The sequence below is a fragment of the Grampus griseus genome, assembly GCF_964374135.1.
Source record: "Grampus griseus genome assembly, chromosome: 18".
Taxonomy (NCBI): domain Eukaryota; kingdom Metazoa; phylum Chordata; class Mammalia; order Artiodactyla; family Delphinidae; genus Grampus; species Grampus griseus.
In genome coordinates, this window is record NC_139012.1 from 72,312,696 (window position 1) to 72,373,698 (window position 61,003).

Here is a 61,003-nt window from a genome sequence, read left to right on the forward strand (position 1 = left end):
TCAAGCAAGAAGCAAAACTTGTAATTTATGACTCGGGAGTGGCAGGGCAGAACAAGGTCCGTTCAAGTCAGCTGTATCAAAAATAGACAGAAAGTGATACCACAGAGAGCTTTCCAAATTACGCCACACCTAAAATTCGCTTAAAAAACCCAAAACCCACAGAACCCTGACATTTTATTCCAGAAGAGAATATCCTGCCGCTGATGAATACAAGAATATTTAACACAAACCCTTACGCTTGTTACTAGAAGTTGAAACGTAAATTCCTTTTTCTAATTCATAATTCACCAGCCGTGGTGTAATCTAGACAATAATAGAAGCGAATACCGAACAAGCAGGCAAACAAAATAACGCTGTGGCTGGAAAACGAGCGAAAAGCGATAAAGGGAAGCTCCCCCTCTCCCGCGAGTCCCCCAAGACAAAGCCGGCTCCCAGCCCGCACTGCGACCGGGACTACACATCCCAGCATGCAAGGCGACACGGTCTCCCAGTCGAACTACGGTTCCCGACACGCTTTCCTGACAGCGGGCCGACCTCTCTGGCGTCCGGGGGGTCTCGGGTCTCTGCAGGAGTGGGGTGTGTCTCCGCCCGCCCAGCTTCTCCTTCGAGTCTAAGGGTCAGATACCATCGCCCACTAGTAAATAACGAAGATTACGATTTTTCGAGTCATTCTTCGTTGCCCGTTTTATTAAGACAGCAAAGAGCCTCAGGCTAGGGCGGGCGGGGCGTAGGCGGGTCAGCTTGGCCAGTTTGAGCCAATAGCGTCGGAAGGGCTGTCCTGTTGCCATGGCAACGGCGGCCGTCCCCAGAGGGACCAGCCACCCATTGGGTGGAATCTTTCGAGAAGGCTCGAGAAGAAGGAAGCGGAAGTGGCACGTGGAGGGGCCGGTGGAGGCGCCGGTGAGTAAATGCCGCAGATTCTGGAAAGTTCCGATCAGTACGATACATAAGGCTGAGACGCTGGGATCTTCTCTTTCGGGTCGGTAGTTAAGCGGCACGCTGGTGAGCGAGCCGGTGAATATCCAGGCAGGCAGCCCGAACTGCGGAACGACTTGCGGAGACCGAGCGCAGCTTTCTCCCGTGGTTACTCCTCTGTGAGCCGCCACTGTCCCCGGGAATCCGGCGGTGCCAGACCGGCAGATCGTCCGTGTGTCCGTCCGCGTGACAGGACCGGACCCCGCGGGAGCCGCGCGCAGCCGGGGCAGGAAGCGGCGGCCGGAGGACACAGACCAACCCGAAGCGGAGGCGGACCGAGAGCCGGCCATGTCGGTGGTGGGGCTGGACGTGGGCTCGCAGAGCTGCTACATCGCGGTGGCCCGGGCCGGGGGCATCGAGACCATCGCCAACGAGTTCAGCGACCGGTGCACCCCGTAAGTGGGAGCTTGCGGGGGCGCTGGGGGGAGGTTCTGGGGCGAGGGCAGCAAGCCGGCGGGGGCTGCGGATCCCGGGGACCCCACGTTTGCGGCTGGCCGCGGAGCGCCGGGGCGAAGGAAGGGCGATGTGGGGAGCGGTGCGCCCTCCGTGGGGTCGGGATGCCGGCGGCCTAGCCGCCGGGTAGGGGAGGGGGCTTGCGGCCGCGAATCGGATAGAAGGGTCTCCGGGATTCGAGGGGCCAAGAGAAGCCCGGGAGTCGAGTCCCCCGGGGTCGTCCCTTCTGGCGGGCTCCCTCCTGGGGGCCGGTCTGCGGGCAAGCCCGAGACTTCGCTCCTTTTTCTTGGCAAGAAGCTTCAGCCAGCTCCTTGCGCGGCCGCCCCCGTTTCCCCACCCGGCTTCTCTGAGCTGGCCGAGCCGCCCCCAGCTCGTTCCCCTCCCTCCGAGCATGTCTTTGCGCACCGCAGAGCTGGGGCTGCCGAGCTTTTTCTTCCGCATTGTGAATCTCGAAATGAGCTGGAAGCTTCCAGAGCTCGTCTGCTGCTTCTTGTGCAGGGAGCGGGCGGATTGTAGTTAGCGACCACAGAATCACTCCTTTGATGATGAATCTACTTTTTCTTGCTCACTCTTGGATCATTTGTGAAAGATGTAAACGTCCTTTTTTCTCGTTTTATGAAAGCCGTTAAAGAGGAATCCTAAATCGTGTTCCAATTTCTTTAATTTTGAACGGCTTAAATAAGGAGAGAAAAGAAAAATTGCACACTTTGGTGCTAGAACTCCTCTAGAGGATGGATGTTGTCACTGAATTAAATGGTATATTCTACAGCAGCATGGGGTGGGCAAAGGGTAACATTTTAATAAGCAACTTTTTTGGAGGGGAGTCTTAATTTCTGAATATGTTGTATGCAAACATGCCTGCATGTACATTGATAAAAACAACTGCTTACTTCTCAGGGAAAATGGTGTAGGTATTTTAGTGCCTTAATCCCAAGATAAAAATCATAGAATGAAACATCGAGCCCAAAGATGAAATGACTGGGCTTATATCACTATTTGAGTGCAGATGAACATTTATGAAAGTGAAGGGAAGTGAGAAGATAACCAGACATTGACAGTATCAGTAGCGTTGGGAAGACTGCTATTCACAGAGCATGTCGTGCATCAACCTCTTTATAAAGCTACAGTGTTTTAGTTCAGCTGTGTGAAGGGCTCTGATCGGAGTATAGTAAGAAAGAAGATAGTATCTCAGGATTTCATGCTTAGGTGCAGTTTACATCTTTGTTCTCTTTGGTCCAGTAAAAGGAAGAAGAGTTGTTCAAGGGAGAGTAGAGAAAAATTACGTATGTGGCTATAGTGACCACTGTGAAACTAAAGCTGACAGGTGTGTCTCAAAAATGTAAACCAAGGGCAGTACTGGAGTTTCCCTTAATGTTTTTTATATAATAGATGTTTGACTCAACTGCATTGGCTACTATTAATTTCTGTTTAGTATAATTAGTTTGATTCTCTTCTTGGAAAATGAGTAAATTCGTTCCGCAACTGTATGTTTACTCTGAGCTCGGAGTGCTGTTCTGTTTTTGGAAGGTATTTTTAAGCTCTAGCCTTTGCTCCAGCAGTTCTCTGGCTGTTAAGATGCTATTTAGCACCTGCTCAGATAATCTAGGTCTAAGATGTCTCTGTTATAGCAAGTTTAAATTTGATTCAGCTTGATATTTAATGCCTTCAGTGTATTCCCATTTTGCTCATATCACACCATTATTCCTACCTGCCCTGTAATCTGAAACCTAATTCACTTTCATCCTTCTGACAAGACTTTATTGCTCTGTGCTACCATTCCATTTCCATTGCTCAGAAGGCTGTTTAACAGTTACAAGTCACTTCATCTCTTCAGAGCTGACTTAAAATGTAACTGATTATTCAGTCCTTTTGCTCAGCATTTATACTTGGTTCTGTCGTGGTACTTGCTCAGCATCATTTTTGCTTGGCTTCCTCAAGTAGAGTCTTCCGTATAGGACCCTCTTTTGTGCGTTTAAACTCCGGAAGCATAGCTTAGGCCCACTTGTTTCCGTTTATCTAAAAACCTTTGATCATAAAGAGTCAGATGATATATCAGGACAGCAATAGCTATGATAGTGACGCTTAGATTTGTATGGAGTTGGTAACTGCGAAGTAGTTACACCATATTTTGTTAATCGTGGCTAGGACCGAGTTAATAATACTCTAACTATTCAAAGCATTTTCACAGTTAATGTTCACTTGCTGATAATTGGGGCCTGGAGAATTATGCTGGTGCTTGCAGTACTGGAAAGTGTCCTCTGAGCCTTGAGCAGACGGGAGTGGGGGCCAGGGTGGGGTGCAGCTGCCACCTAGATTGGATTCTCAGAGTTAAGCAGCTGACGAAAGCTTTGGAGTCCAAAGTTGTGCTGTGCTGTGCCCCCTTCCCCTAGAATGGGTAGGATATTTTTTTCCTTTTTGGGGGTAGGAAATTTATGTTAGAATTTTCCTCTTGTCAGTTAAAAACCTCCACATTTATGCTTTTAACATTTGTAAAACATGGTTTTTTAAAATTTCTTCTAGATCAGTCATATCATTTGGATCAAAAAACAGAACAATTGGAGTTGCAGCCAAAAATCAGGTATGTTCTTTAAGAGGATTCTGATCATTTTTTAAGAGAGAAGTTTTAAAAGTAAAATCTCAGAGACATACAAAAATACGAAATACCTAAGCCTATCTATTTTTGAGTTTTAGAATTGTAACGCAGATACTCCTTATGAGCCCTTAGATACTTTTTTTTTCTTTTCTCTTCCTTTTGTTTTATTGAATAAGACCTTTAACTTTCTAATTTTCCAACCTTAATTTTTAATAACTTTCCTACCTTCTAATGTATCTAATTTTTAAAACTTAAAAACGAGACACATGAAGTTCTTTCATGTGAAGTTTCTCATGATACTCATTTAAGAGTTAAAAGCTTCCTTTCATGGAAGGAACTTCTAAGAAGCTCTGTTTAAAAGTGTTTTCAGGTTACTTAATAATTAAGGTAGTACGAGGAGAACTTGTTGTCTAGGCCTGTGCTGGCCTGTAGAGTCGCTGTTACATGTGGCCCTTGAGCACTTGAAATGTGCCTGATCTGAATTAACATGTGAAGTATAAAATACATGTGATTTTGCAGGCTTAAAATGAAATAAACAATCTCATCAACTGTTTACATCAAGTGCATGTTGAAATGACAATATTTTAGATGAATTAGGCTAAATAAGTTATTGGAATTAATTTTACATATTAATGGGACTTGAAAATTTACCTATGTGGCTCCCTTTAGGACTCACATTGTAATTTGAACTTTGGGGATCGGGGAGAAAAATAAATAAATATGAAATATGAAAATCCCTTTTGTGAGAGGCTCTTAAGAAAGGGACTGAAAGCAGACCTGTTACAATATGTAAACGTATCAAAGTAACATACACTGTATGCCTTCAGCTTACACAGTGTTACATGTTGATTTATTTAGTTTAAAAAAAAGTTGAAAAAATTCTCTTAATACAGAAAATGGTATTGCTAAAAAAAGAAAACTAAACCTTGGAGTACTATATTATGGCTAGTTAGAAGAGAGGAACAAAAGAGCAAAAAAACAAAGCAGGGAAGAGAAATGGCCGTGCCCACTCAAAGTAACCTGCTCAAAGGGGAGAGACACTAGTGAAGTAACAACCTCCCCAAATGTGGCCGTTGAGAAGACTGATGTCCCGGACCTGAGATCCCACTGCATTTTTGTGGTTATGTGAGGAAAATCTGTTGAGGCTTAGATCTAGCCTGTAGATTACTAGACATATGTCATCTCGGTTTTATAATCGCAAGGAATTTTAGTACTTAAACATTGTTTGAAATATTCCATATTATTTGAAAACTAGTGTTGCCAAGCTATATTTTTCTTTTTAAAAGAAGTAGATCAGAGAAAGAAGTACACAGTAAACGGTTTTGGTATTTTCAAACTAATAACTTTAGAAGTCTTTGTTTTTCATCTTTTAATTATTTTTGTGTTTTAAATAAGGTTCCCACTGCTGACATCTCTGAGTGAAATATGCTATGAAGTGGGGCTTGTATATCCAGAGCCTAATCATCCAAAATATGTACGTGCAGTTGAAAGCATTACCTCATATAGAAACTTCTTGAATTATCTTTGCGTTTTCTGCTTTTTGGTATAGATAATTAACATTCCATGCTATTGATAGGAAAAGTAGCAATCAATATATTTTGTGGCACAAAGTACTTATCCTGGCCACTTAGCGACTCAACAAATAGATTACTGTAACAATTAACTCCTTTTTTAAAAAAATGTGACCAGACTATAGTGCTTCTAAATATCCTTTTTCATTTATTCATTAGGTATAAAACAACTGTAGTGGGAGAAAAGGAATGAAATAAAGTGATACATACAGTTCTTGGGGTTTGTTCAGAGCTCCAGGGATAGTTTCACTATCTGAGTTTTTATCTTGCAGACTTTGAAGCCTGTGTGTATCCCTCTCACTGCCTCCCTCCTGGCATTTCTATAGGAAAAGGAGAAAGAATAAAGTCCATTCATTGATGGAGAAAGTCAGGGCTCTGGGGAAGGTTACTTATATCCCTCTGATTTGAGTTGTACAAGTGACTTTCTTTTTAATTGCTGTAAGTACTAATAGGTGTTGAAATTAGAAAAAAATTTAAATCTCAGTGTTTGTTTTTTTTTTTTTGCAGCAAATCACTCATGCAAACAATACAGTGTCTAATTTCAAGAGGTTTCATGGCCGAGCATTCAATGACCCCTTCATTCAAAAGGAGAAGGAAAACTTAAGTTATGATCTGGTTCCAATGAAAAATGGTGGAGTTGGAATAAAGGTAATATAATCGAGCAATCTTAGATTCCTTACTAGGAAACTGTTTAATTCATCTACAGAGAAAAGTACTTAATTCTTAATAAATATGTAACTCAGTTTCCTTATTTGGACAAGATGGTCTTTTATTTTTTATCTAGTCTCTCTTAAACTATAGGTTTATGTTTAAATCATCCTTGAAAATTATTCAAATGGTATATACTGCTGTAACTTAATTTGTGTTTCTCATAACGTCTTGACAATTATAAAATTTAGAATTCATGGTGTTTAAAGAAATCTAAATTGTGTTGTCATATCAAACAAAAGTCTGTTCCAATACAGCTCATTTGCAGTTGTTTGGAGAGCTACAGTGTAATACAACCAGAAATCTTTTTTTAAACTACAGAGGCATTCCTGTCTTATGATCTACACAAAATAATATTTATCCCAGTGATTCATCTCTTCAGTTAGAGTGGAAATTTACTATCTTCTATAATACTTTGACTAGTACTTTGGATAGGGGAAAAATCTGCCCCAGCTTTTTTTTCTCTTCATCTCTGGGGAAGAATCTTTCTTTTTTTCTTTGCTTTGCTTTCCTTTCCCTTTTTCTCTTCCTTTTACCTTTCCTTTCCTTCTTCTTTTCTAAACAGTTATAACAGTAAAGGTTTTCTGGAAGAGAATGTGTAATCATGTTTGTAAGTTAATATTATTAGCATGTAACTTTTAGCACCACAGTATTTAAAGCATTTTCTTTCCTCAATACAGGTAATGTACATGGATGAGGAACATCTGTTTAGTGTGGAACAGATAACAGCCATGCTGTTGACTAAGTTAAAGGAAACTGCTGAAAACAACCTCAAGAAGCCAGTAACAGATTGTGTTATTTCAGTAAGTAGAGTTCGGCAAGGCAACGTGTTTTATTTTAATTTGCCTTTTTCATGTTACTTTTTAGTATTGAATGTGTGAAAGCTGTCCTACTACTAGAGATCAGAATTCTGCTGCACTCTATACCATAGTGTTCAGCAGCATTGCATAGTAGGTTTGGGTGGTGATTTTAGCCAGAAGTTGCAAAGGTTTTTGAGTGGTGTTACATATCAATATCTCCTGTCAGGCTTTTTGAAAATACAGACTGATTGGTCGAATTGGAGGATATTCTAAAGTTAGTTGATGTATTGAGAGGCAATTGTATACTTACACGAGAGCTTTTCAGAATTTTATCCACACGTGAGAACCAGAGAGTTGGTTCTTGGTGATAAGTAGTTTTAAAATGTAACCTACCAGTAGTGACAAAACCTAGGTTTTTTTTTTAGCATTGGCAAGCCCACTACTTTCAATGGACAGTTGATAATTAGGTTATTAAAGAGTATTTGTAATGGACAGAGGTCACTTTTTTTTTTTTACATTAAGATTTATTAACACTCCCTCGTTTATGTAAGGGATTAGGAAATATGATGTTAATTGATTTATAGGTAAAGATTTGATCTGGGGGAAAGTGTATACATTAAAATAAGATTAGGTGTTCATTATTGAGGTTAGAGAAACAAGGAAAAAGAGAGGCCTTCCTTCTTCTTTTGAAGACTTAGTTCTCTGTTTTTCTCTTCTAAGTAGTTAAAGTTAATTAAGAGAGCTACTCTGATCTCTCCCACTATCTCTTTTCTACCTAGCCCACGTCTCAGAACAGCTGTTACGGTGAGCTGGCGATTGCAACCAGGCTAGACTGACTGTATAGGGCAGGGGGTCACTTCCCCTGCCCCAAGGATCCTTTACATACATTTTATACCTCATCACCTCTCCCACATGAAAGTTTAGTAGTACAGATTTAGTGTATATCTGTTTCTGTACTGTGGTCCTTTAGACAGCCACAAGCCATTGTAACTAGCTAAATATTTTTTTGTCCTTATGTACCAATTTTCACCCTCTACAACGTTATTATTCTCTGTGGCAAATTTGTGCTATGGGGAAAAGTCATCTTTTATTTGGCAGGGTGGCCTGTCCAGACCTGTCAGAAGCCTTTATGGCAGTGCATCCTGGGATATGCAAGAAGAGAGGCAGAAAGGCTGAAATTTCTCTTGCAGGACAGAAGGTGTTCTACTAAAGGAATGTCTGGGTATTGCTTGGAGAAATGCTATTAATCTCTGGTAAAGTTAAAGAATTAAGTTATAAGTCAGTGGTCCTTCCTTCCTCTCCCACCCCCTCTTTAAATAACCTAATATGGAAAACTGAAAGTGTTCTGATTTGAAAGGTGAGCAGAGACCCACCTTCGCTCTTGTCACTCTTTCTGAAGCATTTATAGGTAACTTGGGGAGAAAATGCGAAAGCCACTGTACCAAGTTTTCTCTTAGGTACTTTCCAGTTAAGTGATTATATGAATGTATTGTTAGATGCTCTTCTGGAAGAATGTGCTAGTTAAAGTGCTGCCCTAGAAGGCAATCAGAAGAATTCATCTAGCTAGAACACAACACCGTAAGAAACTTTATCCCTTGAACTGATTTTGTTCTTCTTCCTCTTAGAAAAATCAACAGACTTTGACAAAAAAGTTTCATTTTTGTAATCTGAACAGGTTTACTGAATTAGAAGGTACCCCAACGATTAATGCTTAAAACCAACGAACAGCAAACTAAAGGGCAGAGGCTAGAATTAGCTGTATTATCTTTAAGTTCCTGTAGTCTTTATAGTTTAATTACATTTAATGTTGACATAGCAGAATAATTTCCAAAAGAAATTTAAGACTTGTTTGGAAATAGTATTTCATCCTCTTAAATTTAAAGCTTTTTGTTAGATTTAAGTAACTGTTAATATGTCTTACGAATACTCCTGGTTAGTTTTTATTTCAGGTTAAAATTTGGTTATAATAAATTTGATACTTATAATTTTAGGGCAATCTTTTCAAAAGTAGTTGCTGTTTCTGAAAGTTAAAGAACTTATTCTTTTTCTGTTTTGTGACTTGTCTAGGCACTTATTTAGCTGGACTATTGTGAATTGATTACAGATGGTTGTGAGGGATTTGTATGTTTTATTTTGTGTGTTCTAGGTAAGTTAGATTCTTTCCCTTCTTGTTTGCAGGTCCCTTCTTTCTTCACAGATGCTGAGAGGCGATCTGTCTTAGATGCTGCACAAATTGTTGGCTTAAACTGCTTGAGACTCATGAATGACATGACAGCTGGTAAGAAGAAAACTGTTTTTGTGTAGCAGTTAATATACTTTCGAAACTAAAGTTAAGACACACCAGGTCCTGTTATCAAACACTTTCATGTAGGTGTAGAAACACAGCCTATTAAAAAACGTGTTAGATTTGAAAGCAAAAATTCTAGCCTTTCAGATGCTTGTTTTAATGAGAAGTTGGCACTTTTTCAAATATATGAATCTGTTTTCATTAGGAAATTCTTGTATATAAATTTTTTAATCCTTTAAATTAGTTGTATTGGATTTAGTTTTTTATTTCCTTACATTGTTTTTATAGTTAAGAGACAACTTTTCCCAAAACCTCATGATTTTGGCTTTTACAACTACCTTGACTATTGATTTAGCTTAAATTTTTTTTTCCCTCATATGCTTTCCGATTGTATGTGGTTAGGAGTTGATCATTCATCTTATATCAGATATTAATTTAAGCTGTATGATTTGCCAGGCACCTTGGTAGGAATGGATATAGTGGGGAGCAAAGCACTCACTTATCTCCTCTTAGACCTTGTATCAGCTTCTTGTGATTACAGATGGACTCAAAGTCAGTTACAATGTAGTGTATTCAGGCAAAGCAAATAAGGCTTTGTTTAGTATGTTTTTAATAGATGTTTTAAGAACTCTTAAAGTATTGATAAAGGTGTGTTCTTAAGTATACGTATTTAGAAATACAGTGGTTTCAAAATTCAGAAAAAGCTAACACAGACTACTTAAGATAGATCATTTATTTGCCTTGAATCTAATTGGTAGGACCTGCAGTTGCTGTAGTTATATATTAAATTCTTAATTTTTTTGGATAAGCAGTCTCCTAGCAGGTTGTGGTTAAAATGTAAGTATTGTGTAATGAGTCTGATATTGTTTGTGTGTGGTTACACGTGGTTTACATGCCATTGTTTTTGCATTACGTATGTCCTCTCTGTCACATCTCTCCATATATTTAAAAGTGATAGAACATTGTTCTAAAATCAGAAAGGGACAAAGTATGAAGTCAGATATAAAAGAAATATGTTCACTTTTAATTAATGGAAGTACAGTCAGGTTTCCTGCATGTGTGATTACATTGGTAACAATGAAATTCCTAAGAAAATGTGAACCAAAGAATCGAAACATACTAATTTTTTTTTAGTTGCTTTGAATTATGGAATTTATAAGCAGGATCTCCCAGGCCTGGATGAGAAACCTCGAGTAGTGGTTTTTGTTGATATGGGACATTCAGCTTTTCAAGTGTCTGCCTGTGCCTTTAACAAGGGAAAATTGAAGGTAAAGTCATAAATCAGAACTAAGTGACCCAAATATTACATGTGTGACAGTTGTCATTACTTTAGGCTCTTCGAGGTAATGAAAAGTTTGGGGTAAAGATATTAACCAAGAGTTGTTCCTAAGGTTGATCCTCCATAAAGATGATGTAATCGTTTCAGCTTCTTGCTCAGGAAAGAAAAGCTTTTTAAGGTTATCTTCCATGTAATCATTAAAATTAAAGACATCTTAGAGACTTAACATTTCGTTTGGATTTTGTAGTTACGCGTCTCCTTACTGACTTGGATTTCATGTTGTAGTTTAAATAGAAATTTTGAGCCTAGGAGTCTTTGGTTGTTTGAATAGCAATATTTAAGACTCTAGTTGCAAATATGATTGAAATAACCAGATTATTTGTTGTTTTAACTAAATTAGGTACTGGGAACAGCTTTTGATCCTTTCTTAGGAGGAAAAAACTTTGATGCAAAGTTAGTGGAACATTTTTGTGCAGAATTTAAAACTAAGTACAAGTTGGACGCAAAATCCAAAATTCGAGCACTCCTTCGTCTGTATCAGGAGTGTGAAAAATTGAAAAAGCTGATGAGCTCTAACAGCACGGACCTACCACTGAATATCGAGTGCTTTATGAATGACAAAGATGTTTCGGGAAAGATGAACAGGTGTGTCTTGAATTCTGACAGATTAAAGAAAACTTCTTGCTGCAACTGTAGTCCACGTGTCAGTTCTAGCTGTGGTGTTGTGAGTCCTGGCCCACATTTCAGGATTGTACCGTACCTGCTGGAAAGACTGTCAACGTCATTAGAACTAGGGTTGCTTCTGCAAAGAGGGTTTTAGGAAGATCTGTGTTCAGTGCCCTCGTAGTGAAGTCTTTTGGGTCATTTTCACTTTTTAGTATTTCTGGGCCAGTAATTCAATAATGGTTTCACAGAATATTTTGCAGAAATATTTTGAAGAGAATGGAAATATTCAAAGTAATGAAAACGGGATCATCTAAAACATTAAGGAATAAAATGGAAATCTTAATATAAAAGTGATTTCTTCTAGTAATACCTGTCGAATTGATTTTCTCCTCATGCCCTTTCTGCATCTGTTTTGTATATTTTTTGAAAAAGAAAAGTTACAAATTACAGTATGGTTGAACTTGGCCCATGTGGAATTCAGGGTGTCTGAGGGGAAAAAAAAAATGTTGGGTTGATAAGACTTATTTTTTAAAAAATAGGACAGGATATTGGCCTTAAGATAAGTTTTCTAAAGATTTCTAAAGTTTTCCTCTTAATTGCCAAGGGCACAGTTTGAAGAACTCTGTGCTGAGCTCCTGCAAAAGATAGAAGTTCCCCTTTATTCATTGCTGGAACAAACTCAGCTCAAAGTAGAAGATGTGAGTGCTGTGGAGGTAGTTGGAGGCACTACACGAATCCCAGCCGTGAAAGAAAAAATTGCCAAATTCTTTGGAAAAGATACGAGCACGACGCTCAACGCAGATGAAGCAGTGGCCAGAGGGTGTGCACTACAGGTATTGCCTTCTCAGCCCTTCTCCGTCTGAGGGCTCATTCCTTGAACCATTTCTGCTTTACTTCATCGAGGTGGGGTCACAGAGAAAGCAGAGCCCAGTGCCCAGTTAGACACCACAAGGGGGTTACTTACATTTCCACAAATCGTGAGGCCGTGGGGACACAGGATCTGCTACAAGTATTGGAAGGTTTAGGAAGTTTAAGATTCAAAGAACTACTGAGCTAGTGTTTCTCAAGCTGGGGATTAGGGACAGGCATGATTCTGAGGGGATCATAGAAAACACGGCTGTAGAGCGTAGAGTAGCCGTGTGGTGGTGCCGGTTGTTACAGAGCACCAAGGAGGGCAGGGGAACGGCAGTCTGGTGCAGTGAGGAATTGATTTGGGGAAAGTTTGCAGGGTTAAGAGTATTAGCTAACAGGTGGTTTGATGAAATAGCTGTTCCCCCTCCAAACTGATTGTAGCTTATCAAATAAGGAGGCAGCTCAGAGGCATGAAGTTTGGCAAAGTAAAAGCACAAAATCTAGAAGTTACTGATACAAAAAAATTAGTATTGGTTTATACGTAGGATATTATAGTCAAATCTGAGTAGTTTTAACTAAAGTTTTAAGTTAATTTGTTTAAATTTGATCTAGTTAGCAGTTTTTTTTTTAATACAAAGCAGTAGATTCTTTACAGAAAAGTATTTAGACTGACTACTATGTAAAACTTTTAAAAAAGAACGTGTAGATGCTGACTATTGCCTGTAATCCATTGCATCATCAAGATTCCTCATGTTTTGTGGGGTTTTTGTCTTTGCTTCCTCCTTGACAGTGGCGTGCGCCTCCTTCACTGACTCTTAATCACCCAGGACTTCGGAAGCTTATAGTTTCTGTAGAAGTAGAGCTTCTTTTGGCTTCTCTTCTGAAGAATCCTGTGCTATTGACAGAGTCAGAGATTTACTGACTTTTAGTTTAGTCATCTGTTCAGTCATTTTTATGTGACAAGTCTAAATCCACCGGTTGGTCTGTTGGGTGTTGTCTACCCTAAATTTGAATTGACCATCGCTTCCTTCATTCCTAAAATTACTTGAAAATAGGCACATTTTGGTTTTACCCTTTTTCAGTCTTAGACATTTGAAAGGCAATGCGGACAGAGCTGTTTGGATGTATATACACATTCAAAAGTGATACAGCTTGTAATTAAAATTGCTGTCAGCAGGGCATTTCTGGAAAGACCGCTGCTTTTTCCTCAGCCCCTGTGAAACTTACTAATTAACAGTTGCTAGCCTAAGATTCATTGTACTGTTTAACTTTATATCTAGTGATTGCCGTAGTATTTAGATGATAAATCACTTATGCTTAAGACACGTACACTGTAAGCAATTTCGAATTTGAATTTAAACCTACCCGTTCTATTTGAATTGATTTTTTTTCTTTTTTAATATTTATTTATTTGATTGCGCTGGGTGTTAGTTGCAGCAGGCGGGCTCCTTAGTTGTGCCTTGCCAGCTCCTTAGTTGTGGCAGGCGGGCTTGAATTGATTTTTATATTAAAAGCTGAGTGAAATTTTTCATGTGCTCATGATAATTTTTTTCTTTTTCTTTTTTTTTTTTTGAAGTGTGCAATCCTTTCCCCAGCATTTAAAGTTCGAGAATTTTCCGTCACTGATGCAGTTCCTTTTCCAATATCTCTGGTCTGGAGTCACGATTCAGAAGATGCCGAAGGGTATGTAGGAGAAAATTACTTTATTTTCATATAAAGAAAAATTAGCAAATGAATTTCATGGTAGAGTGTTTGATTAACTGGGATCTTTCAACAACAGACTTACCAAAATATTTCTCTCATTCTGAGTTATAAATGGTGAGATGGGATTGATACAGCTCTTAGAATGTGTTTATTCTGTTTGCATAGCACAGTGAGCTTGAACACTTGAGCTGAATGCCTTTGTTTCCTCTTAGCGTCCATGAAGTGTTCAGTAGAAACCATGCTGCTCCTTTCTCCAAAGTGCTCACCTTCTTGAGAAGTGGGCCTTTTGAGCTGGAAGCTTTCTACTCTGATCCTCAAGGAGTTCCATATCCAGAAGCAAAAATAGGTAAGCAATTCATTGTAATTACTCTTTTGAAGACTTGACTTAGTCAGTGTGCAAACTTAAACATTTTTTCTGTTCTTAGCAATGTTGAGTGGGATGATGCCATGTGAAGACATTTTCATTTTGGAATAATGGTGATGGGGAAAATCTCTTTGTTTTGTTGGTGAATAAACTGGCCTATAGAGATGCAATGACTTGCTGGTGCTCTGCTGGTGCTTCCAAGTGTATATATATATAAGAGCACTTGAGTATTTTTCCTTTTCTGATACAGTCTATACTTTATCACCTACTTTTTTTTTTTTTTAAAGAAGATATTGGGGGTAGGAGTTTATTAATTAATTAATTTATTTTTGGCTGTGTTGGGTCTTCGTTTCTGTGCGAGGGCTTTCTCTAGTTGTGGCAAGCGGGGGCCCCTCTTCTTCGCAGTGCGCGGGCCTCTCACTATGGCGGCCTCTCCCGCTGCGGAGCACAGGCTCCAGACGCACAGGCTCAGTAGTTGTGGCCCACGGGCCTAGTTGCTCCGCGGCATGTGGGATCCTCCCAGACCAGGGCTCGAACCCGTGTCCCCTGCATCAGCAGGCAGGTTCTCAACCACTGCGCCACCAGGGAAGCCTTATCACCTACTTTTAATATTAACCTTTTCTCTGGGTGAAATGTTACTTGCAGAATATTGCTTAAAACCTGGCTTGGAAACCACTGAAGCTACTTCTCAAATGTACCTTTGTACTGTAATCTTTTTTTTTAAAAAAAAATACATCTTTATTGCTACATTTTTCCTGGGGAGGTTTGACACTAGCCATCTATTTTGACCCATAGTTAACTCTGAAAATGTGGGAGAGCTACAGGCATCTTCTTCAATGGGCGTGTCTCTTTCCCAGGCTACTGGTAAAATTTGCCGATATTGCTAGATCGCTTCAGGGCTCACCTTTGCCCCACACCATTTCATAATGAAATTGTTTGAAGGAGTCTAACCTGGCCAGTTGTGTTTTCTTTCTTAGTACTTAAAACTAAAAGTGTTCTGACACAGGGGAGTTTTTATTTTTTAAAACAGCTTTTATGAATTTATTTATAGATAATTTAAGAAAATCATTGAATATAGACTAAAATTTTGACAGGCTGCATTCTAGTCCCCATTGTGCAGAGGATAAAATCTAAGCTCTTTAGCATGGCATCACAGTTTTCATTTTATCGCCAAAACCGAGAAGCTTGCACAGACTTAGAGAGCCGTCTTACCTCTCTCTCCTGTGAGCCTTCTTGGATGCCCTTTAGTAAATGCTGTTTCTTTAACTGGATCTTTTGGTAATTATTTCCTGAACCTCGTGATTTGATAATTAATGAAGGTCTATTCCAGTATATTTCACCGACCTACTAAATAAATCTAACTTTCTGTGTGTTTGTGTAGACAGCACTTAATTACAAGGCTATTAAATCCCATATAGTGCTCTGCACATAACAGGTTCAAACTACTTAATTTTGTTTACTGGTTTCTGTAGTAACAGTACTACTATTGGTGGAGGTGATAACTAACACTTAGCCCTTGGTTCCATAGTTATAAGTGCTTCAGTGTAAAACACTTGTCAACTCAGACCACAAAAGCACAGATAAAGTAACTTACAGCAGGTCACACGGCCAGGATTCAAGCCCAGAGAGTCTGGGTCAGTCAGCACTCTGAACTCCTACTCAGGAATGCTCTGGAACTGCTCTATAATGCATGATAATTTCAGGCTTTGATACAAGTTTTAGCTCACCTCTCCTATTTGAAACATAGGAAAATGTTTGGATCATTCAGTCAGAAAAACAGTATTCCCGGGAAAGGCCCTACAGAATCAGAATGCAGGAAGCACTCGATACCATCTGCCTCACGCTTGGGATTTCCACGTCGAGGTTGTGCTCACCTGGAGAAATAGGGTAGGAGGCAGCGGGGGCAGCTTGTCATCAGCCTTCACACAGTGTCTGTGTCGGAGTGTCCAACAGAAAGTCACAAGAGTGCCCTTGCCTTTGAAGGTTTTATGACATACTAAAACTAATCCCAAGTGTGATAAGTTAGACTGTGTACTTCTGAGTCTATTTTAAGAGGTTATGTTTATAGTATACATTAAAGGGCTTAAATGTAACTCGGTAGAGAAAACGGGGAGATTTTGGAATAGCAATTTATAGCCTTTGCTTGATAGAGTTAGATTCAGTTCTGAAATTGTCAATTTCTTTTTGGTCTAGGCCGCTTCGTAGTTCAGAATGTTTCGGCACAGAAGGATGGAGAAAAATCTAGAGTGAAAGTCAAAGTGCGAGTCAATACGCACGGCATTTTCACCATATCTACAGCGTCTATGGTGGAGAAAATCCCAGCTGAGGAGAACGAAGTGTCTTCTGTCGAAGCAGACATGGAGTGTCAGAATCAGAGGCCATCAGAAAACCCAGACGCCGAGGTAAGTTTGTGGGTAAGCCTTTGAGTTTGAATATATAGTTGACTTAATTCTAAGCCCTAAGAGATGGGTAGGGAAGGGTTAAAATATATTTTTCTTAATTGTGGCTAAAATTTTGGTTGATTGGACAGTAATATACAGCGTGGAGTTCGTGAACTGTGACTAAATTCTGTATAGCTTTATTTGAACTGGCATGTGATAATTTAGAGTGGGTAAAGGTTCTTTGAATTGTTCGTTTAAAGACACAGGCCATTTGAGAAATCAAATGCCGACTGATGATTAAGAAAAAAAGACTAAATACAAGAGCTACTTAGTGAAATACATAGCAAATATTAATGCTGTGGTTTTTGGGGTTTTTTGGTTTTATTTTTTGATCGTATGGCAAAATTTGGCTTTGGCGTTTTAGAACCTACGTGCTTTTATTTACACGGTTTGCTGTGTTAGGGAGGGAGGAGGCGAAGTGTCCGCCTGGAGTACAGACGTTGTTACCGTCCACGATGTTAATGTAGATAGACTGCGGCAGCACGAGTGCTGGTTTTACATGGTCTGCAGAAGAATTCTAGGAAACTCAAATAGATGAGCTGTTATAGTTCATTTCTGGGTAATAATCAGAAATAGTTTAAATGAAGAGGTGTAGGCAGTTACAGTGTTTCAGTTCAGATGTGAAGAAGGTATTATAACTATGATCGTTCCTAGAACATTTAAGGAACATTAGCATTTGAGCCTTCATTTTGTTCTCATCAAGAAGAACTTCAGTGTAATGAATTAAATGACCAGGGCCACATACTTTCTCATTAGGCTACAGACACCATTATTCTAATGCCTGTTGTCTCCAGTCTCTTAGTACCTTTTGGATATACATACACCAGGAGTGCCTTGCTTCTGGATATCTCAGTGTCTGCCTTAGGATCTTGAAACTCTGAAAGAAAAATATGAGAGACTTCCAGGTGGGCAGCAAGTAGTTAAATTCGAATGTTTCAGGCTTCTCCCAAAGGTGGGAAAAGATCATAGCAAGCACTGGTTTACTGGGGATTGAGGTGTCTATTAACATGTAGTATTTGTTCTTTATGCTGGGAGTTTTTGAGGTGTAAATAGTTGGATCACGAAAAGAAAGTGGGGACAGAGAGGGTCTTGCGTCTCTCTAAACTGAGGTGATGAACCCCCAGATAACTGATCGTCGGCTGTTTTATGTAATTGTTCAGTTCACTGAAATGGAGATGTGTCAAGATGTGTGACGGCCGCTGTGAAATTAGGTTTTTGGGAGCTTGTTTCTGGGAGAGAGGCCTAGAGGAAATCTGCTTCCTATGCTTTTGAGAGCTAATATCTGTACAAGGCTAGATGGAAGCTTCTTGAACGAGAGTTCTTGATTGTCATCACATCAATCAAAACGCTTACTACTTGTTTAACTACATTAACTGTTATCATTCAAAGAATTTCTTACAGGTTTACAGTATCTAAGAGGTTTTCAAGTACTTTGTGTTTGTATGCTTTTATCAGCATCTTTCCCCCCCACCACCTATTAAGATTTCAGAAATTGAGTGTACTGTGTTTGGTGCCCGATAACCTTTTAAATTTATACAAGTACACCTGCTTTCTACATCCTTTGTGCCTGGGCTTTCATTTCAGAAAAATATCCAGCAAGACAACAATGAAGCTGGAACACAGCCCCAGGTACAAACTGGTGGTCGTCAAACCTCACAGTCTCCCCCTTCACCTGAACTTCCCTCAGAAGAAAACAAAACCCCAGATGCTGACAAAGTGAGTGACTCTTCCAGTTCATTCCGTTAGACAGTGTTGCAACATGTGATCATTAATGATATCATTCAATCCGCAGTTTCAAGAGCAAGCACCAGGTTATCGTATTCCATGTAGGGTTTTTTTTCTGATAATTTTCTATATTTTCCAACTAAAACCAGTTAGAGGTACTCCACCTCAGCTGAGGGAATTGAGTATCCTGCTTTTTAGACCTGAAAGCTTCCCTTCAATAACTGCCGCTCCAAGCAACAGGAGGCGAATGCATACCTTTTGTTGTCTTCTCTAGTGCTAGAGTATCTGCAGTTGCGAGCACCTGAAACAGATACGTCCTGGTGCTGTGTGATTAGTTTCCATTTGATTCATCCAATGATAAAGACGCGGGCTATAGTAGTCTAGTAAATTTTTTTTCCTCTCAAATTACCTGTCAAATTTATATAAATTAATTATGATGATCTGGTAATAAGTTTCCATTGTTATCCCAGATCGGCACTTTTTGCAGAACTTTGTTCTTTGTGCAGGTGGGATGTAAATCATTAACTTTCATTAGTAGTTTGGTTTTCTCTCATTCTGAGGACAGAATTCTTTACCCTCACATGAATTACAGAATTGTCCCTTGGGGTCCAAATGCACGTTGCACTTGGTAAAAGGTTCTGGTTTTTAATCTTCCATGCCCTGATTGATCCCTTGGGGGCCCTGATATGAGCTGCAGGTCCTGATTCTGATTTCTGGAAACCTTCGTTTTCTCCTGTTAAAGAGGTATGTGATGATGGTGTAGCAGCATTGCTTTCTTTGCAGTGATTGGCTCCTTAATTTCAGCATCCCTCCCCTTCACCACTTAGCGTTGAGCATTAACTGACTTAGGCCAGTGGTCTTAGTACCTGTCTAGAGCACGACACTGGGTAGCATCTTACGTTCTTAGTTGTCAGTGGGACCACTAGTGTCAAACCCTTTGGAACATTACCACAGACCCCCTTGGAGGATTCCTCGTCTGTGCCACGTCGAATGCCGTTTTGTGATACGTTGGTTTTGTCAGTAGTTGGTTTAATTTTGTTCGGCTAGATAGTCTTATCCTGACTTAACCTGCATATATGTGACTGTCATCCATTTGATTCCCAAATATCTGTTGCACTCCTGTGTTTTGCCAGGTGTAGGTGTCATTTTTCTTTCTGTGTTTTATGCCCCCAGAGCATGCACAAAATATCGGGGGGTTCTCGTGCACTAGAGGGAAGAAGAAGACATGGACATTGCAGGCTGACTGACCAGATCATTGCTAGGGATGCAGCTCACAGCACTTCACAGACATGTGATCTCTAAGGAACGCTGAAACAGAAGTCTGGGGAACATGCGGTCTCGTCCCGTCTCTGTCTTTATAATTTTAGCCAAGCCATTGAACCTCTTTCAAGTCCCAGTTTCTTATATAAAGAGCCTAGAATTTTAACATCCTTCATAACTCCCCGAAATTCCCCAGTGTCGGTGCTTGTTGTGCCTCGTGGGCTTGTCCCTGTTTTACCATCTCAGCCAATCAGGGTACATGTTACATAACCCTTGGTTATCTTCTAATCTGTCCTACAGCTGAGTTTCCTAAATTGCGTTCTTTGTCATTTGTGCTTATAGGAACCTGCAGAAATGAAAATACTATGAAAGGCTTGGAAAATTGAAGGCCGTAGGAGATACTTCTTTAGCCCTGTATTTACATATTTTGGAAAAACTGACAATAAACTTAGCATTTGCTACATCATTCCATTTGCTTCCATTTTAAGACTTTAAAATCTTTTGACCTTGCAGAGTTGCTAATGAGAAGTGGTATGACTCAAAGCCAGATAGTAGAAATAAGGAGATGTATATATATAGACATATACGTGTGCATACGTAATTTCCAAATTCAGGAAATTTTAAAAGGCACTCATCAGTGTAGTGATAATTGTAATTAAAGCACATTTAATGCTGGGATATAGGGCCTTAAATATATATATTACAGGAATAGAGTTGATCCTAACATGCTTAGTAGTTGGTCAAAATCCATCTGGTGTTAACATTAGATTGTAGGCTATAATTTAAAGATGTGGTAATTTAATAATAATATGTTTGCCTTTTTGGAGTCGCAAACATTGCTTAAAGGGATTAGAAAGCAAGGACTGATGAAGAAAAGCTTTAGCAGGAGAGTTTAAATTTAAATTTAATAGGAAATGAAAAATATCCTGGTGAATTCTTTTAGGGAAGTGTGGCATGTTTAAGTGTAACTGCAGCCCTGATTTAAAATGCATGGGTGGAAAATTAGATGATCTCTTATACATTCTTCCAATTTTATGATTTTAGGAATTTTAATTTTTCCTGAGTCCTCAGTAAGTATGATAGGGAGATTTTTGTTATTCAAGGACTGTTTAAGAATTTCTCCTTTTTTTTTTTTTTTTTACCCCTCTTCCCAAGGCTAATGAAAAGAAAGTTGACCAGCCTCCAGAAGCTAAAAAACCCAAAATAAAGGTAGTGAATGTTGAGCTGCCAGTTGAAGCCAACTTGGTCTGGCAGTTAGGGAAGGACCTTCTTAACATGTACATAGAAACAGAGGTAAGTGCTTCATTTACGTATTTTTATTTTGGAATGTGTTTAGTTTGGCCCTTTTACGCATATTTCTAGTAGATAAATGGCTATAATTCTTTCTCATATCTCATAAGTCTATACAATTTTTAGGGATAGGATGAAGCCAAAACTAATGGTTTTTTCAGTTAAATTGTTTTTAGCAAGTTTTGTTTATATTTTTGTAACCTTATTAAAGAAATTTATACCATAGATCATTCTGCTTGGTATAAAATTGATTGCCCAAGTTTTTATGAAGAAATCGGGTGCTAATATCTTCTAGCCCAGAGAGCGATACAATTGGTATCTCAGGCCACGCTGAATATTTCTGTTAAAATACATTATGTTTCTTTGTAGTCTACATATATGAAATAATTGAGGTTCATTTTTCTTTTACTGAGATGGGAACATTGTATTTAGAAATTTAATAATTCTATTCCGTTTATATTTGGTAAATAAATAGACTCTAAGTACATGTATTTATCCTTGATTTTAAAATGTGGTGGCAGAATTGTGTGGCTGTTATACATTGGTCAGTATTAATCCCAGTAGGAGACAACCAAGTAACTACATAAAAGAAAACAAAATTGTATAAAAGCAATAGATTGGTTTTTTCCTTAGTATTAAATCTGAAATGTGAAAGCTATGTAATTTATTATAAAATGTTTAAAAAAAAACTCATTCTGTGTATTTAGAAAATGAAGAACTTTGTAGGAATTGTTGGAAGAATTTTATAAGGTATAAATTAGAACTGTTAAGACTGATTTTTTTTTTTTTGGATATAATCCTTGATTTTGTTAACTCCAGAGTCTAAATAGTTAAAATATAGTTACAGGTAGCAGAAGACTAGAATTAACCTCTTCTGTTTTCCTGACAGGGTAAGATGATAATGCAGGATAAATTGGAGAAAGAGAGAAATGATGCTAAAAACGCAGTGGAGGAATATGTGTACGAGTTCAGGGACAAGCTGTGTGGACCATATGAAAAATTTATATGTGAGCAGGTATGTTTAGGGCTCTGTTTTTATTCAGATAATCTCATTATGAAGTGTTTAGTATCAAATTTGACGTTTAAACCTCTACTAGATTATGTAACTTGAGCTCTTTGAAAACAAAACAGCTTGAAATAGAAGTTGTATAAACAGAGTCATGGAGGGAGAGGCTCACTAGTGATGTGCCATTTTATTCTAGTTTATCCACTGAGTTGAGTTTTTACCATCAAAGAAAGAACCGCTCGGCACTTTTATTCATAGTCTGTGACATCACAGTTACTGTGGCCTAGAAACATAAATAAGAGAAAATCCTTGCTTTCAAAGGCCTCAGACTTTTTTTTATGACTCTGGTGCCTTGGTTGCTCTCTGTCATTGCTTTATCCCATAAGACTTGTTCATCCAGTCATTCCAGAGTTTATCAGGCACCACTATTCCCCTTAGGCTTTTGTCAGCTCCCAGGAGCAGTATGGCTCTAAGCAGATCCCTGAAGCTCATTTGTGAAAGATGGGCCTTGGAGAAAAACTGGCCAGTTAGAAATCTAGAGTGGCTTTGGAGTTAATTCTGGACTTAGGAGAATGTAAACTGGGAGTCTGTTTAGTCCTACGATCCTGAGGCTACTTTGTACTGTATTTCTTTCTCAGCTCTGAAGCTGGATTTCTTATGGTTGGGATTCTGAGGTAGAGATGACCCAAACCAGCTAGACCTCCTAAAGCCAGAGTATAACTGCATACTTTATGTGAGTTTGTTAGGAATGGCTTTCGTGTGTGTTCAGTGATTGAATTGTCAACTTGTTTAGTTTTCCTTTCAGTATTTGGTAGTTGTGGAAGTGAGTAGAAAGTTACTAATTGAGACCTAATTGTTTTGGAGAGTAGGAAGATGATTCTTTTTTTTTTTTTTTTACTTTTCGGCTGCACTGCGAGGCACGTGGGATCTTAGTTCCCCGACCAGGGATGGAACCCACGCCCCCTGCAGTGGAGGCGCGGAGTCCTAACCACTGGACCACCAGGAAAGTCCCTATGATTCTATAACCGCATTTCAGTGTACAAATTGTCCAAAATCGGACTACTGAAATACAGTGTTATAAGTCAATAAGAGCATTTTACCACAAATTTTCAAATATCCCTGTGTAAAAGAGAGAATGGCCTAAGAATAACTGTCAGTCCCTCTTGTAAAATATTGTATGGCGCTAATAATGCAGTGTTTATCGCTCCCTGATACTTTTCAGTGAAGAGAATCCAGCTAATCAGTGCCTTCCTAGAAATGAAATGAGCTACTTGATGTGTGACACTTCTGAGGACGACCATTTTGACTATTTTAAAGTAAGATTGCCACTAATACTGATTCTTGTGTTCCGTATGTAGGATCATCAAAATTTTCTGAGGCTGCTCACAGAGACTGAGAACTGGCTCTATGAAGAAGGAGAGGACCAGGCTAAGCAGACGTATGTCGACAAGTTGGAGGAATTAATGGTAGGCCCTTCTCTCCCCCTAGAAAGCAGTACTTGGGTTTCAGATTACAGACTTCTAAAATACAATTATGACAAATACTAATTTATTACATTCGGGTTTAGAAAATTGGCACTCCAATTAAAGTCCGGTTTCAAGAAGCTGAAGAACGGCCCAAAATATTTGAAGAACTAGGACAGAGGCTGCAGCACTACGCCAAGATAGCAGCTGACTTCAGGAGCAACGTAAGTCTCTGTAAAGCGCGAGGACGCCACCCTCGATTTACAAGCTCGTGTTTAAGTTGAGGAACCTTCATTGTGAACAAATGTTCGTTCCTAAGTGAGAAATTGGGTTTTGGTGTGTGAGACCAGAGGTACACGTGAACTTCATGGAAAATTGGGTCAAGTTAGATGCTACTGTTAAATACACTTAATTCTACAGAATGACCAAGTTTTTCCATTTAGGATGAGAAATATAACCATATTGATGAGTCTGAAATGAAAAAGGTGGAGAAGTCTGTTAATGAAGTGATGGAGTGGATGAATAACATCATGAACGCTCAGGCTAAAAAGAGTCTCGATCAGGATCCCGTCGTGCGTGCTCAGGAAATTAGAGCGAAAATAAAGGTGCGTGGCATTGTCTGGTGTGTACTGCTGGGTTTTCTTAGGGCTTCTGGTTGCAATCCTTTGAACCTTGAACATAGCCGTTTTTGCTTAAATCTTTTTACCTCATCCCAGGACCAGATTTCTGAGTTTGTTATTGACATTACAAAATGTGGAATACCTTGTAAGTTTCTGTTAAACTTCTGTTTCTTCATTTGTTCATTTAGTTCAACAAATACATTTGTTGAGCCCCTACCATGTGCCAGTTACTGTTCTAGGAGTTTAACTGTCAGTGTACAAAGAATGGAAGTCACCTGCCGGTGTGAGGAGGACTTGACAATAAACAAGCGTGGAAGGATATCAGATTGTGTTAAGTGCCGAGGGGAAAACAGTCAAAAGGGATTAGGAAACTCGGGGCGGTGGAGAGGGACCCAGGTCAGTATTCATCAGGGCAGGCCTTGCTGAGCGCATGAGGCTTGAAGGAAGTTGGGAAGAAAACCAAGGAACTGCTTTCTGCCTGGAAGAATATTCAAACACAGTGAAGGTTAACATGAGCCTTTGAGGTCATGGGCTATAAGCTTGAATTCCAGCTCTTTGCTCACTACTTTTTCTGTTCCTGAGGTTAAGTTACTTAACCTCTCCTCCGTAGGTGGGGATGATAATTCCTACCTTTTAATAACTGCTGTGAGATTAAATGGGTTAATAATATGTGAGTAGTTAGTAAGTCCCTGACATACCATAGAAGAATATTCACATCTCTTTTGATCAGGCTTCAAGCTATAGTTTTGGGCAAATGTGTTGAGCAAATGGAGTTATTTGAGAGTTGGTAGAAAAATACTGGTTCGGGTATGTAGGAAAGTAATTGAAAATGAACTGGAGTTAGTCTGATTATTAGTTTTGTTTGCCTTTCTTAGGAGTTGAATAACACGTGTGAACCTGTTGTAACACAACCCAAACCAAAAATTGAATCACCCAAACTGGAAAGAACTCCAAACGGCCCGAGTACTGATAAAAAGGAAGAGGACTTAGAAGGCAAAAACAATTTCAGTGCTGAACCTCCACATCAGAATGGAGAATGTTACCCTAACGAGAAGAGTTCCATCAATATGGACTTGGACTAGGTGACATTAAACTGACTTAGTGCTTCAATTAATAAAATATTTTTGCCATGGTATGTGATTCTACATGACATACTGAGACTATTTATATTTTCTTTTTTAAGGATGTTTAGAAATTTTGTGTATTATATGGAAAAAGAAAAAGCTTAAGTCTGTAGTCTTTATGATCCTAAAAGGGAAAATTGCCTTGGTAACTTCAGATTCCTGTGGAATTGTGAATTCATACTAAGCTTCTGTGCAGTATTACCATTTGCATCACTGAGGATGAAACTGACTTTTGTCTTTGGAGAAAATAAAGTGTATTCAAGAGGGCTGTGGTTAAACTCTTCAAGCATTGCTCCGCCAAGGTAGTTTTCTTGCATTTTGCTCTCCGTTTCAGCATGCGTGTGGGTGTGGGTGTTTATAAACAAGACTAAGTCTGACTTCATAAGGGCTTTCTAAAATTAATTCTGTCCAATAGAATATCACTTTTTGCTTTGATATTATTAAAAATCCAGTGACTAAAAGCAAAAGCTAGTGAAATGTGTTAGCAGCATGCAGAACAAAACCTTTACAATTTCTCTCTCCTTACCCAGTGCAGTGTCATGTGAAGGTGTAACGTGGAGGAAACGTTGATTCTGTTTGTAACTGATATTGTGAAGCCTCTTAAGAGCTTTAAAATAAAGTTCATCTTATGGTGTCATTTCTAAACAGTTTTGTCACTGATTTAAAAATGGGATTGGAGCAGCATGGTGTAAACTGTGAGAATCCAACTTTCCTTCTTTGCTGTTTCTTATATATGCTATCACTGTTCTAAATGAGAATGACTTTCTCCTGATAGAAAAGTAGCATATGTTGATTACAGTGCACTTTTTTAAAACTACAGAGTTAAGTGTAATTTATCTACCACCCAGAAAAAAACAACTCTTCCAGCCTTTCTCTCCTGACGGTGGTGTGTGTCAGCACGGGGGGGTGGGGTGTGTGTGTGGGGGGGGTGTGTGTGTGTGTGTGTGTGTGTGTGTGTGTGTGTGTTAGTGTAGTGTAGGCTGTTTTTTAAAGCTCTGTGTATCAGGGATATCAGTAAATATCAGGTTTTATAACTTCACTGCTGTACTCAGTCCCATTATAAAGACATACCTGTTAATACATAAAAACACTTCGGCCAGTCCCAATGTTGGTGGGCTTTAGGTGTTTCTCATATTCTAAATAATGCTGCAATGAATCTTGTCTCAGGACAAAACTGAAGCAGTGTTGGGGAGAAGGCCTGCATGCTTAGGTTGGATAACGAGTAACGGTTACCACCCACCACTGTGCAGCAGTTACCTCCCTCACCAGCTAGGGGTGTTCATCCTTTACCTGTTGCCAGTCTATTATAATAACTACTGTTGAGCTGCTCTGTACCAGGTACTTCACATAGTTTGATTCTCAAAACCACCCACGAGGTTAAGTAATTTACAAGATCGCACAGGCATTTATCAGAGTTGGGAACAAACGTGGGCGCTCAAGTTACTCAGAGTGTAAAGCCCACAGACAACCATTCTGCATTAAGTAACGTGTCTTCATTTGTGTGGTGCGTACTTCAACACTTTAAATTTGCCTATTAGTGTTTCACGAATTGAGTATTTTATTCATTCTCGTCTGTAATGCTTGAATATTGGTTTTTGTGTAAAACGTTCTTATAAGGATCTTAACCATTTGCCAGGTGGTCAACATTTTCCCACTTTGTAATATCTTTGACCTTTTGCCATCTGGAAGCTTTACATTTAACTGTAATCTATCTCTGGGTTTTTATGGTTTTTCTTATGTTCTCTTAATGCACACTAATATATATTCAATGGGTATACATTTACCCATAGAGAGGAGAAGACAGTGTTCTGTGTACAATCAGGAAGCTCATAAAACCCAAAGATGTTTAAAAGTATGAATGGGAAAACATTGTTTTTTCTTCTACCTCAAAATAGCACCTGATGATAATGGGGGAAGTATCAATCTGGCCTAAATCAGTTTGTTTCCTATTCAGGGTTAGAAATTTTCTGTAGCATCACTTTTCTGTAAAGGTGAAGCGGAATTTCAAAAAATGGCTCAACTGACTATAGTTTGCAGCCCTCAGAATACTTTAGATATGGGAGAACACATTGTCATGTTGACTATTTTACAATACATTTTAATATCATACCTAGTAATCACCTAGAATCCTCAGGACATGGACCCGTTTGGATAAATGCTGTTTCACAAAAGACTGAATTTTGTATTTAATTTTCCCTTAGATTGTCACGTTATGACAATATTTCCAAAAATGTCTAGTCATTTTAGTAATTGAACTTTGAAAATTAAACCTTTAGTCTAGTTCATCATGAACACTGGTAAAGCCTGAATAGCAATTAACTTAATTTCTTGGGTAAAGTCCCCAAAGTTGACTTGATTTCTATTTGTCCTTGATTCCTCATCAGAAAGAAGTGTAATGTGCCCGTCTCCAAAATAGCCGATGGAGAGTTACTTTCTGAAAGGCCAAAAAATAAATTTCACATTCAGTTAATGTGAGCAATGACCACACACTTTTATCAGCAGCTTTCAGGGTATTTTCCCCTGTTACCACTTGACAGTTTATGTATACCCAGACTTCTGTCTTGCCTGTGGTATTTGCTGTGGAGGGATGTCTCACTCTATGTAATCCTGGCACAAAACCGTTGTGTCATACTTTTATGGGGGAGACTGAGTCTTACTATTTGGAGAAAGATTCCTTTTCTCAACGTATTGAGTAGGTTTGGTTTGTTTAAGCTCTTGTGAACAGGATGATGACGTTTCCCTGTGCTGTTGCCACTTGGCTGCAGTAGATGTGCGATGGCTCTGTGGTAGTGGTCTAACTTTGCTAGCTCTGGGTACTTCCTAAAAGACGGCCAGTCACAATTAGTTATTTTTGAGTCTATTTGCATATAGTTTTTAAACAATATAAGCATGTGTAGCATAACTGAAAACTTTAGGATAAATTTAGCTTTTCTAGTAACTAGTGGTTTCACTTTCCCAGAATTGTTCTGCTTAAGGACGGGTGGCAGTACGGTAGAGTGGAAAGAGCACATTTTGGGGTAGGAGAAGATCTGGTTTCTTATCCAAGGGTCCAGACTGTGCGCCCCGCCACTCCGCCCCAGCACTGTGGTTTTTAGGCTGATCACCTAGCTTTTCTAATCTCCATTTCCTTATCCAAATCTATAGAACATAACTGACCGAGCCTGTGTCTGATGTTGTGGATTCCTCTAAGGCAGGGTTTCTCAACCTTAGTTCTGTTGACATTCCGGGCTGGATAATTTTTTTTTTTTAATTTAACACAGATTGTTTCTATGTAAAAATTGGATATTTTGTTCATCATGGATGTTTTACTTGAATTTTTTTTTTTTTTGTCTGTGCGGCATACCGATCTTAGTTCCCCATCCAGGGATCAAACCTGTGCCCCCTGCAGTGGAAGCGCAGAGTCCCAACCACTGGACCACCAGGGAAGTCCCTCCTTGAATTTTTTAATTAAAGTATAGTTGATTTACAATATTATATTAGTTTCAGGTGTACAACATAGTGATTCAAAAATTTTTATAGATTATACTCCATTTAAAGTTACTGTAACATTTTGGCTGTATTCCCTGTGCTGTACAAGGTATCCTTGTGGCTTATTTCTTTTATACATAGTAGTTTGTATAGGCTGGGTAATTGTGGTGGGCCACCCTGTACACTGAAGAATGTTTACCAGCATCTATGACCACTACCCACTGGAAGGCCTTGTTGTAACAACCAGAAATGACCCCTGTCCCCTGAGGACTTCTGCTGTAGGAAAAGTGACTTTGAACTTCAAACAGAAAGAAGTAAACCGGCACTTAACTGAATGCCTTCTAGTGAGCTTGGCTGTGCTCTATGCTCTTAGGTTCACAATAATCCTCTCATTGTTTTATAGATGGCAAAATGAGGCGAAAGACCATCTGACCAAGTTAAAAGGTTGATCAGAACTTTGATCTGACTCCGAAGCCCATGTTCTCCCCGTGGTAGTAAAGTGACCACAGCACACGCTTAGCCAGGCGTAGAAGGTGGTCAGCACTGTCGAAATACTTTCATCCTCGCTGAAAACTCGTAATGGGAGGACTCAAAATCTGTTCTCTGAAATTCTCCATAAAGTTCGATCATGGTAGGATTTGCGGTGTTTTCACCAGGCTGTATCCAGTTTTCTAACCCCATGCTTATACGAAACACCAAAGCTTTTCTTTACCAAATACAGATTCTTAATCCAGTGTTTTCAAACTTGGTCATGACCACAATTTTTCTTTAAAAATATAAAGACAGTAAAACAAAATAGTGCATCAGAAGCAGGTGAGGTATTATTATTATTTTTTTTTCTTGCTATACGCGGGCCTCTCACTGTTGTGGCCTCTCCCATTGCGGAGCACAGGCTTCGGACGTGCAGGCTCAGCGGCCATGGCTCACAGGCCCAGCCGCTCCGCGGCACATGGGATCTTCCCGGACCAGGGCACGAACCCGTGTCCCCTGCATCGGCAGGCGGACTCTCAACCACTGCGCCACCAGGGAAGCCCAAGGTATTATTTCTCGATGCTTTTGTTAGACAGTTGAAATTGTTCATTTAAAAAACAAGCAACAAGCTTGGCTTTTCTTTGAGCGCTGGGTTAGAAACAATGATTTAGAACACTGGCTGCATTTCTCAGGGGCTTTTAAAAATATACACCCCCCCCCCAGGTCCTGATGGGACCTGGGCATCAGGAAAGCTTCCCAGGTGAGTGTAATGTATAAACTGAAGAACCACTGGACTGTTGACTATATGTGAACTGTCCTATGTGATAACTTTGTTATCTCAGCCTTAAGAACTTGCAGTTCCACTTTCTGAGCAATGATGCTGTATTCTGTAGATAAACTGATACATGCTCACCCATTTACAGTTTTCTGTACTTAGCCTTTTCTCACTGGCTATAGATGTTCACCACCCCTCACCTCAACAACCTCTGCACAAGCACATCTCCATCCCAGAGGTTTCCACAAACGTGCTTTTGTCTTTTATTATTAAAAATAAAGTACAGAGAATTGGGGAACAACCCCCTCTGTACTGAGTCCTGGCTTCAGCTGAGTTGGGGGCTTTACTGATAGTAAAGTAAGTGCTTGCGTGGCTTTTCCGTCAAACATGAGGGTTTACATTCCAGCTCCACGTTTTACAATCGGCATGGCTTTGGCATTGACCTCCCCTGGCCAGTTTCCTCTGTTAAGATGGGTTTGTCCCTCCACGAAGTAGTTTTGAGGATTAAAGGACTATGTATCCAAGAAGTGTTGTTTGGTGATGCTGGCGCAGAGCAGACACCCAGTGAAGGCCACTGTTAACGATGACTGAAGGGCTCCATCGTCTGTCTCCTTCTTGCAAGTTTTCTTCTCTGCCGTCAGCGTATCCTGTTTAATCCTCACCTCCCAACACTACACACACACAAACACTGATTTTTTTTTTAAATGTCTTCCCTTTCATGTTTTCTGTGGGAAGTGTGGCTTTTTAAATAGACGCAGGAAGTCAGATCATGCCTTTCTTCCAGCTCCGTGAATGAACCAGCCACTATTGGTTTAGTGGAAACTCAGCGTCTGCTTTTATTGCCCAGGGCTACCTCTTTGCTAACCACTTCCAGGCCAGGGAATGTTCTGAAAGCCAGACGAGGCCAGAAACATCTCTGGAGAATCTCGACTTGACAGTCCATAAGCAGAGAACACTATCTTCCCAGTTCCCAAAATGTGGTGATTTTCAGAATTGGTGAGTTGTCTTGTTTACTAACATAGAAAGCCTCTCTACAAGAGTCGTTTTAATAATATCCTTTTCCCTTCAAACGAGAACAATCCCAGAGTAGCATTTTTTTTTAATGCCCCACCTTTTAATTTAGAAAAGTTGAAAGCACAGTGCAATGAATACAGGACCGGTCGCTGCAACACCCCTACATCTTCACCACGACGCTTCTCAGCACAGGGACCTCCTCTTCCCAGCGGCAAGTCTGTCATCACATCCAAGAACCCTCCTGTGGGCATGATAGTATTATCAGGTCCAACGTCCCCAAAATGTCCTTTACAGCTATTTTTCAGATTCAAGATACAATCAAGGATTATATGCTTCCTTTGGTTGTCATAATCTGCCCAACACTTTTTAAATGGTATACATTTTGTTTGAGAATTTTGGGCACTTTACAGCAATACTATACATAAGCGTTTTGCCTAAAGGATAGCTTTTTTAGAGGAATTGGAAGATGACTTCTTATCAGTCAAGTGATTTTTGTTAGACAGTACTTGTATCCACTTATATAAAAAAAAAAGCAGCATTAAATGTGGCTCATCAACCAAAAGGTTTATATAAATTTTGTAAAATGTACTTATTAAATTACATCTTTATAAAAGCTACTGGGGTGATCTAGTGATAGGGTCATAAACTTTCTTCCATTAGTACGCAATACATGTCCAGGCATAGGCAGTCCCAATGCTTAACAGCCACAAAAATAAAATCTAGACCAAAAAGGACTTACTGTATAGCACAGGGAACTCTGCTCAATTTTCTGTAATAACCTACATGGGAAAAGAATTTGAAAAAGAATAGATACATGAATCACTTGCTGTACACCTGAAACTAACACAACATTGTTCATCAACTATACTCCAATATAAAATGAAAAATTTTAAAAATTATTAAAAAACTAGGAGATCGCTACTTTACAGTTGCTATGTCTTAATGGAACGTAAGTGTGTGTCCTGCACATAATTGGTCTACACACTTTCCACACACAGCTGATGAGTTCTGGTCACGCTCACTAGGAATGGTTGTCTGGCTGGAATTCCTCTGCCCAGCAGCCTTGGGTCCTCAGGAGGGAGCATCGTCTTCACACTCCTGTGTTTATGCATCTCTACACACACTTGATTGTCTTACGGAGACATATAAATACATAGATTTTAAGACTCTCTCCGGTGAATAGGGGGTGTGTCTTCACAGCACTAACCAGGCCTCCCAGTTGATGGCATGTGATGAAGAGTTTGCAGGATACAGAACACAAAGCCCCACGCCCTTCCCCACCGTCCTTGCTGAAGTCTTACTTCCTGGGCAGGGCGGGAAGCCCCCAGCAGATGTGCTGACACACATCTCCCTGTGTCAAAGAGTCCGGAGAAAACTTGTGATGGGTGCCTTCCTGGGGACAAAAATATGCCCAGGAGTGAGCTCTGTAAGAGCTTGGCCACTTCCACACACACGCACACGTGCACACACACACACACACACACACACCCCACTACCACCACCACCACCACCACCACCCGCCGCATCTCCATGGTCCTGCCCTGTATTTTCCCTGCCCAGGCCTCCCCAGGAAGCTTGGCCAAACTTCCTGACAACATCCATTAGCTCCCCCTGGGGAGCTCCCTTTATGTCTCTCCTGTTGTATTTAAAGCATTTATAGTGATCTCTTTATATTTCTTTCTCCCACTAGACTGTGTACTCCTTGAGGGCAGTAACAGTTTCTTAATCCGATCTGTGTCCCCAGAGCTTAGCATAGAGTCTGATACATAGATGAAATGTGAACTAAACGGATAAATGAAATGATTAATGGACAGTTGCTGGCCAGATCCCACTTTCTTTTCTTTTTAATTAAAAACATTTATTTATTTATTACTTATTTAGGCTGCCCCAGTCTTAGTTGTGGCACATGGGATCTTTAGTTGTGGCATGCAGGTTCTAGTTCCCTGACCAGGGATCAAACCCGGGCCCCAACCCAGGCCCCCTGCGTTGGGAGACTGGAGTCTTACCCACTGGACCACCAGGGAAGTCCCAGGTCCCACATTCTTGAGAAGGAAAACCATGCCCCATTCTAGAAACCATAGTGTCTGTATTCATTTCCTGAGGCTGGTGTAACTAGTAAACATAAACTGGGTGGCTTAAAACAACAGAAATTTATTCTCTTATAGATCTGGAGGCCAAAAGTCTGAAATCAAGCTGTTGGCAGGGCTGGGCTCCCTCTGAGGGCTCTCAGGGAGATTCCTCCCTTGCCTCTTCCAGCTTCTGGTAGCTCCAGGCATTCCTGGGCTTGTGGTCGCATCTTCCTCTGTTTCTCCCTCACCCTTTCCCTTATGTGCCCCTGTCATCTCCTTCTGCATCTCGTAAAGACCATTGTGATGGCATTTAGGACCCACCCAGAATAATCCATGGGTATCTCCTTATGTCATGATGCTGAACTTAATCCCATCTGCAAAGACCCGCTTCCCAATAGGGTCACATTCACAGCTGCTGGGGATTAGAACTTGCTGTCTGTGGCTGACTGTGGTTCAGCCCATACAGTGCTCCACAGTGAATGAAAAAAGTATTGCCTACATCTTTCTTGCAGTTTTTTCCTGTCTGTGCTTCACCAGAGAGAAATCTCCCAGGTAAAATATGCCTGCTGTGTTTTGGTCTAGGAAAATTAAACGAGTAAGTTGAAACGTTAAGCCTTTCGTATTACCTCTGATGGTGATAAAAATGCACACAGATGACATCATTCTTTGTGAGAGTCCCCGTGAACAGGAGGTAGAAGGAAGAGGAGGGGCTGATAGGTGCGTTTCAGGATGGGAGGTCAGGGAAGGTGTGACCGTGTCAAACCACCCAAATTATTTCAGACTAGCAGATAAACTACAAAATATTCTCTTGGGGATCTTTTTTTTTTTTCTTTTTTGCGGTACGCGGGCCTCTCACTGTTGTGGCCTCTCACGTTGCAGAGCACAGGCTCTGGACGCGCAGACTCAGCGGCCATGGCTCACGGGCCCAGCCGCTCTGCGGCATGTGGGATCCTCCCGGACCGGGGCACGAACCCGTGTCCCCTCATCGGCAGGCGGACTCTCAACCGCTGCGCCACCAGGGAAGCCCTCTCTTGGGGATCTTGATACCGAGGGGAGGGGGGACCCAGGTTTCACGTGAGCTCAGCAAGGGCAGGGGCTGGTGTGAGGGATGGCGGGTAGAGGATGGCCTCAGGGAGTGACCCCGAGTAGTCAGGATTCAAGAAGCACAGAGTGGCCTCCAGGGTCTAGAAGAATGATCCTGGCTCCACCCGGAATCTCAGAGGGACCTGACCAAGCTTCCAGGAGCTGTAGCCAGCCTCCCCTTGAGCACCTGGAGTGGAGAAAAGACCACAATCCCTCCTTGATGGGCCCCTATTTTCTACCAAGTCATCCTAAGAAAACAAACAACTTGTGTCCGGACTTCGCCAAGCCGTGCTCCTGTGGGTTGTCCAGGCAAGAGGAGAGAAGAGAGCCTCATCCTCTAATCCACTGATTAGAGACCGGGGTCCTGACTAGACTTCATTAGTGATGGCAGGTCACTCACACCAGGGTCGTCAGGCTCACGGACCCCGTTGGTCAGCTCTGGGTAGGAGGGAAGAATGGGTTCAGAAACCAGGTCAGAGAAAAGCCAGATGTTTCACTCCTTCGTTTCATGACTTTGCCCCATTTTCTTCTAACCAGGCCAGACCAGTTGGAAGGTGGCACCTGGAAGTATCTGGAACCCTGCAGGCTTGATTTATAAGATGGGTTTTGTTCTCAACACTGCTGACTTCCTATAATGGCATCATTTCCTCAAGGGATTAGTTAATAGAGAGAACACTGCCCTCAGCAACGCAACGCTCATGCAGAGCTCCCAGTTTAAAACAGTACCAGGTAGGCAGGCTGGGACCCCGAGGATTAAACTCTGAATGTGTGGTCCAAAAATCAAGGATTAAAAATGAATACTTAATTATAATAGAGAGAAATCCACTGTTGAAAGGTTTATAGAAAGCACGGTGGCAAAAGAGGTCCGGACAAGTTAGGCTGACTGCTCAAAGGTCTAGAAACAGAGGTGGGAAGCCTGTTTGGGGAGCAAAGTGCCCCCCACTCCCTTTTTAACAGCTGAGGAAACAAAGGCCCAGAGAATAAAGCAATGATATGCTCTGGCCGTCAGCAAGTTGGCGGCAGAGCTGGGACTGGGTTCCCTCTCTGCCACTGGAGCCTGGATTCAGTGGGAAGGAGAAAACTCAGGGATCAGGCCCAGGTCAGGAAGGAAGGAAGGAGAAGTGGGGAGGGAAGGAGGGGTGGGGGAAGGCGAAGGCAGGCAGACAGACAGGCACAGTCTGAGAGTTTGAGGCAATGGGACTCGATCGTAGACCTTACGGGACATGCAGAGGATTGTCTGTGTGCCTAGCGTCCTCCTCTTCTCCCGGTGACAGTGACCACAGGGCCTTTGCATCTCTGTGGCTCTAGGAGAACAGGCATTTTTTTTTTTTTTTAGAACAGTCATTTTTGAAGGACCCAGCCCCAGACTTGAGTTGGTTGGGCCAAGGTAAGTGCTGACCCAAGATTTGTCAGCAAGTCCCTTTGCTAGGGATTGGGGACTTGGAACCCAAGAGAACTCTAAGTCCATCTCTCTCTGGAGCTAAAGCTGCAGATTAAACCTGAAGACTGTTGTGGCCATGCTTCCTGCAACACAGAGGAAACTGGTCTGCCGAGAGAGAACAGGTAGCACTACAGGGGCAAGAGCTGGAAGGACAGTCCTGATGGGGTTTTTAGGTTCCTGGTCATAGTTTTCCCCACAGTTCTAGGAGCCAATAAACATTTTTTGCCTAAGCTTGTTTAACTTTGATTTCCTCATGGGTAAGTCCTCACTGATGCAAGCATTCTGCACAAGCACGAGCTGGAGGTGCCCAGGTCTGGGTTTCTGGCTAGCTGTGTCAGAGGAATCCTGGGGGGAAATCAGACAATTTAACTAGGTAGCAGAGCAGCCTCTCCCACAGAGCTACTGGCAGTTCAGACACGTGTGGAATGTCAGTCATGGTGGAGGTGAGGGCAGGGCTCCTGAAAAGTGCCTGGTGAGGATCCAGCCATTTTGGCAAGGATGGTCTGTGAAGAGGGATCGAGGCCCCTGGGGCCTCGACATGCGGGGTTAGAGGAGTCCGAGAAGTGAAAAGGAAGTCAGGGCAGCCTCACCCCTAATATTTGGGGGGTCCAGGGCAAGAGTGCAAATGGAGGCCCAGTTTTTAAAAGTTAAGTATCAAGTTAACAAACTGTGAAATACAATATTTAACACATGGTGACTGTCTTCCTACCTTGGCCACTCCACAAGGCCCTGGAAGGCCGGTTTGGATGTAGAATTCTTGGCGTCCTCGTAGATCGGTGATGAATGTGCCAATGTGGGGAGAGCCAGCCCCTGGCTCCCAGCCCCTGGCTCCCAGCCCCTGGTTCCCAGCCCCTGGCTTGCCCTCCTTCTCCCTGCACCCCAAGGTCCTCAACGTGCTTATGCATGTTCCCCCAGCCAGCATGTCCCATATCTGTCTGCGCCCGGCAAACACCGCCGCGCAGCCACCTGGGACCTGGGACCCTGCGGGGCTGGGACCGTGTGGTCCCCCCTGTGGATGAACAGATCCCAGGGAAGCTGCACAGGCTCTGAACCTGGACCCGTGGCCACCTGGGCACAGGATCTCCAGGTCCTGGGACCTGCAGCGTGGTCTAGAAGGGGGTGCAGCCTTTGGGGGGACGCCTTCTCCTTGGTCCTGCAGACCCCCAGCCCCGTGGGAGGGGCATGACCAGGACAGCGCCCTCTCGCCCCTCTGGGAAGGATACTGGTCATGGGCTGACTTGAGAAGGGGTGAGCTGTTCTTAGAAAGTGCTGGACTGGGGGTGTCAGGAGACTTCCTAGCTTTGCAACGTGGACTCTCTTTACCGCAAGGTCTTTGTAAAATGATGGCTCTGAGTCAGAGGCAGAGATTAATAACCCAGTGTTTGGGGCCAAAGTGAGGTTCGAATTTTGAGGGGTTTTCTCCCCTTTGCCGTATGACTTTGGGCAAAATATTTAATTTCTCTGAGAACCGGTTTTCTCATCTGTAAAGTAGGGATGTACCGTCTCTAGGCTGCTTTGAGGATTAAATGACGTCCATTTAAGAAGAGATGAGCGTAGTAGGTGCTCTGTAACCAGCAGCTGCATTCTTATTCTTTTTCTGCTATTGTTGGGACCTCTGAGATGGCCTACAGCTTTTAAATGACTGCTCTAGGGCCACGCTTGGAGGGGAGAGGCCCACTGGCCTTCTGATTTATTTTATTCCCTCTTTTCTGAGAGTCACTGCTGTTGGTAGTTAGGAGTGTGGGCTCCGATTTCCTCGTGCCCTTACTTAACTGTGAACCATCGGCGAGTCACTTAGCTTCCTGGAGGCTCAGTCCTTGTTGGCGGAATGGGACTCTAACAGCGTCCGTTCCTAGGGATGCTATTAGGAGTGAGTGAGGTGATCTGTCTAAGAGCTTAACCAAAGCTTGCCCGGCACAAAGCAAACTTTCAAAACTGCCCGCTCCTTTTTACCAACACCTCCCTTCTCTCTCCTGCGGTCCTAGGCTCAGCCGTGGGCAGCCGCTGTTGTGATATTTGGGCTTCTGTGGAGCTACTGTAGGACCCATCGGCCCCGTGCAATCTTCACTCAATGGAATAATGGCTTCCGAGGAAGAAAAACCTCAAATCCGATTTGTTTTCTTAAATCCAAGCTCTAACTGCTTTGGGAAGTAGCCCACGTTGGCTGAAATCATTTCTTGTTTCGTTCTTTTCTTGCGGGGCAAAGCTTAATCTCAGTCAGACTTTTTGATTAACCGGGGAAGAAGCATTTGCCAAGAAAAGAAGATAGCAGGCAGATTTGTTCAGAACTCAGACAAGGAAAGTGCTGCGTGATCAGGATTCCTTTCGCGCGACTTCACATCCTTCTTTTTCTTGTGTAAGAAAATCTAAATGAAACCAACCTGCACCAAGGATGGACAAACGCGGCTTCTCCCTGACAGCTGACACGCGGGCAACCTTGTGGCACCAGAGGATCTGGTGATGCTGGGCACCCCCCAGCGCAGGTGCCCCCCGGGCAGGCTTGCTCTGCTCCAAGGGCGGCCTGGAAGAAAAGAACCAGGTGAGTGTGGATTCCTCGGGCACCTGGTGGCTCACTGCTACCTCCTGTTTACATGGAAGCCCCGGAGGGAGCCCTGTCATCACAGCACGTGGTCCACTAGCAGAGACAGGTATACGCTCATCCTTTCTACTTGACCCTCTGTCACCACCTCTGTCCTCCTGTTCATTTCTGAACACCTTGGAAAGCCAGCTACTTCCATCCCTCAAACGCCTTCCTTTCATGGCCGAGTCGTTGCCACTGTCACCTCCACCCAGCTCTGTGCTAACCAGACTCAACAGTTCCCAGAACCTCCCTTTTCTGCCTTGCCTGGGGCCTTGCCTCCTTTATTTCCCTCTTTTATTTCTCCTCCTTTATTTCCCTCTTCCTGTCTCTCTTTATTATTATTCTTATTATTTCTGCTGCGCTGTGCAGCTTGCGGGATCTTAGTTCCCCAACCAGGGATTGAACCCGTGCCCTTGGCAGTGAAAGCGCAGAGTCCCAACCACCGGACCACCAGGGAATTCCCTCTCTTGCTCTCTTTAATTTTTAATTGTGGTAAAACACACATAACATAAAATTTACCATCTTAGCCACTTTAAGTGAACAGCTCTGTGACATGAAGTCCATTCACATCATTGGGCAACCATCACCACTGTCCATCCCTGGAAGTCTTGTCATCTTGCAGAACTGAAACTCTGTACCGGATAAAAAAAGATCTCCTCCAGGCTTCCCTGGTGGCGCAGTGGCTGAGAGTCCGCCTGCCGATGCAGGGGACACGGGTTCGTGCCCTGGTCGGGGAAGATCCCACGTGCCGCGGAGCGGCTGGGCCCGTGAGCCATGGCCGCTGAGCCTGCGCGTCCGGAGCCTGTGCTCTGCAACGGGAGAGGCCACAGCAGTGAGAGGCCCGCGTACCGCAAAAAAACAAAACAAAACAAAACAGAACAAAAAGATCTCCTCCTTCCCCTCTCCCCCAGCCTCTGGCAACCACCGCTCTACTTTCTATGAATTTGACGATTCTAGGAACCTCATGTAAGTGGAATCACAGCATTTGTCCTTTTACAATTAGCTTATTTCACTGAGCATAATGTCCTCATGGCTCATCTGTGTTGTAGCGGCCCTTCCTCCTATTAACGTTCCCTTTGAAATGGCTGTGTCCTATCCATCTTCCAGGTCTGAGTATGAATTCCTGTCCTCCAGGAAGCTCCGCATCGACCCCCGCTGCTGGCGCTTCCACAGTGCTCGGCACCTTTCAGGGGAGAGCCAGGCAGAGAAGGGACCGAGCCCAGAGACCCCTGTGCCCCCACCGAGCATATCTCCTTGGGGTACAGACTCTCCCTCATTCCCAGCTGTATCCCAGTGTTGCATCACAGCCCCATGCCCAGCAGAGAGGACTCAACACATAGTGCAGCGTAAATGTTGAACAAACTTTTGCTGACAATTTCCGGCACAAACCTTCAGCCCAAATCTGCACGTACTTGATCTGTCAGGGGTACGAGGAATCTTAACCTTTGCTGGAGCATGGGGCTTGTCTCTGAGGTGTGGCTCTCCATCCGACTGCCGACCCTCTGGCCTCTCCTGCAACCCCACTCCATCAGGTCAGCACCCGCCGTCTCTTGGGGAGCCCAGCGGTGTCTCCAGCCCCTGTGCTCCATGCACAGACCCCGCCATCCTCTGGCCTCCTGGCGCCATGTCTCTGGACGTGGTTTCCCAGTCTGCCTGTCCCGGACTCACTTCACCCTGCACAGCCTGAGAAGTACCTACTCCTGGCCACCTCTCCACCCCTTTCCACTTAAGGAACCTCAGCCATTGTGTGTCTCAGCAAGTAACACGGGCGCCATCACTCAGGCCTGCGTTCTGGGGAGGATTCCTGATTCCACAATGATCTGCCCATTGCCAATAGCTTCTACTTCTTTCCTTCCAATGCTCAAACAAAAGCCCTTCTCCAAGGCCCGGTCCTTTCACTGTTGGGGAATGGACAGAGGGTGGGACCATGTTCCTGCCTTACCACTGACCAGTGGCTTGACTTTGGGCAAATCACAAATCCCCCTAAGCCTCATTTTCCTCATCTGTATGTGGAGATAACAAGGAGGGCGTCCCCAGGAGGCTGTGAGAACGAACAAAGTAACGTAGCCATTCCCTACCTCAGCGTCAGCAGTGGCCCTCGGTGGAAGACCCTCGAGAGTGGTTGACATTGAATGAGGCCTGTGCTATTGCAGGGGGGTGGGCCCCACTGAGGTGATGCAGGTGACGTAACACTAACCTGGGTAGACGACTGCCAAGCGCATCACCTTCCTCCTTCACACTTTCTCCCTTCCCGTCCTCGGTGCTACAGCCAAGCTGCCAGGGAAAGCACCGATCTGATTTCCAGGGAATCTGTGTTGCTCGAAGAATCACATGTGGTAGACACTCTCTTAACTGAACTGATGGATTGACTGACTGTCTGTAGACACCCTGCCAAATGTCCACAGAATGTTCTAGACGTTCATGTCTGGTAGATGGCATGTCTGCTCCCAGTGGCTGAGGGTTTGGGTCGTATAATTAACAAGAATCAGCTGTATTTGTTGCCAAACTTGTGTGTGCCAGTTGTACATTTTACTGTGATTATAAATGTATTTAAACAAAATGAAAATTGATAAAATTAGTGTGAAAGAACTTTGTGAAAACTAAGATGGGTACTTGGAAAAGACTAGATTAAGGGTCATGTTGAATTGAGGATACCTGAGACAACTGTTAAAGCTTGGGGGAAATTATAAAAGAACTAAAAGTATAAGTACTGTCTCATTGCTTTGCAAATACCTCTAAGTTCTTGCTCTACTTTAAAAAAGCAGAAACTGAACATGATGAATAATGCATTTATGGCAGACTGGGCTGAACTTGCTTCTGACTTGAAGAAAAAGCCTTGGCCCGACATCAAAAGATTGGGGATGAATTCTACTCTTGAGAATTGAACTAAAATGTTTATAGGGTGTACATATAATTTTTTAATGGTTCCTTGCCTTCAAATGTACATTTTTTTTTTTTTCGGTACACTGGCCTCTCACTGTTGTGGCCTCTCCCGTTGCGGAGCACAGGCTCTGGACGCGCAGGCTCAGCGGCCACGGCTCACGGGCCCAGCCGCTCCGTGGCATGTGGGATCTTCCCGGACCGGGGCACGAACCCGTGTCCCCTGCATTGGCAGGCGGACTCTCAACCGCTGCGCCACCAGGGAAGCCCCAAATGTACATTTTTAAATTAACCCAACGACCACTGGTATTGATCCAGCTGGATGAGAGGGCTTCTGCTGTTCAACCTCCTGTTTGGGACCCTCTAAGCAGCCCCATTCTGGTCTCGTTCACTGCTCACATCTTCTACTTTCCGTTCCACTCATTTAGCCACTCACAAAAAAGTGAATAAGAATCAGAACCATCTCTGCGTTCAGAGATGACTTCCTGTGCTGCCTCTACTTGGAGCGGATGAAAGCAAGAGAGTACAAGCATAAGCTGTGGCCCCTCCCGCTGTGTGGGAGCTGTGTGTTTATGTTGTTGGGAAGCCTTTTCCCACCTTGCACCCCATAGCAGTTTCAGCGCTTTGGATCGAATTGTATCCCCTGCACCCCACCCCACACCTGCCCCCCGCCAAATTCATATGTTGAAGCCCTACCCCCCAGTGTGATGGTCTTTAGAGATGGGGCCTTTGGAAGGTAATTAGGGTTGGTGAGGTCATGAGGGTAGGGCCCTTCAGATAGGATTAGTGGCTTTATAGGAAGAGGAGGGGATAGAGTTTGCTCTCTACCCCATGAGGACACAGAGAGAAAGTGTCGGACTGCAAGCCAGGATTGAAGGCCCACCTGTGCTTGGAACTGAATTGGTGGAGACCTTGATCGTGGACTTCCAGCCTCCAGGACTGTGAGGAATAAATGTCTGTTGCTTGAGTCATCTAGTCTATGGTGTTCTGTCACAGCAGCCTGGGCAGACTCACACTCTGAGGCAACTAAGACCACAGCAGGTCCTGGGAAGGTGTATAGAGGATGGCTGCCGCCAACCAGGAAGATGCTGATGATGTCAAACCCTCAAACCCCAGACCCCGACACCAGCCGGGGTGGACAGAGGAGCCCCCTCCATCCCCAGTCTCAGAGTCTAACACACTGACACATTCACCATCTCATGAGATTGCAGACCCACCTGGGAGATCTCCAGGGGTACAGACAGGGAGTTTACATGACTCGCCTGAGGTCACACTGCTTTCTTTTTATTTTGGCCGCACCATGCGGCGTGTGGGATCTTAGTTCCCTGACCAGGGATCGAACCCGCGCCCCCTGCAGTGGAAGCGTGGGATCTTAACCTCTGGACCGCCAGGGAAGTCCCCCACACTGTTTTCAAAGACAGACCTCTGACCGTAACCAAAGCCCATGACACGTTCTAATAAGCCTAGTGCTCTCCCAAACCAAACTTCAGATGCATGGCTCTCTGCCACTTTCTTGCATGAAATGCATGATGCGTGGTGTTTCTATGTGTGATACCCTCTGACTTTGATGGCATCTGAAGCATTTTACTATCTGACCTCCCGGAACAGAGGTTGCTAGTTGGCTACCCCCAATCCATTCCTACCTTCCTCCTTAGTTGCAGAACTGCCAGCCTCTCTTGCAGGGAGGTGTGGCCGTGTGACTAAGTTCTGGCCACCAAGATGTGAGCAGAAGTGTGCAGGACCTCCTGGAAAAGTCCATAAAGGGAGATGATCTGGCTGGAAGGTGCACCCCGTTTGTCCTGGACCCCTGTTCTGCACGCCCCTGTTTATCCGCGCTGCCTGGAGTGCGGGTGGAAGCAGGAGGCCCCAGCAGCCGTCTGTACCTCCAGGCACCGTGAAGACAGAAGCCAGAGCTGAGATGGGGTAGAAGTGTGCACAAGCGGCCTGGGCTCGTGGCCATGGAGCTGCTGCCCCGAGAAACTGGGGAAGTTGGGGTGAGGGAGCGTCATTGCTCATGCAGCCCCACGACCTAGATCTACGTCCCTTGATGAGAGGAGGGGCAGGGGACACTGAAGGGGCCGTGTCTATAGTTGCCTTGGTGACTGGGACTCAGGAAAGCTGGTGTCGGGGTCTGGGGGACAAAACTCCTCACAGAACTGGAGCGAGAGGCAGTATTCACTCGCCCTACTTCTCTGTAGAACCCAAGCCCCAGTGCAGGGAGACGGCGGTGCCCCGGACGCTCCCAGCTTTGGGAGCCCCAGGCCCTGGCCCCCAGCTCAGCCCCTCGGGAGGTCACAGGGGCTGCCCTGGACTCCTGTGGGAGGAATAGCGAGGTGGTCCTTCCTCCAACAGCTTGGTGGGCAGTAATGACAGCCACGGAGCTCAAGGGAAAGGACCTGAGAGGTAGCCCTTGACCACGTGGGATGGCCAGACAAAAAGGGGGCTCCTCAGAGCGTCCCGAGCCAAGCAGGCAGGACATTAAACTGGTGAGATCTGAGCTGTGAGCTCACCACTCACAGGCTGTGGGGCTTAGGAACAAGGGACTCATGCTGATGACAGGGTGGCCTGGGATACCTCGGCCAGGAAAGTCTGCCTTTTAGTTCAGGAGGGCCCTCGCTTCAACCTGGGTGTTTCTTTTAGGCTGACTTGTCACTGCAAAATGCATCCCATCCATGTGTGTCTTCTTTCACTTCAAGGACGGCGTCTTCTGGAGAGAGGATTAGAGGTCTCTTCAGGCTGGAGGCAGAAGGAGCAGGTACGGGAGGAGGAACCCAGGATGACACTGGTGACAGGGAGCAAGGATAACCTGTCAGTTACGTGGATTTTCTGTGTTAGAACAAGACCCAGGCTGGCTGAATCCGTTAGATAAGAGGAACATTTTCCCCTGAGCTTTCACTCAACTCTCAAACTCCCAACTCATCTGTGATGGTTTCCAGGTGAATGGCTTTCTGCCTTCAGTCAGCTTATGTTAGTTGTGGTTGTGTTTGATAGGCTAGCATCCTGGAAGAATCACTCCTGACACCCAGAATCCCGTCAACACGTTCAGTTGTGCAAAACTGATGTGCAGAGAAAGATAGCATTTATTTATGTATTTATTTATTTATTTATTTTTTGCGGTACGCAGGCCTCTCACTGCTGTGGCCTCTCCCGTTGCAGAGCACAGGCTCCGGACGCGCAGGCTCAGCGGCCATGGCTCACGGGCCCAGCCGCTCCGTGGCACGTGGGATCTTCCCGGACCGGGGCACGAACCCATGTCCCCTGCATCGGCAGGCGGACTCTCAACTACTGCGCCACCAGGAAAGCCCGAAAGATAGCATTTTTAGGGCTGAAATGAAACTGAAAGATCAGCCAGTCCCACCCCTCATTTTATAAATCAGTGGAAGCCATTGCTGGAGGCCACACAGCTAATGAAGGCGAACTTCAGAGTAGACCTCAGTTAACCCTAACTCGTAAACAGCACCGCAAACATATTGTTTTTTAGGTTTTGTTTGTCTGTGTGTTTGTTTTGTTTTGTTTGTTTGGCTGCACCTCGCGGCATGTGGGATTTTAGTGCCCTGACCAGGGATCAAACCCATGCTCTCTGCAGTGGAAGCACAGAGTCCTGAGCACCGGACCACCAGGGAAGTCCTGTCCAGATACACTATATAAGGGCTCCTCAGTTTCTTTGTGTGTGTGTGTGTGTGTATTTTTCTTGGAAAGAACTTACAGACTGCTTCCTGGGGTATTTGGAATCAAGTTGGACAGAATTACAAACATGGAAGCACCTAATGGTTTGCCTACAGAAGATCAAGGTCACTCATGAAGTGTGTTGCGTCACCCTCTTTTACCTGTGGAGAGCAAACATCACATGAGTTAGGTGTTTGGATTGTGTTGAACGGAGTATCCTTCCTCCCCTCCCCCTCCCCTCCCCCTCCCCTCCCCCTCCCCTCCCCTCCCCTCCCCTCCCCTCCCCTCCCCTCCCCCTCCCCTCCCCTCCCCCTCCCCTCCCCTCCCCCTCCCCTCCCCTCCCCCTCCCCTCCCCTCCCCTCCCCTCCCCTCCCCTCCCCTCCCCTCCCCTCCCCTCCCCTCCCCCTCCCCTTCCCTCCCCCTCCCCTCCCCTCCCCTCCCCTCCCCCCTCCCCTCCCCTCCCCTCCCCCTCCCCTCCCTCCCCTCCCCTCCCCTCCCCTCCCCTCCCCTCCCCCCTCCCCTCCCCTCCTCTCCCCCTCCCTTCCCCTCTCCTCCCTCCCCCTCCCCCCTCCTTCCATCCCACCGTCCCTCTGCCCTCTCCTTCCTGCATCTGAATCACAGTCTGATTTTTCTCCGGGTCTGGTGTGGAGCCTAGCATTGGATCTGGGCTTTGGGGCAGATCATCACATTTCCCCCAGTTGCTCCTTCCTTCCTCTCTTCCCACCTCCTCCTGTGCTTTTGTTTTCCAAATTGTGGACCTGTGAAAATTAATGAACTCATTTGTTTTCTCTCTATTGAATGCACACCAAGGCCCATTATATTTCTGAATAGGCCCATGGCGCCACGTGGGTGCATCTGAGCCTCCTGGGAGCTACCAAAGCACCGTGTTACAACCTTGGGAACCCTTGTGAGGACAAGATGGGGAAATGTGAGAGACCCCTGACAAGACAGAAGGTTTTCTTGCCCGATGCTTGCCTGGTCCCTTTATTCCCCATTCTGAGCATGTCTGGGGCTCCACGAGGATGTCAGTGATGAGGATACACTGTGTGGTCAGTATTCCAAGGGGCTGCCAAGCCAACATCTAAGACACATGATTTTGCTGGCAAAGCAGGTGTCCTGCTTTGAGTTGTAACATAACCAGTGAGCAGTAGCTCATGAAATGACCTTCTTTTCAATTTATTAAAGGGCAAGCCTTTCTTGGAAATCCATCTATTTCACTGAGCTGTAAATCAAGACTGCCTCTACCAGGGCCCTTTCAACATCTCTTGCCCTGACATTGACTTTCACAGACTCAGGCACTAAACCCACCATTGCTTCCTTTCACTCGCCAGGAAGCCCAGCGTTAAAATGTATTTCCTAATGGTGAGCGTGTGCCGCGGGCTGGATTTTCATGTCTGTCTCTCTGATGTGACAGTGGGTCGAGCATGATGCCAAGTCTCTCTGTGTTCCAAGGCCACAGACAACAGCCTTTTTGCTGGTGAAAAGGAGGAGAAAGTCAAGTGATGCTGGGAGATCAGCTCCCACTACCCACCCACCCACGAGGGACCAAGAAGCCCCCTGGCCCTGGTCAGTAGCATGACCTTGGGACATATTTTTATTCCTGTGTTGACTTGGTTCTCTGGGCCATGCCTTGGTGCACTTTATAACCCGTGCTGATCTGCTTGGAAGCCACAAAGTAAGCGCAGGGGAACTGGATGTGCCAGGACCCACCTTAGCACTGGCCTTGCCTTCCACCACTTTGTCTTGCTTCTCTTCTCCTGTGTGCGTGACAGCAGCGCCTCCTTCCAGCACTGGGTGAGCAGGCACGCTCTGGGGATCTGTCAGAACTTCACAGGGCACTCCAGGGTATCTCCAGGAGACAGGAGTGAAAATATCCCAGGGGCTACCCTGCCCAAAGGTCCCTGGAAGAACAGAGATAAATTAATAGATAGTGAGCATAGGATGGGAGGTAACCTGTCTTCTCATCAGAGTGAAGCTTGGCTAGGTCTCCTTAACCCTTGCTAGGTCCACTTAATCAAATTCAGTTCTGCTCCTGTAGTTTCATAGGAAACGATTCCACGGCCATTGGCCCTGGAGACTCAAGCCAGAACGCCTCCTACAGCATGTATCGCATCGGGGCACAAGCAACTCAGCATGTACTAAGAACTTGCAGGATAAATCCAAAATCATTCTGGCACTTTCAAGAAATATCAGCTAGGGAGACAAGAACCTGCTGAAACAGGTACAGAGTCTCTCTGAGCAGTAAATCGGGTTCATTTCATCACCCCAGCTCACTCAGGCCAGGCCTTTCCCATTACACAGCTCCCCCGGTCCTGAATCTTTCCTAGCAAAACGTGATCACATGCTTCCGTACCAAGTTCACAGCCTCCAGTCTCGCCGAGTTCTCTAAATTTAAATGTCTCTGATTTTGATAGTTTCTGTGAAAGTAAACTGACTTTAAGGTATACACTGGATTTTGTCCCCCTCCCCCAAATGCTTATGTGGAAACCCTAAACCCTAGTGTGACTGTATTTGGAGATCAGGCTTTTATGGAAGTAATTAAGGTTAAATGAGGTCATAACAGAAGGACCTTGATCCAATAAGATGAGTGTTCTTAGAAGGAGGGACACCAGAGTATTTGCATTTTCTCTCTCTCTCTTTTTCTCCACCCCTCCCCCTACTCCCTGGGCCATATAAGGACTCAACAATTGGCGTCCATTAAAGGAGTCCCTCTGCAAGAACACATGAGAAACACGCACGTGAGAACACACATGAGAAATACAGTTCTGTGGCTTAAGCTGCCCAGTCTATGATAGGTATTTTGTTACGTCAGCCTGAGGCGACTGATACACCTGACCTCAGAGAATCCACGACCCAATGGAGACTCCACCTGAGGCCCTGAACCAGGACTGAGCAGCTGGCCAGGTAGGATGGTGCTTACCGATGTACTCCCCGTCTGTGCTCCACAGGTGCACGGTACGGTCCAGGGAGGATGACAGCAGAAACTTTTCTTCTCCTATCAGCTCCAAACTAATGAGATAAAGGAGAGGAGAGATGCCCCAAGGCTGCTCCAGCATGAAAGGGACATCGGCTCAGTACATCAATACTCCAGTAATTAAAGTTGGAATATAGGAAGAAGCCAGGTTAATCTCCAGAATTATCCTTGGCAGCATCTCCTCCCTGTCTCCTACCATGCCACTCCCCCTCCAAATCCCCCAACTCCAGACCCAAGACATCAGACGAGATATACTGGAAACATCTTATGGACGATGCGGGGAAGATCAAGAGGTTGGAAAGAAACTTCCGACCAGGGTTCAGGTCCCGCTCCAGCACTGACTCCTTTTAACTCCAGTGAAAAAAATCTAAAACTTACTAAGCTTCGAAACTTACCCTAAAATACCAGATCAATTCGAGGGGAGCAATCCTCCATTTCCAAGAAAAATGAAGACTTCAGTCTCTTCTTTACTCTGTGTAGGTAGCCTACGCGTCCTGTTCTCGCCAAGAGCAGAATTGCAACACTGCTCTCCTCCTTTGACTAATTCGGAGGGCTTCGGAGAGAATCCATGTCATCCAAGCTGTGAGAAGTATTAGAACTCTCTCACACATTCCTGAACTCTAAAACGGACGGTACTCACAACGTCACCATGCTGATATGGGCCCGCCAGAACATCACATCTAAATCATGGTAGGTATGGTAGGAGAGGTACCACCCTCATGCTAGATGCCGTATAACAGTCCCTACAGGATGGGGTCGGATCTGGTTGAGCGTCCAGCAGGGAGAGAGGTCCTGGTGTAGCAAGTCATTTGTCTTGCTACATTAATTTGATACATGTTTGTCAAGCACCTACCATGTGCAAGACCCCATGCCAGCTCCAAAGACATATGAAATGGGGCCTGTGCCAGGTCCTTACCCTATGGTTTCCTTCAGCACTTAGGGTTTGGTAAGCACGCAGGAGTATGTAAGTAATCAAACATGATTTTTAAAATAGCTTGGTGAAAGCTACGTTCCCAGTACTTGGAGTAAAGACCAATGCAAGGCTGATCACGCTTACTTCTAAATTCCCATTTCTCATACTTTAGCATTTAAACTTCTCCTGTGGTGGAACAGGAAAAACTGAATAAAGGGAGGTATGTGAGGGAATTCGCTGGTGGCCCAGTGGTTAGGACTCCGTGCTTTCACTGCCGAGGGCCCAGGTTCCATCCCTGGTTTGGAGAACTAAGACCCCACAAGCTGTGCGGTGTGGCAAAAGAAGACAAAAAAAGGGCGGGGGGATGTATGTGAATATTTACTTCTAAATTGGCTTCACAGAAATGTAATGAAATATTACATAGCCATTTAAATATGTTAAATATGCTAAATAGACCTCAATATGCTTATATGGAAAGCTGGCCAAGAGATACAAAGGAAAAAACAAGTCCTGAAAATGATGTATTGTAGGTGTGTGTGTATGTGTTCCCATATGCATATATACATGCATAGAAACTTTCTGGAAGGAAGTTGAAATTCATTAACAGTGTTGCTAGGATGCAGAAAAGGCAGGTTAGGGTGGTAGAGGAGGTCAGAGAAACAACGACTGCTTTTCATTTTACATTCTTTCATGCTGTTAGATTTTTTCTAAACATGAACGCTTCTATAATTGTATGAAAGGGTTTTAACATTTTAAATGTATTTTTGTTATTACCAAAGCACTATATATCGAGAAAAATTAGAAAAGACAGATTTCTCAAAAGAAGAAAATAAAACATATCTATAACCTCATGTATAAAGAGATAACATTTGTTAAATCCTTGATGTATATCTTCCCAGGGTTTCAATCTTCCATATACTTCTTCATTTTAACAAGGGTAGAATCGTATTGCAATATTGTTTTGTGATCTGATTTTTTTTCATTTAACAATTTTATCATGAATATCTTCCCTGTGAATACATTTTCATATACAGCTTCCGTATTTAATGACTAAATGATATTCCAGTGTATTATACCATCATATATTTAACCAATTCCCCTTATGTGGGACATCTAGGTTTCTCTATTATTTTCCTCTCTCTCATAAACAATAGTTGATTCACAAGCTTACAACTAAATCTTTGTGCACGTTTCCTATTCTTTCTTTAGGCCAAATCCTTAGTAGTAGAATTGCTGGTTCAAAGCTTTAGTGCACATGGGCAACTTGCCCTTCAGAGAGTATACACCAATTTACCCTCCATCCAAGAGGGTATGAGTGCCATTTTCCTGTTGCCTTGCCAACACTGAATACTTTCATGAAAATATTCTTCTCTGATCCGTTCTTAAAGGGTTTTAAGAGACCCCTTCCTCACTGGTACAATTTAATTTTATCAACCAGAATATTTAACTAAAACTGAAGCTGTGCTCATCATAGTGTCTCACGTGGAGAGCTCATTACCTACTCCTGGGAGGCTGTGGCTCTGGTCCCTGCAGACCGTACTCCTCGATGTTGTAGACGGGTACAGAGCCGTCCTGGTCAGCCACGTAGGCCCAGGCATCCCCTGTTGTCACCGCCATGCTGCTGACCCAGGCTTTGTCTCTGGACTGAAAGACACACGCCCAGGGATCATTACACACACACAGAAGGCCTGTTACATACACACACACAGGGTCCATCACACACACACATAGGGCCCATCACAGACAGATAGGCGCGCACACACACACACACACACACACACACACACACACGGCCCATCACAGATAAAGCTTATGTGTCAGACAATGGCAAGTGAAATGCTGTCTTCCGTTTATAGTTCTATTTATAGTAGAACTATAAATGGGAGACAAAACTAGTCACCGTGCCTGTATTAAACTTCCAGCGAGGTAGAAATACAGACAATAAAGCTAAGGGCTTAGAGCCCAGCCCAGCTGCTGTGTCACAGAGGCTAGTGTCAAAAAATAAAGCGAAACCCCAAACCTGAAGCATGGAACTTATTTCCAGTCCACAGCCCAACTTCCAGGAGTAAAGTTTGCAAAGGGACAGGCCCTGCCCAATAGCCTCCAGAAGGTGACAGAACCTGGAAGGAGGGAAGCAGGAGGAAGGGTCCCTGGGCCTTTGCGTTTTGTGGTTCCTGAGCTCCCTGGGGTTGAGTCTAGGAGCCTCCACTCAGAGGCCCGGCAGCCTCAGAACTCCAGGGCTGCTGCTGTGTCCCTTGGCTTAATCTGACCAGTTAGAACCATCAATTGGTGCATATTGGGGAAGGGGGTCCTCATGGTGGGTTTTGGATTAAATGGCTCAATAGCTTCTCCCTTCTCCACTATTCTGGGCAGCCTTCCTGACGGAGGAGGCTTCCTTGGGCTGTAGAGGGAAGGTATGGAAGTTTGTGCTATGGTGATACTTAATGTGTGTGTGTATGTGTGTAAGCACTTCCTTTAAACCCACTGGGGAATTTGCCTAGTCAGAGGAATTCTCTGGGACTTCCTTTTGGCCTGTCAGTCACAGTTCTTGACATGTTGGCATGTGGGTGTTCACAGCAAGCCTGTGAAGTAGGGGCCCCATGCGTACCTCTTCCTCTTGGGAGCTCCCGAAATCTCCAGACTCGGGGATCCTCTTCTACTCCCAGGGGAGGCGGCCCTGTTCTCCCACCAGGGAAAGCAGAGGCGAGGAACGCCCAGGGTGGAGGGTGGACAGAGGCATCCGAGGGCGCCCGGTGCCGACAGGCCTGAGGCTTCAGGGCTGGGCCGGGCCGGGCTGCAGGAGGAGGTGTCCCCCTTGGGAGTGCGAACAGACAAAGGAGGACGTCCCCCTCTCTAGCGCGGAGAATGCAGACGGCCCCCCCCCCCGCCCTGGGCTCCGCGCTCACGGCTCCACCTGCTCTTACAGCCAGAACTACACAGGGGGCTGCTTTTACGTTGCCATTTAAAATAAAACCCCAGCGCTTTGCAGCGGGGCGCTGGCCCACCCGTTACATTTCACCGAAGCCGGGAGGTCCCGTCACCTGTGTGACGTCACCGAGCTAGCTAGTGGCGGAGGTGGACCCAGAAGCCGTCTTCTAGCTCTCAGCGGCCTGGCTTCCACGGCTGAGCCCCGTTACGTAATTCTCGGCTCTTCTGTCAGCCGCCTGCAGGGGCTGTGACCGTCTGTCCCTCACAGGCTATGCTTGGTATTTATCTAACCCCACTAATGACATCCTGTGAGCCCCATGCCCTCCCAGGGCCTCTGGGGAGGCAGCAGGGCAGGGATACTTGACTGGGAGGGAGTCATCCTCTCCCAGCTGGCAGGGGGGTAGGCGGGGCTCGGCAGCCCGGGAGCCCCAGGGGGGTCCTGCATGCCTGGGGACTCTGCCTCTTGGGCCCCGGGCCTGCAGTGGCCACGTCTTAGAGAAGAGCTGCACGGCCCCTGTGGGCTCCGTTCTCACCTCGGGGCCCGTTGACCATTAGGGAAGTGGTGGCTGACTCCAAGCTGGCTGCCCAACTGGTATTGAGTGTTCAGGAAGGTGAGGCAGAAGACGCTTCTGTGTGGGCCTGGAGACGAGGAGAGAGTTTCGGCTGCGCTCTGCATGCAGCTCCCAGCTCTCCTCTCATCCTCTCCTGTGGCTGGCCCTGGCCCCGGGGTCGCAGAGCTGCCCCCGGCCCTGGGCTGGAACAGGTGAGGAGCACACAGGCGCACAGGTGGCCCTCCTGGTTCAGAGCCAGCCCCGCCTTTTTGGGGGGTAAGGTGTGATGTGAGGGCCCCTGTGGCCCAGGGCACCCCGGGGCTGCCCCAGGACCCCAGGACTTCTGCAGAGAGACAGGGATTGGGAACTTGGTTTGGGCTGGAGGGACGGGGCTGAGAGAGCTGGGAGGGTGGTCAGGGGCTTTGCCTGGAACTCTCGATGGGCACTTCCCAAGAGGTCCCCACTCCCTGGAATTCCTGGAGTGGAATAATACTAATTAACCTTTATGTCACTTTTTACATAAAACCATGTGAAATCACATGGTACCGGATTATTTGTCCCAGGGTCAGATGAGGCAATGGAGACTTAGTACCGTTAAAAGCTTTGCTCAAAACCATAAAAAATTCCTTCCTTCCTCCTCCCACCCTTTTTTTTCCCCCAAGTCTGTTTCATCCCTAGAAGGGACTAGGCATCATGCTGTGTGCTGTGGAAATCTGGGGAAGCAGAGAGCTGAAGCAAACCAAAAAGAACTACCCGGAGAAATGAGCAAGGTCTTATTGGCACATGGAGGAGGGCGGGGTTATTGCGTGCGGAGAAGGGAGGGGTCAGAGTAGGCCTCTCAGGGGAAGCGGCTTTGGGTCTGGAATCTCGAGAGATGAATTGGGCCCTGGGCAGCGCAGGGCCAGGGGAGGTCCAGGGAGGGGAAGACGTCAAGCTCTGATCTTCACAACACGTCGAAGTGTTGGAATAACCTCTGAACCCATCTCCCTACTTCCCCACCTGCCACTTCTCCTGCTGAACTTGAAGCATCATCAACACAGGGGCCACCTCTGTCTTTTTTTTTTTTTTTTTTTTTTTTACCATTTATCTCTAACCTTTTAGTATATAGAACTCAAATATTTGCTGTTGAATAAAAATCCTACAAACTTACTTAGATGCAAACCTCCAAGAGCCACAGAGAATGTAGCTACTTGGGTGTTAGGAGGGGGCGAGGAGTCCCTTCATCTTACCCTCCCTGAGTCTGGGCACCAGGGATGCCTCGCGCAGACTGGAGGTGAAAGGAAAGGTCTCGTGTCAACAAAGAGGTCGGTGCCCGAGTTAAATACGAGAGGTGCTGCTCTCTTGTCTCAGCACCGGGGGGCCACCCACGACTCAAGCCATTAGTCACTGACAGCATTTATCTGGGCCTGACTCTGAGCTCGGCGGTGTGCTATGCACTTGGGAAGCCACAGAGGAGGTGGCGGACTCGGGCCCTGCCCTCGAGTGGATGATGACCACAGTGAGGATTATCCGTTTAGGGGACCCTTGCTGTGCCAGACACTGAGCTAAGTGCTTCTCAACGGCAGCATATTCAATCACAGCAATCCTAGTTAGACGTTATGCTCTTGACTTTACCAGCAGTGAGAGCGCGATTTAGAAAGAACTGCATTGCCTGAGGTCACACAACTAATACATGGAGGGGCTGAGAGTCAAACCCAGATGTGTTTGCGTCCAAAGCCTCTGCCCTTGACATTGGGCTTTGTGGTTGTCTTTGGGGGGCTGAGGGTTCTCAGGGGCAGATGGAGGGTCACCTACATGGTGTCCTCCCTGACGTCTGGGATGCACAGTCAGTGACTGGGCTAAGTGTCACCTTACTCTCAGGTTATCTGGCTCTTGGGGTGTTGACTTAGGGGGCGGCGGGAGGGAGGGTGAAGATAAGGGGGGAGGGGGAGCAAAGATAAACCCCCTTCACTTGCCCACTTCATCCTGGGGGAGGGGCTGTGGAGTCCTGGAAAATGGGTGTGTGTGCTGCTTCCCCTCTTACCCATGTGTGGTCTGGGGGAGCATTTCACTTCCTTAAACCTCAGGTTTCTTCATCAGTGATAGGGAGACAATATCTCCTGTTTCACAGTTTCAGTGAAGATTGGAGACTGTATGGGACTCATGCTCCATGACTTTGCTGTGAAGGCTGAATGGAGATACTGAATCTAAGGTACTCAGAGCACAGAGACACTCGATCAATGGTAACCGTTATAATTACTTTTAGTTAAGTCTCTAGCCTCAGTTTCCTCATCTATGAAAACGGGTCCAATAGCACCTATCTCTCTGGGTTGATGTGAGCACTAAGTGAGATAAAACATTAAAAGCACTCAGGAAAATGACATATAAGATTAAATATGTTACTTAAACAATTATTAACATATTGTTATTTTGTTCATTATAATTATATTATTAAATACTATTAAATATTATTTTATTAAAATGATATTAAATATTAGTTTGTTATAATAACTAAATATTATTATTTACAAATGAAGTAAACATTCTTATATTGTTTCCCTAGATAAAAAGGCTTAGTCTCTTAGAACCAATAAATGAATTCAGCAAAGAAGCAGGATACAAAGTCAACACACAAAAATCAGTTGCATTTCTATACATGACCAAGAAACAATCTGAAAAGTAAATAAATAAAGAAGAAAACGCCATTTACAATAGCATTAAAAATAATAACATACTTAGGAATTAACTTAACCAAGGAGGTGAAATACCTGTACAATGAAAACTACAAAATATTGTTGAAAGAAATTAAGACATAAATAAATGGAAACACATCCCATGTTCATGGATTGGAAGACGGTATTGTTAAAATGTCAATACTACCCAAAGTGATCTACAGACTTAATGCAATCTCTATCAAAATCCCAAGGACATTTTTAGCAGAAATAGAAAAACCCCTTTTAAAATTCATATGGAATTTCAAGGGACCCCAAATTGCCAAAACAATCTTCAAAAAGAAGAATAAAGCTGGGAGACTCACACCTCCTGATTTCAAAACTGACTGTACAAAGGTAACAGTCATCAAAACAGTGTGGTACCTGGTATAAAGCCAGATAGGTAGAACAATGGAATAGAATAGAGAGCCCCCAAATAAACCCTCCCGTTTAAGGTCAAATGATTTTTGACAAGGGGCCCAAGACCCTTTTCAATGGGGAAAAGACAGTCTTTTCAACAAATGGATATCTCTCTACAAAAGAAAAAAGTTGGACTCTTATCTAATACCATGTACGAAAATTAACTCAGAATGGATGAAAGACCTAAATGTAAGACATAAAACAATATAACTCTTAGAAGGAAACATAGGAAAAAGCTTCATGACATTGGATTTGGCAAAGATTTTTTGGATATGACACCAAAAGCACAGGTAACAAAAGAAAAAATAGACAATTGGACTTCATGAAAACTAAATTTTTTTGTGCATCAAAAGACACCATCCATAGAGTAAAAAGGCAACCTACAGAATGGGGAAAATATTTGCAAATCATTTATCTGATAATGAATTAATATCCAGAGTAAGTAGAAAACTTCTAAGATGCAACAACAAGAAAACCAGATTCAAAAATGGGCAAAAGACTTGAACAGACATCTTTCCAAAGAAAATATACAAATGGCCATAAGCAGGCGAAAAGTTGCTCAACATCACTAATCATTAGGGAAATGCAAATCAAAACCACCATGAGATATCACCTCACACCCATTAGGATAACTACTATCAAAAAAGGAGAAAATAACAAGTGTTGGTCAGGATATGGAGAAATTGGAACCCTGTGCACTGTTGGTGAAAATGTGGAATGGCAGAGCCACTGTGGAAAACAGTATGGTGGTTCCTCAAAAAATTAAAAATAGAATTACCATATGATCCAGCAATTCCACTTCTGGGTATATACCCAAAAGAATTGAAAGCAGGGTCTTGAAGAGATATTTCTACAGCCATGTTCATAGCAACACTATTCACAATAGTTAAAAGGTAGAAGCAACCCAACTACCCGTCAATGGACAAATGGATAAGCAAACTGTGGTATATATATGTGATGGAATATTATTCGGCCTTAAAAAGGAAGGAAATTCTGCAATATGCTACAACATGGATGAACTTTGAGGATGTTACGCTAAGTGAAATAAGCCAGTCACAAAAAGACAAATACTGTATGATTCCATTTCCATGAGTGATCAAAATCATAAAGTGTAATGGTGGTTGCCAGGGGCTGGGGGGAGGGGAGAATGGGGAGGTATTGTTTACTAGGTACAGAGTTTCAGTTTCAAGAAAAGTTACGGAGATTGATGATGGTGATGGTTGCACAACAATGTGAATGTGTTTAATACCACTGAACGGTACAGTTAAAAATAATTAAGATGGTAAATATCACATTATGTGTATTTTACCACAATTTAAAAAAAAGAAGAGGGTTTCCCTGGTGGCACAGTGGTTAAGAATCTGCCTGCCGATGCAGGGAACATGGGTTTGAGCCCTGGTCCGGGAAGATCCCACATGCCACAGAGCAGCTAAGCCCATGCGCCACAACTACTGAGCTTGCGCTCTAGAGCCCGCGAGCCACAACTACTGAAGCCCGTGCGCCTAGAGCCCGTGCTCTGCAACAAGAGAAGCCACCGCAATGAGAAGCCCACGCACCACAACGAAGAGTAGCCCCCTGCTCGCCGCAACTAGAGAAAGCCCGTGCACAGCAACGAAGACCCAACACAGCCAAAAAAATAAATAATTTTTTAATAAAAGAAGAAGAAGAAAAGAAAAAGCCTCCCAGTGAGCTGACTAATTTCCTGGATTTTAGCCTGGTTGAAATCTCTTGGTCTCTCCCTTTCACTCTCAAATTCTTTCTGTTTGATATGAGGGAAGATATAATAATTCTCAATATGTATAAGGAATAATGAAGCTAAAGTGTTGAAAAGTTGGCAGAAGGAATATGTTTTCAGCTCATTCAGCTTTGCTCACACAATTGCCTTTCTCTCTTAGCTCCTCTCTACAGAGAATGACTTCAGAAGAATTGTCCACATGGTTTTCCAAAGAAGATGGCAGCCTCCCAGCCAAATCCCTTGTGAAAAAGACCACCGTATTTTGTTTTGACCTTCAAGATGAGCCAGTACTGCTCTTCCTGGAAGGCCAGGGGAACTTTCACATCTTTCCACCTAATTTGTACAACTTTTGCAATGTTGAAATGTGCATAATTGGGAACTAGGGCTGGCTTTGCATTTTTGGAGTAAAGAGGAGTTTTTCAAAACCCAACGGTCACATAACTTTAAGCAATAAATGCTGCAGCAAACAGGGTTTTAAATGAGAACTGCTGGCTGAAAGGTCAACATTGCATTCTTGGCCAGTGACTTAATTTTCACTTTAATGCAATGAAAATAAACCTTTAGAAGGAAATGCCACCACTTTTCCCCCAAAGATTCTGAAAGCTCTTAGGCACATTCAGAAAGAGCTTCCCAGAACCGTCTTCTTTATATGCAGTAAAGGGGATAGGGATAGACTGGATAATAAATCTACAGGTAAGAATTTCTTTTTAATCTCGTGGTGTCCAGAGGTTTCAGTTTCTAACCACTGCCCTCCAGAGCGTCTTTTAAGCACAGCGAGGCTGACGGCGCTGCTTTATCCTTATTTTACCTGTTGGGCAGGAACATCTTGTCTCTGGATTTAGACCCTGAGCCCCTTGGGGGCAGCAACAAGCCTCACATCTCTCTCTAGCCTTCTCTATGCATCTCCCATGGGGTTATGCTCTTGGGAGCGGCTCAAAGATATTTTCTGATCCAATGAGTCATGGGAGCTTTTCCTTGGCTACTAAGTCATCAAATGCCTAAAGCAGGGACTGTCGTCCCGGGCTCATGGCTCTCTAAGGGCTGGCTGTTGGGCTTCAGGAGAGGCAGGAACTCCCCGGTTTTATGCAAAAACGCCCAGCGCTCTGTGTCTCCCCTGTTGGGGCTCCATGAATATGAGGAGTGGGTCCTCTGGCTGTCAGCAGAACGGCCACTTGGGAAGGATGAGGCTTGACTCTGCACGTGGGGAGAGCCGCGGCAGGAAGCCCATTTGGCTGTGGGTCCCCGCCGGTGTTCCAATCCAGCACCACCAGCAATGAAACTGACAGATAAGTGGACCCTCTCATGTGTATTTTCCACATGGCTCAGGACTTGCAGGGAGAGGGATGTGATTATCAGCCCCAAGACCTAGCACTGGGCCTGGCACACAGCAGGAGCTCATTAATATTCTTTGAATGAATAAGGGAATGAATGGACCCATGGTCACACCAGCAGAGAGAGAGGGCCATGAAGAACTGGAACCAGGGCAGAAGAATTGGGAAGAGTGCAGTGGGACAGTGGGGTAAAGTTTTGCAATACAGTATACAAGTTAATAAGGACAGGCCTCAGCGGAGGCGGGGCTGCCATGGGCAATGGGAGGACCTGGCAGCCTGAGGCCACCAGAGGGGGCTGATGGTGAGGGGCACATAAAGCCTGAGGCCACACAGATGAGTGACCAGGAGATGACGTCTGAGCCAGGCGGGGCAGCCAGCTTGCTAGCTGGGTGAAAGAAGCACGGGGAGGATGGTCTTGAAGGTAGAGGAGTAAAATCAGTGCTGGAAGAGCTGTACCAACAAAGCCCAAGGGGCTCAGCAGGGGAGAGAGTCTTCTAGGGGGACAGTGGGTGAGAAAAGTGGTCCTGGAGGTGATGGGCTGGCCTGGGAGATGGGCTTTTTTTTTTTCCCCAGCATTTTATTTCTTTATTTTTATTTAAAAAATTTTTATTGGAGTATGGTTTTTTAATATCTTTATTGGAGTATAATTGCTTTGCAATGTTGTGTTAGTTTCTGCTGTACAACAGAGTGAATTAGCTATATGTGTACATATATCCCCATGTCCCCTCCCTCTGGAGCCTCCCTCCCACCCTCCCTATCCCACCCCGCTAAGTCATCACAAAGCACCGAGCTGATCTCCCTGTGCTATGCGGCTGCTTCCCACTAGCTAGCTATTTTACGTTTGGTAGTGTATATATGTCCATGCTACTCTCTCACTTCGTCCCAGCTTACCCTTCCCTCTCCCCTTGTCCTCAAGTCCATTCTCTACATCTGGGTCTTTATTCCTGTCCTGCCCCTAGGTTCTTCAGAACCTTTTTTTTTTTCTTAGATTCCATATATATGCATTAGCATACGATATTTGTTTTTCTCTTTTTTTTTCTTTTATCCAACCATGTCATGGTATTGAAAGAACAAGAGATATTCCCAAAAGACTGCTTTAGAGAACAGAAACAAAATACCAGAAATACTAACAAATAAGGGCCGAATTATTCCCTTATATAGCCAATAATTCTTTGCAGAGCATATAACTTAACAAAAATAACATGTATTTTCTAATCCCCGGTGGACACTATGTTAATCTGATAATTATTTTGCCCCTAACTAGTCCACTGAAGTGTTTATGGAGACTAAGATATTAAAATAATTTCATTGTGAACTTTTTTTTTTACATCTTTATTGGAGTATAATTGCTTTACAATGGTGTGTTAGTTTCTGCTTTATAACAAAGTGAATCAGTTATACATATACATATGTTCCCATATCTCTTCCCTCTTGCGTCTCCCTCCCTCCCACCCTCCCTATCCCACCCCTCCAGGCGGTCACAAAGCACCAAGCTGATCTCCCTGTGCTACGCGGCTGCTTCCCACTAGCTATCTATTTTACCTTTGGTAGTGTATATATCTCCATGCCTCTCTCTTGCTTTGTCACAGCTTACCCTTCCCCCTCCCCATATCCTCAAGTCCATTCTCTAGTAGGTCTGTGTCTTTATTCCTGTCTTACTCCTAGGTTCTTCATGACATTTTTTCCCCTTAAATTCCATATATATGTGTTAGCATACGGTATTTGTCTTTCTCTTTCTGACTTACTTCACTCTGTATGACAGACTCTAGGTCTATCCACCGCATTACAAATAGCTCAATTTCGTTTCTTTTTATGGTTGAGTAATATTCCATTGTATATATGTGCCACATCTTCTTTATCCATTCATCCGATGATGGACACTTAGGTTGTTTCCATCTGCCGGCTATTGTAAATAGAGCTGCAACGAACATTTCGGTACATGATTCTTTTTGAATTATGGTTTTCTCAGGGTATATGCCCAGTAGTGGGATTGCTGGGTCATATGGTAGTTCTATTTGTAGTTTTTTAAGGAACCTCCATACTGTTCTCCACAGTGGCTGTATCAATTTACATTCCCACCAGCAGTGCAAGAGGGTTCCCTTTTCTCCACACCCTCTCCAGCATTTATTGTTTCTAGATATTTTGATGATGGCCATTCTGACTGATGTGAGATGATATCTCATTGTAGTTTTGATTTGCATTTCTCTAATGATTAATGATGTTGAGAATTCTTTCACGTGTTTGTTGGCAGTCTGTATATCTTCTTTGGAGAAATGTCTATTTAGGTCTTCTGCCCATTTTTGAATTGGGTTGTTTGTTTGTTTGTTATTGAGCTGCATGAGCTGCTTATAAATTTTGGAGATTAATCCTTTGTCAGTTGCTTCATTTGCAAATATTTTCTCCCATTCTGAGGGTTGTCTTTTGGTCTTGTTTATGGTTTGCTTTGCTGTGCAAAAGCTTTGAAGTTTCATTAGGTCCCATTTGTTTATTTTTGTTTTTATTTCCATTTCCCTAGGAAAATTTCTTTCTCTAGGAACATTTCGTTCTCAAGATTGCTTTGGCTATTCAGGGTCTTTTGTGTTTCCATACAAATTGTGAAAGTTTTTGTTCTAGTTCTGTGAAAAATGCCAGTGGTAGTTTGATAGGGATTGCATTGAATCTGTAGATTGCTTTGGGTAGTAGAGTCATTTTCACAATGTTGATTCTTCCAATCCAAGAATATGGTATATCTCTCCATCTATTTGTATCATATTTAATTTCTATCATCAGTGTCTTATAGTTTTCTGCATACAGGTCTTTTGTCTCCCTAGGCAGGTTTATTCCTAGATATTT

The 61,003-nt window shown here is 43.9% G+C and overlaps 1 protein-coding gene across 2 annotated transcripts; it reads left to right on the plus strand.

Annotated features, from left to right (window-relative positions):
* The first annotated feature begins 882 nt into the window (after nt 1-882).
* Nucleotides 883-25,820, plus strand: HSPH1 (heat shock protein family H (Hsp110) member 1). Of its 2 annotated transcripts, XM_082675956.1 has the most exons (19): nt 883-1,370; nt 3,949-4,006; nt 6,100-6,240; nt 6,981-7,103; nt 9,279-9,378; nt 10,522-10,655; nt 11,067-11,311; nt 11,937-12,165; nt 13,761-13,867; nt 14,101-14,234; nt 16,446-16,654; nt 18,278-18,409; nt 20,834-20,971; nt 21,858-21,983; nt 23,333-23,440; nt 23,542-23,661; nt 23,881-24,042; nt 24,933-25,139; nt 25,241-25,820. In XM_082675956.1, the coding sequence occupies exons 1-18, from the start codon at nt 1,264-1,266 to the stop codon at nt 25,137-25,139; spliced, it is 2,580 nt and encodes an 859-aa protein (XP_082532082.1). In that variant the 5' UTR covers nt 883-1,263; the 3' UTR covers nt 25,241-25,820. The 2 variants fall into 2 exon arrangements, with proteins under 2 accessions (XP_082532082.1, XP_082532081.1); XM_082675955.1 differs by having other exon boundaries at nt 24,933-25,820.
* The last annotated feature ends 35,183 nt before the right edge of the window (nt 25,821-61,003 follow it).

Excerpts from the sequence above, each read along its gene's own strand:
- HSPH1 (XM_082675955.1), top strand. The coding sequence starts at position 1,264 with ATGTCGGTGGTGGGGCTGGACGTGGGCTCGCAGAGCTGCTACATCGCG. Across the intron at positions 9,379-10,521 it reads CATGAATGACATGACAGCTG|TTGCTTTGAATTATGGAATT; the intron begins GTAAGAAGAAAA and ends ATTTTTTTTTAG. Across the intron at positions 18,410-20,833 it reads AAACCCCAGATGCTGACAAA|GCTAATGAAAAGAAAGTTGA; the intron begins GTGAGTGACTCT and ends CCTCTTCCCAAG.